This window comes from Prosopis cineraria, unplaced genomic scaffold (genome assembly GCF_029017545.1).
Source record: "Prosopis cineraria cultivar Desert tree isolate PC_DT_omini unplaced genomic scaffold, ASM2901754v1 PC2, whole genome shotgun sequence".
In the NCBI taxonomy this organism is placed as follows: domain Eukaryota; kingdom Viridiplantae; phylum Streptophyta; class Magnoliopsida; order Fabales; family Fabaceae; genus Prosopis; species Prosopis cineraria.
In genome coordinates, this window is record NW_026555333.1 from 25,637,286 (window position 1) to 25,709,374 (window position 72,089).

Genomic DNA, 72,089 nt, shown 5'->3' on the forward strand with positions numbered 1-72,089 from the left:
AAATATCAATTTTCTTCTTTGGCCAGTTATAATTCTTTCATGCTTGGCCAGCCACATAAAGATTTGTACTCTTCTAGGACCCTTCCACTGCCAAATAAGATTCTAAACCAAATCAAATTTGCTACTTGGTTTCGAGCAAAGAGCTTTATATATGGAATAGATAAATAAATCTCTATTAGCCTCAAGACCTTAACCAATCCTATCCCTTCCATCAATTGGCCTCGAGTGTGATGACCTACTAGCAACTTGAAGTCTTTTTCCCTTAGAAAACTAGTTAGGAGTGAAAGATTCCACTCACCCTTGTCATTTACAGCGCTTGCTACTATTATATTGAGAAGCTCAATGGGGCGTAGCTGTTCACATCTATCAATCAAGGCCCCACTGTTAGTTAACCACTTATCTTTCCAAAACAGGATCTCCATGCCATCTCTGATATCTTTCTCTAGGAAGTCAACTACTTTGGGCCATAACTCAACTAAATTGTGCCAGAAAGTTGAATCATAGTCCTAAGCAATAGCCCCTTTTGTAAGGTCTTCTTTCCTTATGTATTTACCCTTTAAAATGGAAGTGCACAAGCCGTCTGGTTTAGCTATAATATTCCACATAGATTTTCATAGAAGGGCTTTATTCATGGTTCCTAAACTGCGTAACCCATATCCCCCTTGCTCTTTTGGTAAGCAAAGAGTGTTCTAGCTTAGAACATGAACTCTACTCTTCTCTTAAGTCGAACTCCAAATGAAATTTTGTTGTGCCTTTTCAATTTCCTTGCAAAACATTGGCTGGCACCTTGCTGTGCATCATATGATAATTAGGAATCTGGGCTGTTACAGATTGGACCAAAGTAAGGCGACCTACCAAAGAGAGAGTCTATGCCTTCCATCTACTTAATCTTCGCTGTACTTTCTCAATCAAAAAGTTGAATTGCTGCTTCTTATTGTGTTCTTTAGTATCCATTGAGCCAATATATTTCTCCAAAGCCTCACTTCTTGCAAAACCACTTTGCATATCAATTTCATCCTATATATTATAAAGCACATTATTAGAGAAAAATATACTTGTCTTTTCAATGCTTACCTTTTGTCTTGAGATGTTGTTGAAAGTCTCTAGCGACTTCATCACTACTTTTAATTGTTCAATACTTGCTTCACAAAAAAGGAGAAGATCATCCGCAAATAGAAGGTGAGAGATTGGAGCTCCTTTTCTCCCCATCTTGATTGGTTTCCATCTATTATCAAACATAGCATCCATAATAATGTGATGAAGTTTATCAATACAAAGAATAACAAGATAAGGTGAGAGTGGGTCTCCTTGTCTAAGACCTTTTAAGGTGTAAACATCTCAGTTTTAGAACCATTCCAAAGAATAGAAGTAGTGGTACTAGTCACACATTGCATAGTCAACTCTCTAAAATGTTAAGGAAAATCAATCTCTTTAAGTACTTTCTGAGCAAACTCCCAATTGATTCTGTCATAAGTTTTTTCTAAATCAATTTTGATTGCCATGAACCCTTTTTTCCAGTCATCCACCGCATAGTATGTTCTATCTCATGAGCAATAATAATGTTATCCTGGATATTTCTTCTAGGAATAAAGCTAGACTGGAAAGGTGACACAATATCATTCATCAAGGGTTTAAGCCTGTTAATAATGTCTTGCTCAAACCTTTATAAATGACATTGTATAAAGAAATAGGTCTAAATTGCTACACACATTCAGGGTTGTCCACCTTAAGGATAAGTGCCAACAAGGTTTGATTGATATCCTTAACCTTGTTAGGTTCCCTCCATAATGACATAATGAAATCACAAATATTACTCCCAATGATATCCCAATTATTCAGAAAGAAGATAGCTTGAAACCCATCCTCTCCCGAACTCTTAAACCCATTCATGGAAAAGAAGGCTCTTTTAATCTCCTTGTTAGATAAAGGTCTATCAACCTTGATTCAATCTTTCAATGTTCACATGACCCTATCGTTGATTAGTTTGCACCCAAGTTCTAGTGATAATGTCTTCCAAGAAGAGGTTTTGGAAGCAATTTGTGAAAAGATCACTAATTTCCTTTTCATTGTCAACCCAAGTCCCTTTATCATTTTGCAAGACGAAGATCTTATTTTTTCACCTTCTTATAAGAGTCTTATTGTGATAGTAATGAGTGTTGCAGTCTCTTTAAGTAATCTACTCAGCTCTAGACTTTTGAAACCACAAAAGTTCTTCTTGGACCAAAGCTTCCTCCAATTCTTTAGAAAGTTAGTCTTCAAGGTTTTCAAGAAAAGGATTATATTGCTTTTCTAAAGCCTTTTGAATACCCCCGAGTCTTCTGAGGAGTCTTTCCTTCCTTCTAATAATATTGCCAAAAACCTTATTATTCCAATCAATCAACTTTGGTTAAATTGCCTTGAGATTATGGTTGGCTTTAAAATCATTAGTCAAGTTATTATTGAGAAAATATTTAAACCTTGCATGAGTAAGCTAAGCAGCTTCAAACTTGAAGGGACAATTTTTTTTTCCTCCTATAAAATGAGTTATTCATTTTCTTACATCAAGTTGCTCATTAACATACAAAAGTTATTTGTACCGTTATTAAATAATTTTATATAAGGAAATGAATAATTTCTTGTAAGGTAATGAATAGCTTCTTGTAAGTCAATGGATAAATTCAATTGAGAATAAAAGAGAATGGTAGATAATAAAGTAATTTTACTCTATATTTTAATTTTATTTTAATATACCTGGTCTGAAGTGAATTTTTCAAATTTTAGGGTTTTTTTTAAGTATCGTCAAAGAATTTTAGAAGTTCTTTTAAAAGGAAAAACGGATAACAAATTCTTTTTCTGACGAACAAAGTCTAAAATGACAAATTCTAAGACCCGCGTGTTGACGGAGAGCTAAGTCAGAGTTTTGATAACAACAGCAACAACATTAAGGATTCGCCCAAAAAATACACAAGAGTGCTTGTCGGCGGCGATCTGGTCTCAGTCCGTTTAACGATCAACCTACCATTTGATCGGCTTCTTCCTTTCTGTTCTGTTCGCCAATCAGGTTCCGCCTCTGCATCCTCCATCGAATCTCTCTGCTTCCGCCTTCTGTTCTAGCTTTGTTTGCCTATCTTTTTTCTACATTTTCTGCTTGTTCAGAATTTCCTGCTGTCGTAAAAGATATTGGGGAATCCGTAGAAAATTCAACCCGCATCTTGCAAAGCTGAACTAGGCTTTCCTGGTTGAATCGCTTCGCAGTTGGCTTTTTTTTCCTCCAATTATTGTTGATGTTGATCTTGATGTGATGTAATATATATGTATGTGCTGCATTCGGTGTTAATATTTTCTTTGCTTTTCATGTTCTTTAATTTTTGAATTGTCATATCAGATTTGAAATTGAAAAGAGGAGGAGAAATCTGACAGCATAGAGATGTTTGGGGTCATAAGGCGAAGAGTTGCTTCTGGCGGTTCGTCTCCTTTGGTGAGCACTTAGCTTTACTAAATTTGAGTAATTAGATTGAAATTTGATTATGTTTGTTCGGAACCACTTATGAAAGTTGAGCTCGAGCCTCACACTAATTCTGCATTTATACCAGTTTCAGAGTCTCTCATTTCAGAAAGTTCGGAAAAACCTCCCAAGTCGATTTTCTTCCATTTTGGAGAAAGAGGTATTGATACCTTTCGTTTGTTATATTTTACTTTTTAACTTCTTATTCTTTAAAATATAACTTCCAAGCGATTGCTCAACACGTGAACATATTTAGAACATGTGCTTTGTGCACAACGTAACATATACAAACATTCATGTGCATAAAATTTAAATTACTAGGTCTTTGATGAGTATGTAATTTTCTAATGTTCTCCTTACTGATCTAGGAAAAAATCCGCTGTTCACTGGAGTTTTTTTTTACTTTTATTTTCTAATTACAATTTTTTTAATCAAAGTCTTTTTTTTTTTTTTTTATGGCTTGTTAGTAATCTGACAACTTCAATGTCCATTTTGTTCTTGACTTTTCTCTCTCTGAATTTTTCTTTTAAATTTGCTTATATTTTTGTCTAAAATGTGATGGACTTCATGGATGGTTGAGGGAAGTTTTTTTTTTTTTTTTTAATATGTAGTCACTAAATTATGGCTCTTGCAATTCACCGAGATTCATCATTTGAACGCTTGGCTGCCTAATGCTGCCTAGTTTTTGAAATTTATCACTGCAAATTCATGAAATTTGAACTTTTATGTTTGAAGTGGACTCTAATATACTTCAAAAGGTATACAAGTAATTAGGTTTGGTAGTATATTTGAGTTATATACCAAGTGAATTGAATAGATTTTTTATTTCTTGTTCTATGTGTGTTATCTGGAGTACGTTCCTTTTGTTTATAGTAGAGGCTTTCTTGAAGTCATTAGTAGAAAATTTAACGTTAGAAAGTTGGGGGTTAACATCAATTAGAGACTCTATATCTCGTTTCCACAATAAGTGTTTGGACCCTTCATTTCCATCGCAACTTCTTCGTTTTTTTTTTTTCAATATAAAGCATGGAATTATAGAATTCTTTGTCCCTTTTTTGTTTTTGCAAATAAGTCTTAAGGGCATTATTGTTAGTGCCAGGGAAATTTGTGTACCTCCGCCACACTTGTTATGTATCACAATATACTTTAAAGGCGCAAGGCACTTGTAAGCCATGTGCTTGAGTGAAGCAAGGTGCTACCATGTGAAAATACATAATGTATAGACAAAAAATCAGATAAATGTAAATTTATTTAAGCTTCATATGAATACTATGAAAAATTGTGCCATATGAAGAAAACAGAGATAAATGTAACAGTCATCTAAATCATAAGCTATTACGAAGCAGTAAATTGCTCTAATGACTACTTAAGTTCAGAAAGTGTTTTGAAAACAAGAAGGAACAATATAAAAGCCTATCAACTATCAAACTAGATATATGAATTAGATTTAGAAGCACTAAGCTCAAGACTTTCTTTTCTTCTCCTTCATTGTTGGATTCATATAAATGTCATATCTTATTTTAAAGGTGAATATCTATTTTTTTTAGTTGTACAACTTTTTTTGATCAGCTGTAATTGGATAACTAAACCATCTTAATTTGAATTTAAATATTTCCTATTTTTTTATTAGATAATGTCATATACAATATTTTAATATTTTATCATGTAAGTTTCTATATCTTATATCATACTTTATAAAAGTCGTTCAACTTTTAATGGGTTCTCTATCATCAAAAAAGAAGTGGAAACATTTGTCTTCTTCAATTTCGGCCAACAGTCCTACATGACCTGGACACTTCTACACATTCACAAGAGCTCAGAGGCACATTGACACATTGACAGAAGCTTCATCAGCCAAAGCGACAGTGCAAAACATTGTTGACGTCAACCTCCAAAGCCAGAAAAGTCTTCATTGTCTAAACCTGAAAAGCTTCAGCATCGTTCCTTACTTCACTATGTGAAACTCAAACCAGTTGCCAAACGGCGCATGACTTTTGATTGAGAAAGGCACACAAAGTGCCCAAAGGCGAGCGCTTGAGTGAACCCACTGCTTCTCTTCACACAAGAGGCCATGAGGGTGTTCTGTTCCTTGCCTCAGCACCTTAGGTGCAAAGACGAACACCTTTAAACACTACTTTTTCTGATCATTCAACATGTAGAAATCTTTTAATGTGGTTTGTTCTCATTTTATACGGTGATTTTTGTTTAACTGGATAGTTTTTTTCAAAAAAAGAATGGGGGAAACATAGCATTGTTTTGTTGTTATTAGTTATAATGTTGGCTGTCCAGATGTTTGGGATTTACTTACCACTCAAATGTTCAAGTTTTTACAACTTTTTTTTGGTTAACAGATCGTTTGTCTTTCTGGAGGATGTCAGAAGGTTCGGAATATCTCTCATTCAAGTTCAAGTGGTAAATTTGGGTGCATTTTTTTTTTGGGCCATGCTTTTAGCTGGAAGTATAACTCTACATGTCTGAGAGTTAAATCATAAGCTATATTGTTGTTGCAGGATGCTGGAGTAATTTAAAGTCCATGAGGTTAGTGATGCTGTGTGATTAAGACTTCTTTTTGGGGTTAAATTTAGGAATTTTCTCAGGCCTCCCCAAGTTATTCAAGTACACTCCTCTAGCCTTCTAAAATTGGGACATTGTATTTTAGAGTGATGGAAATTGAATCCAGCTTTTTGACGGGAGATGCCATCTTTTCTTGCCAACAGAGCTAATCCCTTCGGGAATTTGGACATCTTTCTAGGTTGAACAATTTTATGATGCAGTAAAAGTATATTTTATTCATGTGCAGCAGTAGGTTTTATAGATACAAACTCTCAATCAAATAGAGAGGGAAATGTTGAGATACTAGGAATAGTAAATATAAAATAAGGAATCAGAATCAAGTCAGAACAAGAAAGGAAATAAACTGATAGTAAGGGAATATAAAAATAAATACCATGGCTTTAAGAATTGGACCAAACTGGCTGGTTCAATCTGTTGGACTGGGAACTGGCTCTTGGTCTGGTCTGGTCAACCCTGAAAACTAGACATAAAATGGACCAGTCAATTGCCAGTTTACTCAGTCAAAAACCAGTAGCAGCTTACTCCCTTCGGACCACAATATAAGACGCTTTCTAAGCACCTTTTGGTCCAAAATATAAGGCGTTGGATAAGTTTTATATTTCTTCTACCATTTATACCTTTGATTTTTTTTATTCCTTGTCTTTAAATGTTTTATATTTAAAGACCATGCACGTGTTACTATGAAAACTCAAGGGTATAAATGTAAAGATTTAGACATTTTTAGGAAAATAAGGTTTTTGATGCTTTCTAACATTTTTCATAAAACGTGAGTTAGTTACTCATGGCATATATTATGGTCCGGATAGAGTAACTGGTTAAAAGCTGGACTGGTTTTAAGCATAAGAACCAGATCCAATTTTTTTTTAAAAGAGTCAATGGTTGCAATTTTTACACGGAGGATAGGGCCAAGAGTTGTAATTTTTCTTAGAAGCCAACTCAGCCCTAGCGCACATCGTCTGATGATCCCACCCCATTTTTTATTGAGCAAGCATCCTAATGAGTACATGCAATCTTATGATTTCTGTTTCACCATAACACTACAATGTTGCACCCCTATAAAGCAATGCTGCATCTGAAACTGTTTCTTATGATTTGACCTTAACTTTTAAAGACAAAAACTCAAACAGACAAAAAAATAATAATAATACTAATAGGCGACCTAACATGATCAATCAGGCCCATAATATAAATGGATGGAGTTTAAAAAAGTTTGCTGAAAATATCCTCCCCCAAACTGCTAAATGCAAACACCCATTATATATGTCAAAATCAATTATGAAACCAAAACTATAGTTTTTTAAAAAAATATCCAAACACCTTCTTACACTCCAAAATCAATTATGCACCCAAAACCAGTTATCTATAAGTTACTACTACTTGCTTTTCAATTCATATTTTCAATTATACTTTTCTAAAAACTTATCCGAAAATCATATATATTATTTTACAAATCATATTTTTGGGTTTATTATTGATTTTGACATATATAGAGGTGTTTGGATATTTAAAAAAAAATGGTACTGGGTTCAAAATTGGATTTTGGCATGTATAATGGGTGCTTAGATATTTTTAGGAAAATGTGATTTTAGATTCATAATTGATTTTAACATGTAATTGGAGTGTTTGGATATATTTTCACAAAACCATGGTTTTGACCTCTGAAATTGATTATAGAGGTTATCCAAGCAGGCACTAAGATATGTTAGAGAATAGAGATCAGATTCATTACTCATTGAGTGTCAAAATACTTTCTCCAATCATGGCAGTGATGATACCAAGCCACAGATTAACTGCAAAATACTTTTTGTTATTTGATGTTCCTGAAGTCTCCTATTAATTTAATTTATTTTTGTTGGGGTTTTATGGGATTCTAGTGGCAAATTGTTCACTGTGTACTCTATGAGTATGTTGCATGCTTGTACTGATGATAGTTTGAATTTTCACTCACATGACATGAACTTGCATATGACATTCATTCAATTACTTAGTTCCGAGCTTTTCTTGTGTGATTGAAAACAGCAAATGTTGCCAAAGACAAAAATCTAAATGAGATCTTTTTTTAACAGAAGGAAACAAAAAAGAAAAAAGAAAAGAAAGGAAAACTGAACGGTGTTTGAGAAAGAATGGGGAAAGTCTAAACTCTACTTATTTGTGGTATTGCTTCTTCTGTTTTTAATCAAATTCTGTCACCGGGGCTTTGTGTAAGGTGGCATGCAACAATGATGAATCAACTAGTTCTTTTTCCCTTCTCCCAGTTTTCTTTCTGTGAAAATATTATCTATTTTTTTTTTGGGTAAAAGGACAATTTGCATTAGTCAAAGTCTATGGTTACAAGGGTGGCCAGTCCCAGAATAAGTGTTGGCATCATTCTCATTGCTGTGTGGCATGCAGGGAGTTTTATTATCAAGAGGTTACCAGGCAAACATGGAGGCGCTCCTTTTCTTCAGATAATGGTGAGTTATTGGCATGCCTCTTTTAATCATTGATTTGTACAGTTTACTTATTTTGTCCATCAATTTTCTTTTATTTCTTGAAGGGTAACTGCATGTATATATATTGGCCATTGGAGGGTTATTTGAGGACAACGGTGATTTGGATGCCATGATATTTGATATAGAGGAAAACCTAACACGCTTGTATTCAATTCAAATCACCTTATAAGACTTGTATGTCTTCCTATTTATACTAATAATGATGCAATTAGACCGTTCTAACAATAGTGCCAAACTGACAGATTATTAACTAAATGGCTAACAATTCTAAGTGATGCTATATCCCATGTGACAATTACATTTTCCCTGAGATCTTAGGCCCTGTTTGATACGAAGGATGGATTTCATGGGATTGGGATAGGGACTAGGATTGCGAGTGGGAATAAGATTTTAAGAATCATGTTTGGTACAACATGGGAATGCTTAAATTTTCAAGACCACCTCCCCCATGGGTTTCTCCAATCCCACCTACATCAGTTTCACAAATCTCAAGTAGCAAGTAGCAACCAATCCATTGTACCAACCATTGTACTCGTGCACCTACCAAATAGAGCCTTAGAATTTTGAAACTTCATATATCACCCTTTGGATTGGGTTTGAAAGAACCTTTGTACTATTAGTCCTCAGATGGAAAGAAAAATCCCTCAACTGTAGAATCCTGGCACCATTGCTCAGTTACTGAAGGTGGCTTAGATTGGGGCTCATAATGATGTTAGTGCAGCTAAACTTGCTATCTTTGGAACTCAGTGAGCCTTACCTTCTAGACCACCCAGAAGTTTCTTCTACAAAACCAGAGTATCTATCCCCCAGCAAACACTTGTTTGAAACCTCATTTAGCTTAGTGAAGATTTCATCAACCACAGAGAATCAACAGGTACAGATTTCTTGGTATTCTTCTGCTTCGCGATAAGCATCGAAGTAGCTTGGGTTCTATCTCTTCTTATATTATTCCTGGTGCTTCTTGCTGGTATGAGATGTGGATTCATACTGGCCATTGTGTCTGAGATTGGAGAAAACCAAAAGTCAAGATGAAGAGATGGCTAGTTGTCTTGGTTAGCCTGGTTCAAAAGTCACCTTAACAACTTCTCCTGTCAAGAGGTTTTGATGCATTGAATTGTTCTAAAGGACTGGTGCTAGATGTGAGAAGAAGTTGACAATCTTGGCCTCTTTTGATTTGAAAATGGCACCAACACTACTGGGTAACACCAGCGGTTTTGTTGCTAGCATAATTGCTGAAACAAAGTGTGTTTCTTCCATCAATGCTCTTGTTTCTTCATCTATTATCTCTGCTTTTGTATTCCCTTGCTTATTCAACTTGGCCAAGAAAACATCATCAGCCTCTGTAAAGGTTTCCATTGATCTACCGGATCATTTAGAATTATTGCCATCCTCCAAGACTTATTCCAGATTCTCTATACTACTTGCCCTTGCGTTTTCTTCACCACTGTCAACTTCACTTTCTTTCCTCTTTTAATCATCTTCTTGATTGATAACCTTTTAGAGCCTATCCTCTACTTTTGAATTCTCTTCTGCTTGAACTGCAGGTGGAGGATCCTGAAAAATGGTGGTCTAGGTGTGGCTCTTAAGCGTCACCTCTTGACTGAAAAGGACTGCTGCAAGTTTTGCTTGCCCCTTCTCCTTTCACTTCATGGACTTTCGCCATTCAATAACTCTACAATCCTCATCTTGTGCTCAAGCTTGCTGAGCTTGGCTTCAACCAACAACTTTCCCCATTTGTGGAAACGAAGCTGCATGATATGTTGATGAATGTAACACGCTTGTATTCAAGTCAAATCACCCTGTTAAACTCGTAAATCCTGCTATTTACACTAAGAGGGAGATAATTGAGCCTTTTCTAAATATCTTAACAAACTAACAGATTACAATTTAACTATTAAGCTAACTAATACAATTCCCATGGAACAAGATTTGTTGTAACTACTATCTTAGCGGCTGTCTGTGTACGTTGAATAGATCTTTTGAAATTAGGGTTCTGAATTTGACATTTTTCAGGAAAATTATAGTAAAGGAAATTAAATTTTGAATGGAACTAATATTTGCTATCAATCATAAACATAAATATTTCTAATTAAACATGATCCCTGAAATGTTATTATCAGCTCCCACAATAAAAAATAAACCAAAACATTTAGGCCATTTGTTTTTTTTTAGCTTATCCTATGAAAATGAAGCCAAAATAAGTAGAAGAATTGTACTCTGAGTTTATGATTCTGTTAAATGGAAGCTAACTAAGAACAGTGATAGGATTTATTCTTTTATGCTTCCTGACATCACAAGTAAGCCAAGATACTCAGATGATTATTCTTTGATGCATATGCTTCCCAAAAATAATACAATAACAAGTCTTATCTCATTAGGTGGGGTTCGCTATATGAATTACACAATGCCATTGTTTTTTATCATCAATCAAGTTTTTAGGAATATTGTTGATTAAGAGGTCTCGTTTAACAATTTTTATAAGTGTTTTCTTTAGCCTTCCTCTACCCTTCTTTATAGGGCTCAAGTTTATCCATTTCACTTCCTCACCGGTGCCTCCCATAGCATTCTCTATACATATTCAAACCATCTCAAACGATTTTGTACCATTTTTTCCTCAATAGGTACCATGTCCACTTTTTCTTATATATTCTCATTTCAAATTTTCTCTTTTCATATATGCCTGCACATCTATCTCAATATTCTCTTCTCTATTACTCCAACTTTATGCTTCTGTTGTTTCTTAGAAGTCCAACATTCACTACCATATAACTTAGCTGGTCCTATAGCAATTTGATAAAACTTCCCTTTAACCAAATACTCATACAATTTGTTAAGCAAAACCAAACAGAAATGAGACAATCTCCTCTTTAAAGTTATTATACTTGTGTGCTTATCTTGTTTTGGCTTTTATTTACTTGTTGCTTTAAGTTGATGCATTTTTGCTTTATGTTTGATATAGGAGATCTGGTTGACGTTGTGGTCCCTCCATTAGCTGAATCTATAGCTGATGGCACTCTAGCAACCTTTTTGAAAAGTATGTTGACCGACATTGTCTGTCTGTTCTTTTTTTTATTAAGAAAAATGTTGAAATGATTTTTTTTTATATTTCAATAATTAATAGTTCTTGCTGATTTATTTTGCTTCATGGGAGCAGAACCAGGTGATGGTGTTAAAGTTGATGAACCAATTGCACAAATTGAGACGGATAAGGTGCCAAGTTGAAGCAATATATTAATTTTTGTGAAGGATCTGACAGTTATCATTTAATTGGCTTACCTGATTCCTAAGTAATTAACATGTAACTCCGTTACTTTATTTTCTATTTTTTTCTTAGGTTACAATTGATGTTACCAGTCCTGAGTCAGGCGTGATTCAGAAGGTACTATTTAATTGGTCCAATTTCCTTGTTCAAATTAATCATTCGCCCCCACTATTCTTGTTGCATATATGTTGAAGTTGGACTCTGGTTCATTTAATGATCCTCAGCTTCTAGCCAATGAAGGGGATACTGTTGAGCCAGGTAATAAGATAGCAATCATTTCAAGGTCTGCTGAAGCCACAACTCATGTAGCCCCATCTGAAAGTGTATCTGAGAAACCTGCTCCTCAGCCAACCCAAAAGATCAAAAAGGAGGAGGCAGCACCTAAAGTTGAAGCTGCCCCTACTACGGAGAAGCCTAAAGCACCCTCTCCTCCACGGCACTCTCCCACAGAGCCACAGCTTCCCCCTAAGGAAAGAGAAAGACGAGTGAGTCATTGTGCTTTTTTTAATAATTAATAATTATACCTAAATGTAGCTGAGCACTTAAAATTATTTTGATGTGTTTCTTTCCTCATGTATATAAAGGTTCCTATGACAAGACTTAGAAAGCGGGTTGCTACTCGGTTGAAAGATTCCCAAAATACTTTCGCATTGCTGACAACATTCAATGAAGTTGACATGTAAGTTGTATTATTTGTCAAATTGTGACACAAGCTTCTGACGTGCAATTACATTTAATGATGCAAACTTTTGAAATTTCAATTTTTTATCTCTTATTTTTAATTATGATGATGTGAGACGTGACCTTGCTAAAAGATATTCTGTTAAGAAATTACCCAGGGCTCGTGCCCTGATGTAGGCAGATTGCCAGATTCAGCGGAAAATGAAAAGCTTCTCCCAGCCATTGGTGCTGTCTCCCCCACACCCCCCCCCTCCAAAAAAAAAAAAACAAAAGAAAAGAAAAGAAAAGAAACCCACCTTCCTTTTAGTCTCGCCTTTTTAATCCATCTGAATCTCCTCATTTTTGTCTTTTTCCTTGAAGGTCATTCGCTAAACTCTAATCAGGTGAGATTTAGCTATTTCTAGGAACACTGTCGGGGACTGCTTCCTTTTGGGTTTGCTTTTTGTCTTTTCCCTATGTGCTTTAGGTCCTAGCAAAAGACCCGTTAAGATCAGGTCCATTATAACTTGTTGATAACAACCCATGTTTTCCCCTTCTCAATCCATGTTGATCTACATAAACTACTAAAGTAAATCTGTTACCTGGTATAAATAGAATGTGGGCCTCGTGCTTTGTAACGTGCTTTGTAAAGTTTGAGGTGAGCCACATCATTCATGGATCAAGAATAATGCGACTTCTTATAAATTTTATTTTATATATGGACAACAACAACGGAAACAGTAATAATAAAATGATAATATTTATCATAGTCATCAAAAATTTTATTTATATCAAAAATAGATTTATCGTCACCATCACTACTATTATTTAAGGGTTTTTTTATTTTACAAGAACCATTCCACATTAAGCGCATTAAAATGAAATGATAAAGTGAAGCGAACTCAGTGGCATAAAAACCTGACTTTCTGCTTTAAAAAATATTAAATTACTCCTGTCATTTTCCTGATTACTCTGCTCCCTATGGTAGGACTAACTTGATGAAGCTTCGTGCTGATTATAAGGATGTTTTTGTTGAAAAGCATGGAGTCAAATTGGGACTCATGTCTGGGTTTGTTAAAGTATGATTTCTAAGTATTGAATTATTGAGTTAAAGGGCATTGGCTGAGCATTTTTTGTTTATTTTCTCATCAATGTATGTTTTTTTAATTTCAGGCTGCAGTGAATGCACTCCAGCATCAGCCAATAGTAAATGCTGTCATTGATGGTGATGATATAATATACAGAGATTATATAGATATCAGCGTAGCTGTTGGCACTTCAAAGGTTTTTAGTGGCCATTTTAACCTCTCTGCAGTCCTTGTTATTATAAACCTTTGGGGTTGGATTTGTCAGTTCTTTGATGAAACTTGAAAGCTTGTCTAAGATAACTTTAAAATTACTTCTGTCACTGGTTGGTGTCATGTCTGTTCAGCTGAAGTGGTATATAAATGGTTGGATCTATATTTTAACACTTAAAACATGGTCATCCATCTATGGTATGTGAATATCTGTTATTTTGTTTCACAATATAGTGATATAAGGATAACAGACTGAAATATTGATTTTTCTTTACACTTCATGAATCAAGTACTCTACCGATTCTCTATGGGCCGTGTTTTTTAGTTCAGCAGTAATAATTCTTAACATTGAACTTGTATTTTATGCTTGACTATGAAAATGACTAATGTGCCCTGTTGTTTTTGGACTTCAGTGACAATGTTCTTTCTTTTTGTTCCCAGGGCCTTGTTGTACCCGTCATTCGCAATGCTGATAAGTTGAACTTTGCGGAAATAGAAAAGGAGATAAATAATTTTGCAAAAAAGGCTAATAATGGAACTTTATCAATTGATGAGATGGCTGGAGGCACTCTAACAATATCAAATGGCGGTGTTTATGGGAGCCTTTTGAGTACCCCTATAATCAATCCCCCTCAGGTTTGGCAACACAAGATTTCTGATATATATGCATTTATCTTAAATCATTGACTGCACGTTGTTTTTTAATTACTCTCGAACAAATACTGGGATCTGGTTGGCAGTAGGTAGTGATGGGATAAATACAGTTCTTTACCTACATTGCTTATGCATCACGTCATTCACGTAAAAAAACAATTCCAAACTATATTGTTCATGCATCTTCTTGTTATTAATATACAATTCCAATTTTCACCGACATCTCTCCAATTGGAATTTGCTCTCAGTGGGGCAGCGGGACGAGTGTAATTTGAAATATCAAGCCAATCTTTGTGTTATTGTTAATCAACAATTCAGGATCATTGCACCCCCTTTTTTTGGACGCCTGATAATGGTCTCTTATTCATGTGAACAAAATTTGGTGTTAGCTACTATTTAGGAAGAAATCTCATGCAACTACTGTTTTTGGCAGTCCGCAATTTTGGGTATGCACTCTATAGTGACACGTCCAATGGTGGTTGGAGGTGAAGTAGTCCCAAGGCCAATGATGTATGTTGCTCTGACATATGATCATAGATTGATTGATGGAAGAGAGGCTGTGTTCTTTTTGCGTCGAATCAAAGATGTTATTGAGGATCCTCGCAGGCTTCTGCTCGACATATGAACTACCCCTCAACTTCGTTAGAAAATCAAACACCTTGATATTGAAGTATGACAGACAAATTGGTTTCTCAACCCTTATTTATGGTTGGTTCATAATTTAAAAACTTATGGAGGGCAAACTCTTTGGGGTAATAGACCTATCTGTATCTGCAGGTTAATTCAGCATGTCCTCATTCTTCTAGCTATACTTAGTTCCCACTTTTTGTCCTGGCTTACTGAGAGTAACACTTGAGTTTTCCGGCTCTCAACTTACGTGGAACTTCAATGATTGTTCCACGAAGTAATAATGAGATTTATTTTTGTATACATCAATGCTACAATGCAATTCCAGTTCGGATAATTCTCAAGTATTAATCCCCTTTTTTTTTGGCCAACAACTATTAATCCTTGTTTGTTTCTCTTGATTTGTATTAGTTTTCCCATGACCTTGGTATGCTTCTTGTACAAGTGGGTCCTATGCATTGTTGCTTTTGTTGGGACCAATAAATATTGGTTCAGTGTATGTTTGAGTTTTTACCCTAGAGACTACCAAGATTATGATTTTTTGTAGGAGCCGGTAACTAGCTGAGTTTACCAAAACCAAAACCAGTTTTAGAATTTTCCAACATAGAACTATATGCACTCTCAATTCTATGAAGTCATTTGAGTTTCAATTTCAATTGAAACCAATTTAACTTTTTTTTTTTTTTGATAAAAAGTCAATGTATGTATACATATAAATCAAGTGCAACAGACCAAAAAGCCCTCAAATAAATCTGAAAGCCCAATCTAAAAGTATTACTAATGAGGACCAACAAAAACGGAACTTTAGAAAATGAAACCAAATAAACCAGAAACACAGCTGCTCCTTGATTAGATATGCCCAAACCAGGTTCATCCAATCCGAAGGTAGGTCCATAAGACATTTTTGAAGGATTAGCAAGCAACACATGGAAAAAATCTCTAAAAAGAGAAAAGATCAAGATGCAGGAAAATATCCCGTAGGATTTGAAAGACCAAGCCTATCAAAAAGCTTTGGAACTTTTAAAAACTTACGTGCATGAACCAGATGAAGACAAACCCAGATGAAGGAACTAAAAGCAGACAAACGAAAATAGACGACCAAACAGACGACAACAAAAACAGACAGACCAACTAGACGAAAGTAAAAATATAACTTCCTAACAGTTGCAGTTCCTTTGGTGGGACCTCCATGATGCTGCATCCATGAAGGCCCCTACGTTAGTCATGCAAAGGTACGAGGTGTTTTGGCCAAAACCTCGAAAAACCCAGTTGCAACGGCTTCCTCTGTTTCATCAGAATGGAGCAGAGCAATCTTGCGCTTAAGCTTTGATGATGAAAACATGCTGAAACAAAACCAAGCTCAACCAGACCTTAAGGTAAAGATGTTGACGGTGAAGGAGAACGGACAGGAGGATCCGAAACTGCATGCTGAATAAAACCATTGGAAGTGATATGAGATAAGTTGGGATGTCCACCATCAAGAGCTTCCACATGCATGAAATCATAGTATGTATGACCTACAACTGGAAAAACGCGAATGTGAGCTTCATGCCAGAAATTATGGATGAGGAGAGGTCTGCGCCTATTTCTTGGCGGCTTTGCGCGCAGATGAGGAAGCAATGGCCAAAATCCATTCAAACAATGCTGAACAGGGGGATAATGTTGACGTCCGTTTGCTTCCCAGTTCAGGTTAATGAACCATAACTTCAAAGAATGCCATAAAACCAGCTTGCCCATGTGAAACGCGGTTCTAACAAGCATCTTGATCCAACTCGAAGGCGTTGACGACCGTGAATGTGAACTCGATGTCTGCGCATGCAAGTATTATGCTCAACGATAATGTCCAAATCTCAACGAGCCTAGAATACCTCATGACGTCTCCACTCATGCACTAAAAGTAGCAGGGTCTGCTCTGAAAGAGGTATGTAGCGAGACCAGGGACTAATCCAGAAATTGTTTTATGGGGGGCTATAACTAAAAGTTTATTTAAAAGTGGGGACCTAAAGGTGATTTTAGCAATTTTTTTTTATAAAAATTAACTCACCATTTACAAACGAAATTTTGAAACATGGTGGGGAGGCCACAGCCCCTGCTGGCGCCCCCTTGGATTCGTCACTGAGCGGGACAATTGGTCTTTTGGGAAGAAAGGACTGATAGAGCAATTATGAAGTGTAGACATGGGTAATTGCTGAATTAAAAGAGTGGAGTGAAAAACTTGAAGCCTGCCGTAGTTAAGTAAATGAGGTCCTTTCCACGTGAAGACACCTGTGCTTGCGGTGAAGAAAGCTTATGATCCAACGACGCAGAATGAAGATCCAAATCAAAGTTAGATCGTTTATTTGGATACTCACAAGTTGAATCAGAACCGTCCAGCAGATCAGAGAAGCTTCGCTTATGATAGCGAAGAACTGGAGGAGTGACATGCACATTGACACCTGTACTTGAGGAATCAGTGAACAGTGGACCGACTTACTAGATCCAGTGTTTTTGATAATATTCTCTTAAAAACTTATTCAAAAAATAATAATAAAAGATAAACTAAATTAAATTTTATTATTTTGTTTGAATATTATTTAAAAAAATTTATTTGTTAAGAGATTTCATTTAAATATTTAGTTTTTATTTAAATTTAAATCTTATTTAAATTTAAATTTTATTTAATCTTTCATTATTTAATTATCTAAATTTTATTTATATTTATCTTTATAAATATAACTAACAATTCAAATAAAATAATTCCTTAAACTTCTAAAGATGATTATTGAAAAAAATATAGGATAAAATTTTTATTCTATATTATTTTAAGAAATTTATTTTATTATTATTTTTTTATTATTATTTTGAGCACTATTAATTTAACATCAAAGTCTAGTTAACCATGGTTACCACACGCATTGGGAATGAATCTGTCAGCCCTCTTGCCCACTTATCCAACAACACACCTTCAGATATCGAAAATTCAGAAAATCTCAGCCAAACTACACCAGACCATTTGGCTACTATTGCATCACGAATTGAGAAGCTTGACTTGCTTCACAAAAAAGTAGAGGCCTTAGATGACCGGCGAAGACGAATTAACTAGGAAGAAGAGAACGAAGAAGAATCAGACTTTCACTATCCCTCATCCACCTCAACCAAAAATTGAATTTCCCAAATTCAATGGAGGAGACCTTTGGGGATGGATTCTTAAGGCTAATAAATACTTTCAGTACTACCACACGCCAGAAGAATCAAAGGCCGACATAGCCTCAATGTCTTTAGAAGGAGACATTAGATCTATTTTCATGGATAAACTCTGAACGTACCTTGTTATATTGGGAAGAATTGGTGACTGTGCCACAAGAAAACTATGGTCCACCTAAATACCAGAATCCTAATGAACATCTCTGCAGCATCAGACAAATCGGCTCCGTGCAAGAATACCAGCAAGAGTTCTCTAAACATTCGACCAGAGTAAAAAATTGGCTAGAGCATTATTTCTTCAGTGTTTTCTTAAGCGGCTTGAAGGCCGAGTTGCATTCTGATGTGCGCATACATAAACCAGGGAGTGTATATCATGTGATGAGTCTGGCCCTAGAATTTGAAGGGAAGATGAGTGCTCATGGGTCAAAACCCGACCTAGTTCGGAATCCGACCCAGTTTACTAATTACCCATCCTCTTTCGCACGTGACCAAAATCAGAGGCAATAAAATGAATACTCGAACACGTCTACTGACGTGTACAGGTCCCAGGCTTCTTCGGCTTCATCTTCTTCACTTAAACCAGCGAGTTTGAATTCGGCCAGACCATTTCCCATGGAAGCCGAGCACCAAAGAATGAAGGAGAAGGCGATTTGTTTCCATTGTGGTGAAGTTTTCCATCTTGGACATCGCTGTAAAGGGTCTTTTGCATTGCTGGAAATTGTGGATGAAGTGAAACGGAGCCAAAGGATGCAAAAATCTCACTTAATACAATTTTGGGTGGCAATTCAGGATTAGCAATGAAACTGCGTGGCATGCTTTGCTCTCGAGAAGTATTATTATTAGTGGATAGTAGGTCCATGCATAATTTTATATCTGATGTATTAGTACAGGAACTTCATCTCCCTACCTAGACTCTTTCCACCTTCGGAGTTCAGATCTATGACAGTAGTATTATGCACTGCAATAGAATTTGCAAAAATATAAAAGTGAGATTGACGGGATTAACCATTAAGGAAGATTTTTACCCCTTCACTTTGGGATGGGCTGATTTGATTCTCAAAATTAAGTGGTTAGCATCTCTCAATACGGTACAAGCCAACTAGAATCAACTCTTTATGATTTTTTGGTTGAATGGCAAGAGATATAAGCTTCAAGGGGTACCTACTGACACTATAGGTGCTCAATTTAATTCAATGCAACAAATAGCTGCTTTCACTGACTTCATCCTATTCCAAGATTTTAAACCAGAGCCGTTGTTTGATGGATTCACCTCTGTTTTTGAAAAACCTACTAGTTTGCCTCCATTCAGAAACCATGCGCATACCATTCCTTTGTTACCAGTGGCTAATCCTATTAATCTACAACCATATAGGTACCCATACTATCACAAAACAAAAATTGAAAAACAATTAGAAGAATTGCTAAAATTTGGGTTTATCCAATTTAGTTCTAGTCATTTGCTAGTCCAGTCCTATTGGTCACAAAGAAAGATGGTTCATGGCATTTCTATGTAGACTACTATAAATTGAATAGCATTGCAATCCCAGATAAGTATTTGATTCCTAGCATTGATGAGTTATTAGATGAACTATATGGGGCCATCTATTTTCCAAAACTTGATCTTCATTGTGGCTACCACCAAATTTGAATGTTACTTAAGGATATCCATAAAACTGCATTTCACACTCATTTTGAGCACTATGAATTCACAGTTATGCCTTTTGACTTAACTAACGCCCCATCTACTTTTCAAGCTAATATGCATGACTTATTTCATCTCTATTTGAGGAAATTTGTATTAGTATTTTTTGATGATATTTTGGTGTATAGTCCTTTTTTTCAACAGCACCAAGATCACTTGTGCATAGTTTTGAAGGCCTTGCAAGAAAATGTGTTTTGTTTTAACTTAAAAGAATTCTTTATTGGGATGCCACGAGTTCCCTTTTGGGGGCACAAAATTTCTACCCAAGGAGTGGAAGTTGAGGCTAAAAAGGTAGAGGTAGTACAAGAATGGCCTGTTCTTAAAAATGTGAAAGAGCTACATGGTTTCCTTAGCCTTGCAGGGTATTATCGATGTTTTGTAAAGAATTTTAGGATCATTGCTTGCCCACTTACTGAGTTAACTAAGAAGGATGCTTTCTTATAGTCTGAACAAGCTCAAAAGGCCTTTAATCGCCTTAAACTTGCATTGATGATGGCCCCAATCTTACAGCTACCTAATTTTGAAGAATTATCTACAATTGAATGTGATGCATCAATGGAAGGAATTGGAGCTATCCTTATGCAAAACAACCATCCCATTGCTTATTTCAATAAAGGTTTCTTTGTCTCTAACCATTGCAAATCAGCTTATGATTGTGAACTCCTAGCATTAATTCTTGTCATACAAAAATGGCACCATTACCTTCTTGGGAGACATTTCTTCATACGAACGGATCATGCTAGCCTTCAATATCTACTGCAACTACACATCACCAGTAACACTCAGCAGCAATTGATCATAAAGCTTTTACCCTTTAATTTCACTATTATCCACAAGGTATGTGCGGATAACAAGGGAGTGGATGCCTTGTCAAGGTGACCCCAACATGTAGACTTTTTCCACATGGCAATGCCACTTGCATCTGAATTACAAGATCTATCCTTTGAGCTAGCATTAGATCTCTTTACTAGTGAGATAATTCTACAAAGGGACCCATCTTCTCAATCCACATTCCATTTGGTTGACCAAAAGCTCTTCAATGACAATCGAGTAGTCATTCCTTACATATCACAATTAAGACCCAAATTATTAGCGGAAGCTCACTCATTGACTACTAGGGGACACGAAGGTTTTCTTAAAACCTTTAAGCGGCTCACAAGGCACTTTTATTGGCCTTCCATGAAGTCGAATGTGAAAGCGTATGTACAACATTGTACCACTTATTAGCAAAATAGATATCAAACATCAACACCAGTAGGTCTTCTTTATCCCTTATCAATACCCTCCTAGATTTGGGAAGATATGCCACTTGACTTTATCACCAGCCTTCCAAAGTCAAGTGACTTCAAGGTTACATTGGTAGTAGTTATTGCTCACCGCAAGTGCATAAGTCATAGCAAGTAATATTGTAGCATCAATTTTGAACTAGATTATCTAAGCTCAATCAGATTAATTAAGTGTGTATTAGTGAGGTGTGTAGACAAAGAGGCCTAACGGGCGTGTTTGGTCTCAATTTTAGCCTTAAATGCAGGTCTAAAGGAGAATCAAGTCACCCGAGAATAAAAGAGGAAGAAATTTTAAGAAGGGAGCTTCTGTGCCACACACTGTGGCTTATGGATAAGTCGCCACGGTGTATGTGTGACAACACGCTTGGAAGAAGCTCTCTGTGCCATGCATAGTGGTGCATTGTGCATCCACCACAACACATGGTCACTTTTTTACTGTGATAAGTCGCGAATCTGATACAATGGAGAAGAGAAGAAATGAAGAACACCAGAGAACAGTGAAAGGACGGTGCTAGGGCTTAGGAAGACTGAGTATTAGAAGTATTTTGGAGCTTATAAACATCAAAGGTAAGCTTCCTTACTTAAACCTTTCTCTCTTCTTCCATTTTCTTAATGGTAGAGGTTAGGGTTTGATTGATAATGGTATTTTTAGTTCATAGAGGCTATGGATCCAAACCCATTGACTTAAATAGAGTTAATAGGAGTATATTGAGCTAAGCAAACTTGGTATTTATGATTATATGATGATTAGTGATTGAAGGACATTCAATGTCCAAAATTTTCATAAGTATGGTGGTTGGGAACAATGTGGTTCCATTTATGACATTAAAGAGCTCAATATTATTAATGAGGGTTAAAGGAAGCTAAGAGGCCTTATGGGTACTTTTACATGAGTTAAGAATAAATCTTGAGTATTAAGAAATGTTGAACTGGTGGTGAAAATTAGCTCAAATGTGGATATTAATAATTTGCATTGTAAATACTTGTAGAGTGAATAGTGTTGGCACCATTCAAGCTTCTTAAAAAGCTTAGAGAGTGAGTATTCAAGGGGTGAAACCTTTGAGAAGGTAATCAGGAAAATTCTAGCTTAAACTTTTGTGTGTTTATTAGTTATTAAGTGATAAATGATGATTGAACTATGTGAAATTGATTAAAATGTAAATGTGGCTTGCTTTGCTTGAAAAAGCCCACTATGAATTGGTGAGTCAAAAAAGTTCAATGATTTTGGAATTGTGCAGTTTAATGATTGTTAAAGTGTGGGGTATCATGATTATGAAAATAGAAGTTCAATGATTGAGTGATAGAAATACAATGATTTTCAAAGTTGGAGTTCAATGACTTGTTTAAATCAGAGTTCAATGACTTGTTTGATTTGGAATTCAATGACAATGTGTTTAAGAAGTTCAAGGAGTTGTAAAATGGTGAAGTTTAATGAAATTGACTATGTAGAATGCTATGAATTAAATTAAATATGAATTTTGCATAAATATGCATTGCATGATCTAGAGAGGTAGGAGTTCACCTAGGAAGAGGAGTAGAGAATTAAATCCATGTGGTAAGGCTCCCATCGAAGTGGTGGCTTGCTTGGATTGATTATATTCATATTGTCCCACCTGTTCCATGAGGGACTATCCCACTGGTTCAACAAGGGACTCAAACCTAGCTAGCTATATACTGGTTCAACGAGGAAGCTAGTTTAGGGTGTATGACATCCTATAGTATGAGGATTGGGGGAAACCGTGTTCCATAAGTAAGTTGGGTGTGTCTTGGCCAAGTAACCCCCCACAAGTATTTAAGCTAGGGAAGTCATGGATTATAGACTATCTCATTGTGTTATAGCCCATAGTTTCATGTCAAAGAAATAAGGAGGATATAAAGGAGGTGTGATCATGTATATAGTGAGTAAGAGCACATGGTTGTCGGTATTGCGTCCCTAATGTTAATAATTACAAGTTAAGTCTTAATGACTTTCGATTATATGTCATTAAAATGTGTGACAAACTTTCTTTGATAAGAAAATTGTTAAAAGGCATTATTTTCCAAGTATGTGCTTTTATGCTTGGAGGTATGGAATTATATTCTCAAATGATGTTCCTGGTTTGAAGAATTATTTATATATATCCCACTTGCATTTAAACTAATTGATATGCATCAGTATGGGTTAGTTAGACCTTGGTTATTGAGTAATTGTACTTACCCTACTAACTTCAATATTACAAGGAATAGCTCAAGGAGTTTGGAAAGAGAAAGCCATCTAGAGACTTAGGATTGGATCCTATTTAGTATGCCTCTTTATTTTTTTTATCATTATGTGTATTTGACAATTCAAATTGCTAACTATGTTTCATCCATTTTTGGTTCTTACTTGTATTATGTGTTTGTGAGTTGTAAGTGTATTTTGGGCCTTAGGGTTGAAGTTTTGTAAAATATGTAATAAAGCCAAAATACTAATACAAGTAAGAGTACGACATATTATGTGCTGGTTATGGATTAATGGATGGAAATGTGCTCAAACTCCACCTATTGTGTTTTTGAGATTAAGGGGTTGAGTAGTGAAAATGTGATCTATGAGTATTTAATATGATATGGTGCATTGCATAGTTAGTTTTGATGTTTTGCATGTAGTCAATTAGGTATAAATGGCTAATGGCTTTTAGTAAATAAATTGGATAATTGGTTTTGTGAAAATCATTGAAAAGTTTAAGTTTTGAAAAGAGTGTCCAAATTTTAATTGAGAAATAATGTGCTTATGAAACCAATGCCATTAGTTAGAGCTTGGAAAGAACTTTCCGTAGACACCTAGTTTGCATCAATCAGAGTCAGATGGAGATATTGGGGCGTGTTGAAAATTGCCCTAAAAGCTATCAAATTGATAACAGAATTTACAGTCAAAATTCATGCAATTGCGTTGCAGCGCATGTTACCATAAGCCACGGTGCATGATCGACAAGCCGCAGCACACACGACTCAAAATTTTTTAGAATTTCCTTGTTTTCAAATTCTTAAGCAAATGCACTCATGTGTGTAATGATTCTATATTTTCACATATTTGTGAACTCTAATTTGTCAATAGAAAGGATTTTGAAAATGGTTTTAGTTCTGTAAACTTGGGATCCCAATTTGTCTAGCTATTTAAAACTTGGTATTTTGTTAGCTACCTTAATCCAATCTCTTTAATACTTGAGATTTGGAGTTAATCATGGAATAGAAGAAGAAGGATATTACAAATATAATGAAAATAAAGTATCATTTTCTCGGATATTTGTTTAAAAATAGTGATAAAATAAAAGACTAAACAAATTGAATCAAATTGAGCAAAACATGATGAGGTGAAGGTTGATAAAGAAAACTAAACTAAAACTAGAAAATAAGAAAAAGAGAATGATTTGTAAACTTTAAGCATAAATTAGGACCTAAAATTATTTATTCCCCTTGTATTTCAGAATATCAAAATTACCTTCTCTTCTCAATACTTTTAATGAAAATAAGTACTAATCTAGGGTTCTAAAAATATTAGACAAGCTCTCTCAAGTCATGAACAAGTGTTTAGTTAAATTAATTGTCCAATTTTTTATTACGATTAATAAAATTCAATTTTAAACACCAACTTTAATGTAGCTATGCAATGCTAGCAAGTATATCTCTCTCTTGCTAGAAATATCAAGTTCTTGCACTCTTTTACCCATGTTCTATACTCAACTTAGCCCTTTCAAGAATCAATCAACTAAACCCAACATCTAAATGGTGGCTAATCACTTAAAAGCATTAAGAGAAGAGCAAAATTAAAAAAAAAAAAAAACACACACACACACACATCTATATATATCATTAATCATAAAAAAGAGAGGAAGAATTTATTGTTAATCCATACAAAGTTTTAAAATAATCCTAGAGCAAAAAGTTTAGCTACTCATAAGCATCAAAAAGCTACAAACATGCAAGATATTAATAGCCATGACAAGATTATAAGAGAAATCAAGAAGAAATAAAGCTTTAAATGTCTTCAAAGCTTCAACTCTAAAACCCAACTTGTAATATCTGCCTTGACATTATTAGGACAATACTCACACACTATTGTGACAACTAAGATTAGATAAAATTTCATAAAGAAGTTATCACAATCTAAGGGTTTAAAAGATAATAAGTTAAATTAATGAGATCCCAAGAAAAGCATTTTTAAAATATTGTTTGAGCTCAAACTATGATTGAAAATTAATTTAGAACAAATACAGAAGTATGGGAAACAAATCACATCAAAATTAGTCTAAAACACCATTCTTTTGCAAATTTTGGTCCGTTTGTCGCAACGCAACAACCACGTGCTGCATGCGTCGCGGTGCACACCCATTATCATAACAACAGGTTGCTGTCATGACAGCCCTTTGAACTTCCAAGGTGTGCCTTTTTGCCATCTAACATTCGATTTGATCGGTTCAAGTATCTATACTAAACTCTTTGAGCCCTCTATCTAATGGCACAGGTTTCACTTAAATAATCATTTATTTAAAAGATGGATACCTAAACCCAAAATGGTTCGTTTTCACTTCAAAACACACACAAAGATGTCCAACTCACCATACTAAATTTCATTAGCCCTAGAGACATTTTGACCACCTTAAATGGACCATACACAACATGAAAATTCAATCATAACACACAATTAACCATTCACATTCAAAATGACTATTAAAACTGCAATTCACAACAACATAAAGGGGTGGATAAATTCTAACACATATGTCACTTAGTCATTTTGACACATAAATCTCTTCCAATTCTTCACTTATAATAGTAACTTGACCAAGCACACACATTTAGTCTACAACATCAATCTTGGATCAAGATATGCACACTTATTATAAATTCATACAAGTGATATCCAAAATAAGGTCATGTTCCTAAACTGGTAATATATAATGGCAATATTCATTACAAATCCAAAAGAGAAAGGGAAAGAATTATACTACAACGCTCTTCACTTTTCAATTGCCCTTTCCTTCCCCTTACCTCTACCGGAACCCTTACCTGTAAAATATAACCACGGGGTGAGATAAATATTTCAGTAACCAATATAGTTCATCAAATATTTATTACCATAAATTACCTTGATAAAGTATCAAAACTATAGTAATAACAAGTATACCATATTTATGAGATAAGTGCATCTTTTCACAACAAATCCACATTATTTCATACTAGCATGATCATCTAACCACCGAACCTCCAATGCTCCCCGACATGAAACCATAGGCTTTCCTGGCTCAATCACTTGTTAACCTGAGCACACTTTTGGTAGTAGAAACACCTGGCCAAAAGTAATCCAACTCACCTATGGACTATGATTTTTTTCCTCTTCATACACTTATGATAGAAGCATCGTTGACTTTTAACCACACCCTAATGGGTACTAAAAAGTTGCCAAATTGCCCGGATATAATGTTGTACCGAATGTCCTACGGTGTCAGCCCGACCATATGAATTTTTCACTCACATATCTCCACACACACATATCCCCACACATCTCGGGTGAACTCCCACCCCCTATGATCATGCTCTTTCACAATTTCCACTACTTTTCTTCACATTTTCACATTACAAACTTATATACATAGTATATACGTATCAATCAAAATCAATAACTTTTTACAAATCAATTTTCATGTTATGCACAAAACTCTTCAAAACCACAACTTTATCATTTGTATTTATTTCTATACTGTTATAATAGTTAATAAACATAATAAACTAAATGGTTACCTCAACCCTTTGTCACACAAAAGGGTTACCGTGGCTTAACATTAGCTTCACACATTCTATGTGCACGATAGCAATGCTCAATCTACAAAATCAAGTGACAATCATCAATTATTACTCTGAATAACTCCTAATTCATTAGGTTGTAAGCGTCTAAAATACCCAAATTCCTTTTCTAACAACATCAACCATTTTTAAATACTCTAACCATCATATTAAACATCCCAACAGACTAAAATTACTAACCAATATTCCACATTATCTCAAAATTTTTGAATTATACTTAAGGTTGTCCAAACCCTTACCAAAAATTTTCAATCACCATAAAACTCATAAACTTAAGTTAACTCCCCAAGACCTTGAATAAACCAATAGGTTCGGTCTAAACCTAAGGAAACCAAAATCAAAGCCCCCATTACCCTAAATCTCTAGATTTTTTGCATAATGAGGGAGAAGAGGAAATGTGTAACTTATCTAATGGTGATTCAAGCTCCAAATGCCTCCAAAGTAGCATAGGGATCATGCCCTAGCATACCACAAGCTCTTCTCTGTTGCTCTCTCATTATCCCTCTTTCTTCCTTTTATTTTTAATCTATTTTTTATGTTTGATAAGTGCAGATTTTACATGTTCACTGCGGTGTATTAACACACCCACCGTGGTGCATGACACAGAAAGTTTCACAAAGTTTTAAACTTCCTTTCGTGACATGATCTACTCAAACATTGACCTAACCCTCTTTTAAGGCTGTTTAAGGATTCAAAAACTATATTAGTCTCTCACAAACCTCGCTAAATCAATAGTTCATCTAAATTGACCAAATTACCCTTGGAAACACAAATAATTACTAATGGAGAAACTTAGGATGTTACACAACTCATCCAAAGCTCAAACCCTAACACAACAAAGCTCTCAAAGTGTCTTTAAGTGTGTAGAATGCATTCTAAGTCAAGTTCACAACATATATGCATCATACATAAGCATTTTCAGATAAATAAAATGAAGCGTTTTGCTCTCAACAGTGAAAGTCATGACTTTGGGACGACTTTGGTAGTTTTGCACTCTTTTTGTAGCTAACTAAAGTTATTCACTTTGTGCTTGATTTCTTCATCTAAAAGCCTTCTAAAAATATCAACAAAGCTCTAGAAATGCTTCTAATTAAGTTTTAAACCAAAATAACATGAAAGTAGCCCAAAAAATATTAAATTAAAGCCAAGAATGTAAATCCAAAGAAAAATGCACATTTTCTTAATTTGGACAATCAAAATATACATAATTGAGCTAAAATAGATTAGAATCTAAAGAAAATGTGATGAAATGATATGAAATTCTAAAGGTTAATAGTACTGGATCATTTGAGCAAGTATGCCCATTTTATTGCCCTTACATATCCCTACACTACAAAGAAGGTCATAGCAATCTTTTATGAAGAAATCATCCATCTACATATGGTACCTCATTGAATTGTCGCTGTCGTAGCAATCTTTTACGAAGACATCATCTGTCTACATGGGATGCCTCACTCAATTATCTTTGATACGGACCCTACTTCCATGAGCTCCTTTTAGCAAGAATTATTTCAGCTGAGTCAAACCAAGTTAAAGATGAGTACTGCTACCTATCATCCCCAAACAAATGATCAAACAGAGGTAACCAACTGAGGCCTCGAAGCCTGTCTTTGATGTTTTGTGCATGAACAACCATGTTTATGGCACAAGTTCCTTTGATGGGCCGAATACTCAAACAATATAGGTCATCATGCATCCACTAAATCTACTCCTTTCAAATTGGTGTATGGTAGAGATTTGCCTCCCCTCTTTCTATATGTGAAAGGTGAAACTCCTATAGTTGATTTAGAAGACCAATTGGAAACAAGGGATGCATTGCTCAAACTCCTAAAAGATGATTTTCATAAGGCTTGAGACAGGATGAAGGCTTATGCGAACAAGCACAAGAGGGAAGTCGAGTATGCTGAAGGTGATGTTGTTGGGTTATGGGTCCAACCCTTTCGCCAATAGTCTCTCACCAAGACAAAAATTAAGAAATTGTCCCCTTGTTTCTTTGGCCCTTATAAGATTCTTGGGTGGATTGGCAAGGTAGCTTATGAATTTGACCTTCCTTCAGATGCTTGAATTCACCCTATTTTTCATGCATCTCTCCTACACCCTGCTTATGGGTTGGATCCACCTGTTTCTCTAGCTTCCTTACCAATCACTATTGATTTTGAGTTCCATGTGACACTGGATCAAGTCTTAGCTCATCACAAGACTTGACATAAGTCGCTTGAATTATTGGTGCAATAGCAAGGATGACCTGTAGAAGAATCAAATTGGGAAGACTACAACCTCTCGCGAGCTCAATTTTCCTCTTTTTAACTTGAGGACAAGTTGAGTTTCCAAAAGAGAGGTAATGATAAAATTCCCTTAAAGATTTATTCAAAAAGAAAGCGATACAAAGATAAGTTAAATCTAATTTTATTATTTTATTTGAATATTATTCAGGAGATTTTATTTATTATGAGATTTCATTTAGATATTTAGTTTTTATCTAGATTTAAATTTTATTCATTTAGATCTTATTTAGTCTTTCATTATCTAGTAACTTAGATTTCATTTATATTTGCGTTTAGAAATATGATTAGCAACTTAAAAGCTAGCACATTATCAGTAAAATAATTCATTAAACTCTTTGAAAATTCTCTTAAGCGTGCCCGTTGAGAAAAGTATAAAATATCATCTCAATAGATTTATTTATCTTATTTTCTTTTATTACTTTGAGAACCTATGACTCTTGGTGTTCCAGAAAAGTAAGACCAATTGAATCAATTTAACTTTAAAAATGTGGTTGGATATGCCACTCCTTGGATCAATTAATGCCTTTTTCATACTAATTTACAGGCGATTAAATGAAGTTAACAATTCTTGAGACACCAATTTATTTCTCTCCTTTTTTTTCCTAGCGGGATTAGTAAATGCAAATTTTCCTTCAACTTTCGCACAAAACTCTCAACTTGAATAACTATAATTTCAAATTTATAGCGTAAAAAATATTTTAGTACTTATAATTCTCATTCATTTTCAATTTAACTATAATTTAAATTTTCACAAATCAATTCATGAAAATAGTTATTATTCAAACATTTAAAAGTTGTTCCCAAAATGAAGTCCGTTTATAAAACTACTTCAACCGAAAGTTGAAGGAGCACACTTTTTGGCCATATGGCATACATTACATACATGTACGAGGATACGTAAGATTTGGTTTGGGTAAAGCTAAGCCATCATCTATGCTTCCCTCTTCCACGCTTGAGCGCACAACAGAACCAATGTTTGCCAATAGAAGTGAGCATCAATCAATTCGGTTTAACGTCAAAACGTACAAAATCAATTAACCAAACAAATAATATGGACCAAATTGAACCAAACAATGTAATCAAACTGAACAAAAATCGAACTAAAATTTAACAAATCAATATGATCAATTAATTTGATTTTTAGGCGTCATAATCGATTGGTTGGCTAATTGAGCCTATTTTGCTATTTTTTTCTTCTAAAAAAGATTTAAAAAAAAAAAAAAGCAGAACGTACAAGACTTGTATGTAACAATAAACTTGTAAAATAATAGTAGCTAAATCAAATCTATAACTTGTACACACATTTTTTTTATAAAATAAAACATAACAAGCATATCTTAAGCCCACCATGGAATGTAGATCCATATTCAATCAAAATTAAAATTCAACACAGCAAAGCAGCGTATTAAGAAACAACAATTCAAGCTAAATCAACAACGTACTAATAAAGCGTTATGCATGGTATAATTTACTTGAAACAAGATTCAAGCTCAAGCCTACCGTCTACTTAAGTCTTTAAAACATTAAAATTCAATCACAACAACCAGATGTCCAGATTCACATGGCCACTAAATCAACATCGAAGCTATGAATACAAAACAAGCAGCCTTCATAAATCAGATCTAAGCCCGGCATCTTGCAATCTACATTATACAAGAAAAAATCATATAAGTAGCAAAGAATTAATCATTAAATTTAGTATCAAACTCAAATCAAAGCTACACATAAAATAGTTACCAAACACATTTGATTCCCAGGCAATTTTTTTTTTATTTTTTTAAGATCTAGACATACATCAAGTGTTCGATGTCGATATCATAGAGCCATTAACTCAACAATAAAGGTTAACCAATATAACACCGCAGAATTTAATTCGGTTTATATCCACGTTTGATTCCAAAGCAATTTATCTGAAGTCTATTTGTCAGTAATCAACTTGATAAAAAGATAATTTTTGCAACGAGGTTTATATTTAGATATATTTTTTTTTCAAAAAAAATCAACTTAACAAACTGAAAAATTGTTTAGATAATATATAACAAAAATAATATTTGGTTTCATATTAGAAGCAAGTAACCAGTAAATTTTGATCAAAACCATAATAAAAAGTGAAATAATCATATAAGTTAATTTTTTTCCACCAGGAAAACCCCCCCCCCCCCAAAAAAAACCAATATTACATTCAGTATCATGTCTGCAAACTTCCCAAGACCCTAGCCTCCGGTGGCTTAATTCCATTCTAACACCACATATCTTATCTAATTATCTACTGATCCCAATCCAAGCAACCATTCAGAACATACCACTACAGTATTAGACATTTGGACAAAAACACCGCCTTTCACCAGGGGAGAAAAAAGCAAACGCCACAAAGGGAAAAAGAAAGAAAACTAGAAGCAGGAATCTATACCTGACTCGACATAATCTCTTCACTATATTCTAAAAGACGAACGCCCAAAGAAGGACGATCTTTCTCTATGTTTCGGGAAATAGTACTTCAGTCACTCTGCAAATCATTCAAACGCGAATCATCAGAACGCCTCAATCATTCGAAACAGAGCATAGCAGACATAGCACGCCAGCCATCCTGCAGAGCATCAGGATGTCTCAAGCTTTCGGTGCTTAAGAGGAATTAAACGAAACTTGCTTGGGCTCAGCTAATAAAAAAAAGATTGGAACTTGTCAGACAACCAAGTGACCATCCCCACACAGTTGAACTGCCTGGGAACGATCCTCTGCGGTCCGGCTGAACCCTACACTGGGCAGCCCAGACCAATAATCACGCTCTGATCACCTGGTCATAAGTCATCAACCAAGCTGTGGTTCTTGTCTCCTTGAAACTCAAGGACACAGAGGTACGAACCTATAGAACAGATCCTGTTCAAGTAAGGTCGTGCCCATCTACGTTGGTTTCCTACCTTTTATACTCCAATTTTGGTCGTGTGTGCTCGGTGTGGGATTTAGTTCGCTTATGTCGCAAGAATGCCCATAAGCTTATCCTCACGAACTCCGCAAACTTGAGGGCACTTTTGGTATTTGGCTCAACAAAACTGCTGTCACGTGCCTTTTTATTTGAGAATTTGTGCTTCTGATCTGTGTTAGTGTAGCCATCAGTAGAATAAACATTGAAAAGAAAAGAAGCTCAGAGATCAAAGCTATAGTATCATAGAATGGTGTTCGATTTTGGGCACCAGAATCTTGTGAGAACAGAAACATACGACTAAATTACACATTAAATGAAATTCTAATTAGCCGTCCCAGTCAACTAACATTATGTAGAAAAGTTTTTTTTTTTGGATAATATGCAACCGGCATGACCTTTGTCTTTCCATGGTAACCAGAGCTCTAATACAACAAATCAGTAAGTAAATACATAGCCAGTAAACCCTTTCAATGCATTACATTATTACTTATTATTGTTAACATAATAATCACATTTCCGTAATTCCAAATTGATGTATTGAAAGTCATTTAGTTTAAAAGAAACGTACAAAACAAAGACTTCATTTGGACTAATCTGCCTAAAATCTTTCACAACTATAATAGATGAATGTATATGTATTGATCAATAGTTATACTCTAATATTAAAAAAAATTTTGGGTATGTATGGCTATGATGGTTGAACCTACGCTGCATCTGACGTATATAGAGGGACTTTAATTAAGAGGGGCAGGGGGGAGGGGGACTGAACTAATAAATATAATGATGAGATGTTGACTCCCACATATAATCTTTTTTTTTTTTTTAATTCTATCACTCCTCATATATGAATACATGTTTGCATAAGATCCAATTTAAGCTACCTAAACTCCTCACCTTTAGTGGCTTAATTTTATTCTATCACATTACATATACATATATAAATTATCTACTGATCAAAATCCTAGCAACAAGTAAGGCTACAGTATTGAGATTTTTGAACTACAATACAAACAGTGATAACAAGAACCAACATCACGAAAAAAGCAAAGGATATTTCAGGAGGATCCATACTAACTTGGTTTATTCTCTTCAAAAGATTTAGATGAAGTCCAAGACAAATGCGTAAAAAGAAGAGCGATCCTTCCAAATATATGAACATGGTGCTTAAGCCATCCAGCAAAACATAGCATGCATAGGAGGAAAAGTTTGCTTCCAAGCTCAGAATACTTGAAAAAAAGAATAACAATTTAAACATAACGGATACAAAGAAGGGCGGTCCTTCCAAAGAACATGGTGCTTCAGCCATCCTGCAAGATAAAACACACATTGGGGGGGGGGGGGGTTTGACTCAGAATATTTAAAAAAGAAAAAAAAGAGTAACAACTTAATCATAAAATATAATGAGAAGTTAGATGGACTAGCAAAAAGTATTGGAAGCTTGTCAGACAACCAAGTGACCATCCCACACAGTTGAACTGCCTGGGAATGATCGTCTGCAGCCAAGCTAACAAAAATCTGGGCAACCAGACCAATAATCACGCTCTGATTACCTGGTCATACTTGATCAACCAAGCTGTGGTTCTTGTCTCCTTCAAACTCAAGGACACAGATGTACGAGCCTATAGAACAGATCCTGTTCAAGTAAGGTCGTAACTAATTGCGTTGGTTTCCTACCTTTTATACTCCAATTTTGATTATGTTGTATTCAACATGGGACTTAGTTACCTTTAGTCCCAAAAATGCCCATAAGCTTATCTACATGAACGTAATAAACTTGATGGCCCTTGGTGTATTTAGCCGTAGAGAGGTGATGTGTCACGTGATTTCTGCCTCAGAATGTGCGCTTCTTGTCAGTATCGTAGTTTTTTACAGAATACTCATAAATAAAATAAGCATTGAACATACAAAATTTGATCCCATTATCCTATATGATTTGGCATATATTTAAATGTGCTTCAAGGCATGATAATCTGGTTGTAGATCATACTGGACTCAAGTTTTAAGTTTATCCTGAATTTCTAATAAAAGATAATTACAGTCGAACAATCTGTTATCTTGATTCATAATGTGTTTACTTTTTTGTTTCTCTTGATGCGTTCTGTCTTGGAGCCCAAAAATTTAAAACATTATCGTTCTCATGCTTTTGACCTTCAACTTTCTGAGCATTATGCAAAAGGAAATCCGCATAGGATATCAAGAATACGGTGTATTTAGCCAACATTATGTGAACAGAGACCCCTCCCGTGAGATATCTTTATGAACATTATTGACATCAAAGAAGAAATTATCGATTACTACAAAGGAATAAACCAATTTTTTTCCCAAAAAAAAAAAAAACATCGAAGTACATATTTTCCCTCAGCTCGTCCTTTATAAATTCCCATTAATATCACACACTCTTTCAACATTTACTAACTTAAGCATCGGAGTTTTGTCAAGAAACCTGCTTCTGTTAATTCGTAAAACAATGGCATAAAATAAGAATCCATAACAGGTAGCACTACTCACAAACCAAAAATAAACAATGCAAGTCATTTCTCAATTTCATATGATATATAGGGGCCCACCTAAGTAATAAATAATAAACATAAAAGAGATTGCACACCAGAGTGGCTAATGAGATAATTCATTGCCTATCAGAAATTTTAATTCGCAAACAAAACAGTTGATTCAAGCCAAGCATTCAATAGAGGCCAAGAGATACAAATTACATAATATAGCATCTAATTAAAAAAAAAATAGAGAGAGAGACTAAGCTAATTAAATGGTTTTATGAAGTATCTTTGCTTCTCAGAAAGCTGCCAACAAAAATTCTCAGCTTCTTATTCATGCATGGCAAAGCAGAAGTTTGAACTTTAACATATCAGCGCAAACAATTTTAACCAATTTTACATAAGGCGTGCGGATCAAATTTCACGAACATAAAGATAGTGTCTGAAAACACTGCATTTGAAGCATTTCAAGTCAAACCAGAAGAATACAACCAGTAATCTTTTACCAGCTGAAAATATACCCTCCAAATCTCACTACTTTTCTAGAGTTGATATCAGACATGAGGACTGATGCAGTGTACATATACCTTTCCAGATAGTGCATCCTGAACAACGATAATGTCCTGGTAATGACAGATCTAACCTCTCCTGTTTAACGCCTCTGAATCAAATAGACTTGGATCTTGATTCTCTATCGACATTACGCCATTCTCATCTTCGATGCTAGTCGTTCCCCTGTTCGCATCCAACAAACCACCTACACAACCAATTTTAAGGTCCAAGCATCATATTAAGCAAATTAGTTAAGGTTCGCTAATGAATTTGACGTGGCTTGTATTGAGATCAAAAAATGAACGAATTCAAACCTGCCAAGATGAAAATGATCTTGCAAATTTCAGATGCACTGGAAAGTACTAAGAAAATGAACTTAAAATTTGCAGTTCAGGGAATCATAACAGAGAACGAGAAAGGAAACGGAAGTTTTTTATATAACAGTCACAGGCTGTGAAATCCCCAAATCTAAATTGAAAAAGGGGAAGGAGATGAAAGAATGCCCAAGCCGAAGCAACGCCGTGAGAAGGTTCAGTAATATGAAGAATATGCACTATAGTGAAACAAATCCGACAAATCATCAAGTGAAACACTCGAGAACATAAATTATTGATTAAAATATCGATTTAAGAAGTAAGAAGCCATAGTATCACATCTCACCAAATGCGAACTAGAATTTTTTTCATTATGGCTTGAAACTTCTGGAATGAAGTAGCAATCCACTGCTTCAGTAATCAAAAAGACGGAAAGCTTATCAGACAAGCAAGTGAAAATTCGTCACTGCGTTGCTTACTGATTCGTCACACCGGGATACGGGCCCTGTCACCCAATGACAACGACGGTTCTTTGTTGTGAATGAAATAAATTAAATTACTCCCTACCAATATATAACTGAATTTCATTTCTATTCAAATTAACATAATTTTTATATATTTATTTTTTATTTAATAAAATTTTATTTGAAAATAAATATAAAATAATTTATTTATTATAATATTTTAAAAAAATACATTAATTATATTTTAAAATATAAAAAATCCATTACATTTATAAATATTTATTCTCTCAAAAAATGTCTAACATTTTTTATTAAAAAATATTAATTTATTAATATTAATCATGCATAAGTAGTTAGATTTATTATTTTTAATATATTGAAATTTTTTTATACTATTCCATCTGTATTAATTTATAAGATAATTTTAAAAATAATTTAATATCTTAAAATATAAGATAATTTGTTAAAATAAAGTTTTATTAAATATATTTTTTAATATTATTTTTAAGCCTTATTATATTATCTCTCTCATTAATATTAACTATAATTAAATGAGTTTAATTTTTGATATCATCATAATTAATTGTAACCTATCCGACATCAAGCGTAAAGTGTGCGGTGGTCACAATTTTAGAATATTCTAAAGTTATTATTTCCATAAGAATTTAGACAAATGAGGATTAAATTTACTATTAAACTTTAAGATAGGTTAAATAAAATTAATAGTATGTTTGTGTGAAAGTAATAAAAATTAGATTAATAAGTGTTTTAAAGCAATTAAAATTTGTTGAAACCTTAACTTCAACAGGTGAGGATCTAAAATTATCTCTTTCCTTTTCCTCTCAAATATATTTTTAATGAAAATAAGTATTAGTCTAATATTCTAATTTACTTGAAAAAGCTGCTAATAAAAAAATTACTTGAAAAAGCTTTCTTAAATTAAAATCAAATATATTTGCAAACACTAAAATTTCACAATCCCTTAAAAATAAATAGCAAAAATAACTTTTAAGCTCCAATCTTAATAAAACTATAAAGAGTCAATAAAATATCTCTATTTTACTAACAAAATCATCTATTTATCTTTGTAAATTTTAAGTCCAACACTATTTTATTCAAGTTCTCCACCTAACTTAGCTCTTTCAAGCACAACTTAAGTGAACAAAATAATCTAAATGGTGAGCAAACATTTAGAAGCACTAAGCATAGGATAAAATAAAAAAACACACACACACACACATCATTAATGATAAAAAAAGAGGAATATTCAAGTCTTAATCCATACAACGATTCAAAATAATCCTATAATAAGAGAACTAACTACTCATGTTTAGAAAAGAGCCATAAATGACACAATATATAGCATCTATATCATAAACAAAGAGAGAAAAGGGGAGAGAAGAAGAAAAACTGAAAGAAATCCACTTGAATCTCTTTAAATCTTCAATTCTTAGCCAAATTTCCTTCAAGAACTCTAAACCCTAGTAGAGCAAGTCTCAAAGAACCTTAGGAAATCGTAGCTCTCTCTTCAAAGTGCAAGAATTTTGCATATGTAACTCTAGCTTCAAGTCTAATTAAAAAATGCATAGTTTCAGTAAAAAGCTTTTGGTTGTGGCCAATTCTTCCCTGGCTGCAGCCAAACCCTCTCAGTTGAGAGGAACCCTCTCAGTTAAGACCTCTCAACTACAGCCAATTCTTCCTCAATTGCAGCCAAAACCTCTCGATCAGGATCTCTTAATTGCAGCCAATTCTTCCTTGGCTACGGCCAAAACCCGTTAATTGATTTGTATTTCTAGCTTTTGACTGAGGCTGAAGGATTGTCGGCTGAGGCCAAGAGTACTTGGGCTAAGACTTAATTCTTCACTCTTTATCTTGACTTTTTCTTGATGTAATAACTTCGTAACTCCTTTTTTACTTCTCAAACAATGTTCCAACAACCTAAGAAGGCAAGAAATTTTGTAAATCCAAGATTAATTATAGTAAGATAAAGAATTATGCACAATTTACACCAAGATTTTGTCATTTTAACCCAAGTGTGAAATATGCACATTTTCCTATTATATGTGCCAAAAGTATGCACAATTTCATCAAAAAGCATATGAAACTATAGGAAAATGCATTGAGATGACATAAATTTTTATAGGTTATCACAACCCCAAACTTAAATTTTTACTCATCCTTGAGTAGAAAAACAAGTAAAATAGCTCAATTAATAGATTATCCATTTACCAAGCATGCATGATTTTGTCCTCATCAATTTCTCAAGCAAGTATTCCAAGTAAGAAGAAAGTAGAACATTAATGAATGCATGATTTTGTAAAATTAAAGCTAGCTTTTCAATAATTTTGAAGTGAGTGTATGAATAGAGTCAAAACATATTTATCCTGTAATTGCCAAAGTCAACAACATCAATTCAACTTGCATAAAACAATTTCAGTCAATGAAATTTTCACATCTCAACTTCTCCCTATCTCTCTACCCATAAGTTATTTCACTGGATTTAAAAATAAAAGGGACTATATAAGCTTGTAATGTGGCCAGGGGTAAAGGTAATTGAAAGAATAAGATCAAGAAATAAATCAAATACTTTGAGATAAATGCCCTTAAACTCTTCATCCTTGAATAAACAAATTTTTTTTCAACTACACATGTACCTTCCTCCAAACTTGAACCAAATTGATCTTTTACTCCAAGCTTTATTGAATTCAAAATGCACAACTTTTTTTTTTCCTTTTCTCTTTTTTTATATATATTTCTTTTCTTTTCTTTCTTTTTTTTCCAACAATAGGTTAAATTACAAAAGACTCATAATTTCTTTCATATCATCTATTCCTAACTAAAAGTAATGTAACCCATCAACCATAATCACTCCTAATCACCTATCATGAATATCCATTTATCTCAAAGCCAAGGTAATCCATGATTTTTTGAGCTTATAAGGCTTGGATTTCACGTGGATAGCCAAAATAATTTATTAAATTATTTTTTAGGCTCAAATTATGGGTTTCGAATGAAAGGCATCAACTTAGGTTAGCTTGAAAGGCCCCAACACATTTAAAGATAGCCCTAATCATTTTTCAAAATTAAGTTAAACAACTAGAAGATTTTGAAAAAGTTCAAAGCAAGCTATGAAATTCATTCATTAAAATAGTATCATACAAATCAATTTGTCACAATTTCCTTCAACAATGACATTCAAAATAAAATTGACTCTATTATACGCAAAGTGTGCTCAGGTCAATAAGCTATTGATCCAAGAGAGCCTATAGTTTCGTGTCAGGGAGCTTTGGAAGATCAGTGGATAAATGATCATGCTAGGGTATAGAAGTGTTTGAAACATAAATTATATGCAAAAAAAAATATTTTAGCTATCATATATTACATATATATGCTATAATATAGTTTTTGTTATTTGACATGGTTATTTGTGAAAATAAATATTTAATGAGCTATATTGATTACTGAGATTTTTATATCACCCGTTGTTATTTACATTTTTCAAGTTCCGGTACTAGTAGTTCAAAAGAAAAGGATATAAGCTGAGTTGGCATCTCTCATCGAAGTCTGTGTAAGAATTGGTGTAATGAATTTGCTGCTAGTAGTTGTAAATAAGTATAAGTTGCCATAAAATTCAATTCATATGCATAAAGTTGCATTTATGGTACGTTTGATGATTTTGAGTTCTCTAGCCCTTGTATATGTGTGAATGATGAAATGATTGGATGGACTAGTGGATGAATGTATATGTGTGTAAGTATGAGATGTTTGAAAAGTATGTAGGATGATTTAGCCATGTATGAGATAAAGAAGTGAAAATGTGATTTTGGCCAAAAGTGTAAAATGTGTAGTTTACAGGCCAAATATGTATATGTGTGATATATTATGCATGTGTATGGTCAATCAGGTGTGTATTGTCTATTTGGACATGGTCAAGACCCAAAAAGTGGTTAATGACAATTGGTTTTGAATTAAGCCACTTGAGTGACAAGATTTTGGCAGAAAATGGTCAAAATATACTTAGATAGCCAATTTTTGATAGAAATATTGGATTGAATAGAAACCAGTGTCATTAGTTAGATTTTAAAACAAGTTTCGTGTGGGTGCTTGAATCATCCCAATCGGACATCGTATGTGAAAATGACGTGCATCTGAATTTTGTATTAGAAACTGCAATTTGACATCAAATTCAGGTATGTGCGCCATGGCGCATGTACTCACATGCCCTGGTGTATGGCATAGAGTGAGCAGTTATGGCCTTTGTGCCACATACCACAGCGCATGTGGCACAAGCCATGGCGCATGGTACTAATTTCACTTTTTTTTTCAATTTTACATATGTTTTCCTAGTCCTTGATGCACAAAGGTTTATTACTTTTGCTGTGCATATAAAGTTTTATACTTGAGTAAGTTATAAAATGATTTTTGAGAATCATTTCTTGGGATCCGAAGGCTTTCAAAACTTTAAAGTAAATGATTTTGATTTGATTGATATTAATTGTAGTAGAGCATATGGTAATGTCAGATAGGGCATTGCAATTGTGGTACAGGAGGATTCCTTTGTTTAATACTTTTGTAGTTAAAAGGTGCGACAGCAATGAGTGGATGGTCACCAACTTTGTCAAGCAACCCATTTTCCTTAGAAAAGGTAGCTACTAAATGAGGAAGAATAACATCACAAGAGTGATCAATAATTGTAGTGCATAAAGATTGATATATAAGGATACCCAAATCAATTGATTTCTCTTCCATCAGCAAACAAATCAACAGGGCTTTTTCCTTAGCCAACTTACTCTTGTTTGTCGATAGCCAAATGTAGTCCTTAACAAAATAGAGCCAAATCATAACTTCAACAATGAAATGCTTTCTATCCAAGTACCTTTGGCTACCACAAGGAATCTGCCATTCCACTCGACCCTTATAATCAAGCTTTCTCGCAACCTCATTATAAGGTATCTGGTCCTCATGCTTAAGGTAGTAGCTGTATATGCAATTTAGGCACTTAGGCAAGTTTACATACTGATAGAATTTAGCAATTGTGAAATCCAACTCAACAATTGGCACAATACACCTTAAGGAATCTCTAATGCAAGCTTGAGTATAAAATTCTTGCACCATAGTTAAATTTGTATTTTTCTTTGGACCTAAGACCTTGCTTAAATGGTAGATATCAATCGTATTGCTATAAAAAATCAAATTTGTCAGTGGTTGAAAATTCCTCTCTTAAAAGGGCTTCCTCTAAGCAACTTGTGCCTTCACATCAAAGGATACTGATAGAGTTGCTTGCGTAGAAGAAGAAGCACTAAAGTACTTAGTAGCTGTGAAATCTGCAAAAGAAAAGGAAAAACAACTAAAAACACTAAGCAACAAACAAAAAGAACAAAAAAAGGAAAAGAAATACCCAAAAATAAAACTATCTAAAAACAAACTAAAATAGGTGATAGAATCCTCCAAACTTAAACAACTCTAAACCTCTAATAAGCTCAATTCCAATTCTCAACTGCAACAATTTTCATGCTCATAAGATAGCTACCTTGCCCTTCAAAAACTACCCCCAACACTCAATTCAAGCCTAAATCCATTCTAATCAAAGTCACCAAATCCAAAACCATAACCTCCATAACACCTTATCCTTGCTTTAAACTCAATGATTTTATCATTCCCCTTACACAGATCTAAAGTCATAGGGCATTAAGAAACCAAACATCAACTTCTCATATCAAGCAAGCAATTATTAGTAATTGATTCAGTTGAGAATTCTATACTAGTAGAGCATCATAGCAATTATCTCAACAAATTATCGCCATCAAGTTATCAAATACTTACAAAGGTAAACTAGTCCAGTCTTAATAGCTTATTTTGAATTCTAACTTAACATCCTATACTCCTCATTGCAGCAACCTCAAGCTAGAAAGTCAAGTATTCTCTAATCCTATCCTTGTGCTAAGCAAAATAGAGAAGAACAATACCTCAAAATGACAATCAAAAGACAAAAGGAGAGAAGAACCTAGACATGAAATAGGGGAACTCGGGCACTTAGTAGCAAGCTCAATTTGGTTGACACAAGCAAGGTAACAATGAAGAACTTTAGTTGTAGATAAATGTGTCTAAGAAATAGAGGGTGAAAGCTTGACTCTTCTAGGCATGTAGACTTAAGGAGTTATGGCAAACGAGCGAGTTAGAGCTTTACAAGGTAGACTTCAATAGATCTAAACAAGTAGGTCTGTGTGTGTGAAGGTGCGACAAACATGCAGGCTTTAACAGCATGAATGGAGAATCTAAAAGGACGATCAAAGAATGACATGCCTAACGGTGGTGGTACTAGGTGCGACTGATGCATAGGATAAAGGTGTTTGGTAAGGGGTTCAAGGGGTCAGGAATTTCAGGGGAGATTTATGAATAAAGTTAGAGTTGAGCTTGATAGGCAGAAAGAAGTGGTGGATAGCGATAGGACAAGAGCATCGACGGTGTGGAGATGAAAGGAATGAGAGAGATGAAATAAGGAGAGAGTATAGTTTAGCCAAGATGAGAGATAGCATTTGAGGGTAAGGCTCACGATGAAGATGAAAGAGTGATCAGCGGTGAGAGGTGAATAGAGAGCGAGAGAGATGGTGGATGGTGGTGGTTTGGCAAAGATGAGAGAGATGTTTGGGGATGAGTGATAGGAAATTAGTCATTTATCCTCAAAATTACACTAAAGCTAACCCTAATGCAATATAGGACCAACCCTAGGTCATCTTCCAAGGAATGGTTTTAAGTCTAATTGAAAGTTATCTAGTGAAATAAATCAACCAAAGTTTGTAGGAATTTAGTTACCTAGCTAATTATCTAGACTAATTACCTAATGTGCAAGTAATTAAAATGCTAGTGAAAGTGAGTGAAATGAACTTCCCTTTTCACAATAATGGAACCCTAGAGATTAGTTGATTTTGGACTCATTATCTTTTCATGATTAGGCTAAGTTTAGCTTCCCTTTCCTCTTGACTAAAGTTGTCATGACTTAAGAAAATTGTCCTAAGCCAATTAACCTAATTAGCTAACCTCCCTATGTCTTAGATTAAAGTCCCTAGTTCAATTAACTAATTGGTGAAGACATTAGCCAAGTGATTCACTCAAAATCCTCTTTCAACAGCTATGGTGAAACACATAAATTGAGCAACCACAAGATTATGTCAAGCTACTCAACAACACAAGCATTAACACCACAAGATTATGCAATATTAACACAAGATATTCACTAATTGAAAAACATAAGATTATGTGCCAAACAAAGAGTGGCAAAATTCAATCATGGCTATCCAAGGAAGAAATTAAATGAAACAATCCTCTCTCTTTACATCAACATCAAATTCAAATTAGAATTTATAAGCTAAGATGATTAAACCCTAGATTAAGGAATCTAACCATCTAGTAAAAAGAGAAGAGGATAGGAAACAAAAGAACTTAGCCAATTTGAAGCTCAAGACTCATCCTCCATCTTCATCTCTCTAGGATTCCACAAAGAAACTTAGCCAATCTTCATCTTCAAGAACCCTAGTGATTGCTTGTGAAGGCCAAACTCCATAGCTCTTGAATGATGAAAATGAGCTTCAATCCTTGTGAAAATGGAAGGGATGGAACAAAAATGAAGAGAGGAGAAGAATGGTATGAGTTTTGTGGAGGTTTGGTGGCTAGAAATGGAGGTTAGGGTGCTGGAAAATGAAGAACAAAAGAGAGAAAATGAAGAACACTATGAATAAGAGAGAGAGAATGTGGAAGATGAATGAGATATGTGTTGGATTCCATTTGGGGCTTAAAATGGCGTGCTCCTTGGTGTCTCCCATCAGCTGAAGCTTAATTAAAATAAGGAAAAAGAAATTAAAATGTAAATGGAAGCCTTGTCACACTTGCAAGGTGGCAACTTCCTATTGGTTTGTAGATGATTCCAATGTGTGCCTAATTTCTCATGTGTCATCCACATCATTTTAGCTGATTTAACCCCTCAAAATAATCATAATTCATGTGCAAACCATCAGCCATTGACCTCAAGGAGTGTTGACCTCAATTTCTCAATTGATGCACAAGTCACATGCCACCTATGTCACATAAATCACATAATTCAATTAAATAGCATATGATATAATAAAATCTAATTCATGTCCAAAATTAAATTCATAATTAGAAGGAAGAATTTATTAAATTAATCAAGTTTCAGGATGCACAAAATTATATAAAAATTTCCACACAAAGGCAAACCAAAAACTAGGACAAACTATGACACTTAAGAAAGTGTTGACTTTTTTATTTAATTACTCCCAAACTAAAATAAATTTTAAAAATATAATTTTACCATTCATCAACTGGACATAAAATGCACTTTGTCAATTTTTCTTGTACATTTTCTCAAAAGTTCATTTTTTGGACCAAAATGCCCCTAGTGCATTGAACCTAGAAACTTAGGTAAAGTTCCAAATCTAATACAATGTGTGCACTTGAAGGTGATAAATCATTAATAAAATGGTCCTAATTGACAAATAAAAGTGGGTAACAAATGTGTTCTATCAATGAGGCTCACAGCATGGCTCACGGAGGTTGAAGGTGAAAGGTGAGGAAGATGTTGGCCAAAGTGAAAAGGAAGAGAAAGGAATGAAAGAGAGGTGTGGGTTGCATAAAAAGAACTGAAGCAATCTAGATTTTTTTTATTAAACAGAACCTCTTAGATGTGGCTAAGAAATAATTGGCTATAACTAAGAGATCCAAGCTTGACGGTTAAGCCACGGCCAATAAAGAATAGCCGCGGCTTAAACCTCTCAGCTAAGAGTTTTAGCTGTAGCCAAAAGCTCTCAGCCAAAGGTTTAGCTATAGCTAAATTTTTCTTGGCTGCAACTTAAGATTTGTCAGATCCCACATTAGTAGCTTAAGCCAAAATGAATCCCTACAATGCTAAAATGCAATCCAATACTACTCAATATGCCATTCCACACCAAAATTTCATTAAATGGCCATCAGTAACCATCCAAAAACATTTAAGAACATTGATACTCAATCAAATTCACATCAAATTCCTTGAATCAAGATCAAGCTTACATGAAAATTTTTAGCTATCAATTCTTCATACAAAACACTCTAGATCAGCCCAAATCAACTTGACTTGATTTCTCTATTTGAAATCTCAGCTTGGCTATTAGATTGTGGATGATAAGCTAATGCTACCTTGTGTTTCAACCCATACTTCTTCAATAGAACTTGAAATTGATTATTATAGAAATGAGTTCCTCCATTACTCACAATAGCTCTCAAGATTCTAAATCTCATGAAAATGTGTTTTTTCAAGAATTTCAACATGATTTGGCCATATTTTTCGCATAATAGTAGCCTCTACCCACTTGGAGGCATAATCAATAGACACCAAGATATATTTATTATTAAATGACTTAGGAAATGATCTCATAAAGTCTATCCCCAAACATCAAATAGTTTTACCTTTAGCATGTTGTTAAGATGCATTTCATTCCTTCTTAAGATGTTACCAATTTCTTAACATTAGTCACATTGGAGCATAAAAGCATAAGCATCTTTAAATAAGGTTAGCCAATAAAAATCACTTTGAAGGACCTTGTGTGGAGTCTTCTCTCCTTTAAAATGTCCTCCATACTAAAAAAAAGTGGCAGTTATGAAGTATGTCATCTTGCTTACACTCCAGCACACATCACCTTATCAATTGATCACAACATTGTCAGAATAGATGAGGCTCATCCCATACATAATGCCTCACTTCAGATAGAAAATTCTTCTTTTTGATGTGGCTTGAGGTCATGAGGAAGAGCATAGCATACTAAGTAATTTACAAAATCAACATACCAAGGTGCCTCATTGCACTTCACCATAAAAAGTTGCTCATCCAAAAATTCTTCATTAATTCCTCCATTAGCTTCTTGTTGAGTATCAATACTCAACCACGATAAGTGATCTGCCACTTAATTCTTAGTTCCCTTCCGGTCAACAATCTCTAAATCAAACTCTTGTAGCAATAACACCCATCGAATTAGATGAGCCTTTAAGTCTTTCTTATTGAAAAGATACTTCAAAGTTAAATGATCTATTTTTTCACATGCAAAAACTACTGCTAGCAACTCCTTTTTAGTAGTGGTATAATTAAGCTAAGTACCATCAAGTATTCGACTAGCATAGTAGCTGGGATGCAACACTTTCTCCTTCTTTTGACCAAGCATTGTACAAACCGTATAATCACTAACATCACATATGATGATAAAAGGTAGAATCTAATATGGAGCTACAAGAATTGGTATAGAAATGAGCCTCTTTTTTAGCTCTTCAAAGGTTTTCAGGAATTTCTCATCAAACTTAAACTCAACTTTTTTCTCAAGTAAATTGCACAACAGCTTGGCTATTTTTGAGAAATCCTTAATGAACTGGCGATAGAATCTTGCATGTCTAAGAAAACTTCTAATTCCCTTGGCCCCTATCAAATTATTCTAAATTTTAATTTAATTAAAGATATTTTATTTTATTTTATTTTTAAAATAAATCTGAGTCTTAAAATTTTTAGGATGTTACAGAATTCTACTATTCCTTCCTACAGGTGAACTCCTACCCTCTATCATGATTTTGCTCACATTTTTCATACCTATCACATACTTGTAACAAAACCACAATTAACTCATATAAGTTACTTTCACAATTTTTATTGTTTTAAAATCATTTCAAATGTACAAAATTCTTCTTTTGTAATATGCAATGCTTTCAAAATACATACAAGAAAATTACATATCTACTCATAAATAGTTAAGCACTTAATCAAATGGAGTAAATTATTTCGTTACCTTAATCCTTTTACCATAAAAAGGGTTACCATAATCTAACATTTTCTCCACACAATCCACAAGCTCACCAATTACTTGAGAAATGCTTAATCTACATGATTAAGTAATAATTGTCAATTATTCTTCTAATTAAACTTCAAAATCACTAAATTTTGGGTATCCATTAGATCTAAAAATGTCATTTTATCAACATCAACTATTCCAACATACTCCATTAATTTCATCTAACATCCAAACACACTAATATCGCCAACCATTTACCCACATTGTTCCAAAACTCCTAATTTTCACTTAAGGTTCGTCTAAACCCTAATTAAAAATTTTAAATTAATGCAAAAATCATCAACTTAGGTTTAGAAGTTTGATCTAACTCCCCAAGACCTTTACTAAGCTAATGGATTCAATCTAAATCTAAGAAAATCAAAATCAAAGCTACATTACCCAAAAGTAATAAAAATTCACATAATGGGGAAAGTAAATGGGAAATGGATCCTACCTAATAATGATTAAAGCTTGTATTGCCTTTAATGTGCCCCCAAGATCATACCCTAACAGACCTAAAGCCTTCTCCAGCACCTATCTCTCATTTCTCTCTTTTCTTCTTTTGAAATAGATGTGTTTTCACATATGATTTAAGCTAGAAAATGGCGGTGCGTTATGGCACATGTCACAGCAAGTACCACATGTCATTTTAGCTACCCTTTTGAGCCCGGTTGACCTATGCATTATCTTAGCTCATTTCTAAGGCTATTCAAAGGTCAAATAATTTTATTAGTGTCCTAAAAATATCGTTAATTTATAAATCACATATTTTGACAAAATTACTCTTCTCAAACACTCAGCATTCCAAGTTGAAAACCTATTACGTTACAATTAGTGAGCTTGAGTCAATTCAATCACATGAATTTGGTTCTATCAAATTTTCTTCCTACAAATTTAGTAAGAGAAAATAAGGATATAAGGTAGTATGTTGATCATATATATCTCTATTGTATAGCCATGTGTGCGTATGTAACTCGACATATACATAGAGTATATGTTTTAAATGTCACTTCACATACTCACTAAATATTCTCACACATGAGTCGTTTGTTTAGATTAATTGGCTACTGAGTTCTCAGCTCACCTCGTGATTATATTTTACATGTAAAGGCTTTGATAGTGGTAAAGGAAAGGAAGGGCCTACCGAGTCCTTAAAGCTTCAATTTGTATAGCTCTTCTCTTTCTTTTTGGCAATGTAATGAATTTATATTGATTATGCTAACTTAGGGTTGTGTGCTGTTTTGTAATCACTTGCATGAGAAATATTGTGTAACGGTATGTATCTCGACCTAGAAGGACATACCAATGTTGAAATTGTCGGGAGAGATTGATATTAGTGTAAATGATGTTTTTGTGCTGTTTATGTGTTGAAATGGCCAAAATGATGTTTAATGTGAATTATTATCATTCCTTTGAATTCATTGTGGCATTGGGGTTTTGGTGGTAAATTTGTGTTTGGATTGTTTTGATTGTTGTATAATTGATCTGTTAGATTGTTTATAGTCCATTTGAGTTGCTTCAATTAGTTCTAAGGTTATTGGCACTAGGTATGTGGGTTTGGCCATCCTTGTGGTTGTTTTGAAAGGAAAATAGACCATTTTATGTCCGAGTGTCCAACTTTTAAATGGTAAAGAGTATGGGTATGAGACTAGTGTCAATAGCTAGTAACTTAAAGAACTACATGTAGACACTTGAATTGCTCAAATTAGACGTCAGATGGTGAAACAGCGTACTTTGAAAGTTAGTCTTGGAGTGATGTCATGATAGTTATTTGCTATCTTGACAGTAGGAATGCACTACCACACAATACAAGAATAGAGACACGGTCCCTTTATGCTATCTACCATGGCACGTGATACCTGCACTGTGGTGGATGGTGCATTTCTAGGGAATTTCTAGAATGCCCCATTTAAGGTGTTTAAGAGTTGTATTTTGTTTTCTATGCTTTCGCTACCTTGTTTAATTTGTTTTCAATTATAGTTTAAGCTCAAACGTCTTTTCAAAAAGGGTTTCTTGGAATTTCAATATTTTAAACTAATTTTCTAAACCCTTGTCTTATGATAAGCTTATATAAGGAATTTAATTAATTCTGGTTATCATAACAGTATGATGTCTCGTGTTTTGTGTGTTTAGTAATGTCAGGGTAGATATTACAAATTGTATAGGTTGTCTAGGGTCCGTTTTGTTTGTTTAGTAATGTCAGGGTAGATATTACAAATTGTATAGGTTGTCTAGGGTCCGTTTGAGTATGGTCTAGGGGTTGTGGTGATCTAAAGGCATATGGTTGGGAATTTGGACACCCTGGTTGTAGAAATTTATGAAAACATATGTGTTTTGGTTCTAGGCATCCAAATTTGTAATATGAACGATTTTGGTTGTGAAACCTATGTCATTGGTTAGTTTATTTAATAAGTTTTCTATTAACTCCTAGATTACTTGATTCGGATGTCGGACATGGAAATATAGCTCATTAGAAGTTGCTTCCGAGAGTTGTCTTGACAACAAAGACTTGTTTCTTAGTCCCTATGCAATTTGTTGCAGCGCATGATGCCTTTGTTATAGTGCATGACACAAAAATATGGAAAGTTATTCTCTATCATAGGTTGTGACGCTTGGCACCCCTAGCCACAGCATGGGATATAGTGGTGATCTTCTTGGTTTGCTTGGTCTTCCATGCCAAGCACACCTCAAATACAGTGGGATTGCTCAGTCTTAAAATTCTCAATTTTTCATGGGCCATTGAAAAATAGTTTTCCAACTCTTTTTGACTTTCTATGCTTCCTATGCTTGAATACTTTGATTTGAAAATTTTATACTCTAGTTTGATTTATAAATTCTTGTTTCTATGGAAATTTACGTTTGATTGATCTTATTAAATTCTAAAGGATCAGTTGGAATTTCTTTACCATAGTCATATTTGATTGGATGAGTCCTATTCTTTCCACTGTGATATAAGCTTATTAAATTGGTTTTATTATGTAATCACCATAGTAAATTTTTTTCCTACCATGGTATACTTATAATTTGGGTATTTTGAGTAATAAATCATATTTTTACCCTTTTCAACTATAGTAGTATATAATATTGATATTTTTAATTTTTTTCCTACCATGAATCTTTTCTATTATAATAATGCATTTCATTAATTTTAAAAGATAAGCAAAATTCCTTAATAAGTATAATAGTCTGGTAACTCTAGTTAATTGTTAATTTTTTCTCTACTATGGTTAATCTTCAACATGCATGGTTAAACTTTTCTATCATGCCAATCACATAAAAACGATCTTTTCTCTTATGACCATGATAGAGTGTGATGTAATCTGGCAAACAAGGTTGGGCGCCCCAACTAACCTTTTAGTACTGGAACTAAAGTTTATTGCTCGGAGCCTTGCATGACTACCAAAACTAAAAATCACTATCGATATTGTAGCATTGAAATGTTCGGTAAGCTTTATCAACGAACTAACAAATTATTACCAGTATTACTCTATATTGGAAGACTTTCAAAGTATTATATACCGTAACTAATGAATTATTACGGTACTGAAGTGACTAGGAAGAGTTTCATCATCATTATTATTGGTTAATCTCGCTACTGATATGCTCTTATACTAGTATTGTTATGCTTCTTTTGACACACCCATACAAAAGCTACCAAACTTATGACTTGAATAATTGTTGCTATATCATTTTAATTGTTTTCTAGCATGATTTCTTAGAAAATTGCATTGGACTAAACATCTTACAACTTACCACGATAACATATATGTGCGTGTACATTATATATCCTCATTTCTTTGTATCTTTATTTTCTGAATTTTGGAAAAGTGAATTAAAACAGTAATTTAAAATAAAAATGTTATATGTCTCTTTTTATTTGGAGTAATAATGTTCTAGGCACGTTTATATACCAAATATGAGCATCTCTAACAAATTAAAGATTCAAACATTTGTCACACTATGGCATATTAATCCTCATATAATTTGTTTGAAAAAATATCAAATAATAATTTTTAAAAGAATTTAATATCTAATAAAAATTATGATAAATTGTATGCTTGTTAAAATAAAAACTTTGTTTATTAATTTTAATATTTACTCCATTTGTTAAAAATATAAAGCATTTTTAACCAAATTTTATCATAATAAAGTAATTATTTATTTTTAAATCAACTTTATTTTTATATATTTATCTCTATTTAATAGGTATTTCACCCTAAAATAAATATAAAGTAATTTATTTAATAACAGGACTTTTAGAAAAAGATAATAATTATAAATTAAAAACTAAAAATGCCTTATGTTTTCAAATATTCAATCCCTTAAAAATTATTTTATAATTTTAAACAAAGGGAGCCTCGTCCTTTTACAAAATTAAGGCCCTGTTTGGTAACTTATTATGAAAATAATTTTTTGTTCTTCAAAACAAGAGAATAAAAAAAATCTATTTAATAACATATTTTCAAAAAATATTTTAGAAAACAAAAAAAATAAAATCTTGCTCTGAAGAATAGAAAATAAAAATAATTTTTAGGTGTTTTGAGATTATTATTTTGAAGAATAAGGAAGAATGAGAAAAATAGATATTTTTATTATTTTTTTATTTTCAAAACATATTTTATAAAATACCAGTTTTTAGAATAATAAAATAAAACTAATTTCAAACAGCTCCTAAATTGGTTGGAGGTCTTTATCTCTCAATTTTTTTTTTCCTTTTTGAGTAGATGTTGGTTCACAATTAAGCATAGTTGACTTGAATTCTAATTTTTTAAACAAATACTCCCTACAGTCCAATTTATTAATCACCTTCTAAAAGGATAAAATGATCTAATTTATAAGTAATTAAATTAATAGTAATATTTTATTTTAAATAAAATATCTAAACTATTTATGAAAAATATAAAAAATATAAAAAATAATATTATATAATTTATTTATTTTTGAGAATTATATTTAAAATTTTATTAATTTTTATTTTTTATATTTTTATTATATGGATGTTGATGGAATTGATACAAATGATTTGTAGATAAAGTACGTTGGTCCAAAAAAAAAAACAAAGAAAGAAGAAAAAAATCTTTTACTTTATCCACTAAACTCGGTTGCCACTGCGGAGCGACGCAGGCGGTTTCTCAATCTCCTTCGCGCTGCGCTTCTCGTCATCAATGGAGCTCTGCGGCATAAGCTTCCGAACTATTCTCCATTCCAACCCATTTCCGCCTCGTCTCTCTTCCTTTTCTTTTACTTCTTTTCCTTTGCAAAATTCCCCATTCCAGGCTAAGCCTAAGGCCTTCAATTCTTTGAAGCATCCATCTGTCTCTCCCCAAATTCAACTCTTCCAGCTCGCCTTACATCGTCAGAACTTGTGTCGCCTTACAGTTTCAGCTTCTTCGTCTTCCTCCTCTTCCGTCGCTGCAGACACTGAAATAGACCGGCTCCCCGCGGATTTAAATGTCATCGAAACTGAAGAACCCAATTCCAGAGTATGTTCCTCCATTACATTTCGTAGAATTATTCTCTTCTGTTTAAATATCTTTTTAAAAATGTTGGATTTGTTTGATATTTCTTTTCTATTTTGATTGGTGGAATAAAACACAATTCAAATGTTTATGACTTACTTATCGTTTGGTCCGTTGTTCATATCATTGAAGTTTTTGCTTGTGCGATACACTAATGGGCATCATTTTAGTGGGTCGAATATCATATTTCAAGAGTGGAGGATAGGGAGAGATTCGGTTGCATAATTGAGGTGGCAGAAGGGGCAGGGGATGTGATAACTGACTTTTACACGTGAGAGTGACCCTGGTTGAGAGGAGAGTTCTCGTCTCTTGGATAAGGTTTTATCGAGGGGTTTGTTATCTGAGAGGAGAGTTCTCTTGCCTCTTGGATGCGAGGTGTTTTCATCTTCTTGCATTTTATATTTCCTTTTTCTTTCTCCTGTAATCTTTTAGAGTGTCATTCATCCGTTCATTTTATTATTTTTTGTTTTTTTTTGGGATGATTTCTGTCCATACATGGTATCACTCTCTCTTTGCAGGTCAAATTGCAGGTAGAAGTTCCACCTTTGGTATGTGAGGATTGTTACAAAATGGTTGTAGCTGAGTTTACTAAACAGGCAAAGGTACTGTTGGATTACAATTACTTATGCATTATTTATTTATTTTTTCTGATTGGTTTCTTTTTGGGCAAAATAAAATGCGTCCTACAAATTTTTGTCTGAGTCTGTACCTTCAATTATGTTGTCTGTTGGGACTTGAGAGGATTGATTTATCCAGTTTTTTAATCCAAGTTAACAATGGTAACTAAAATACTGACAAACCAATGGCTAGAGTCATCTTTCTTTCTTTCTTAGGCATGGCATGAAAACAATTGTGCAACTTTTCTTTTATAAAATCAAAAGATTCTGCCCACCCATATCCTGCACAATTCCGTACGTTAATTTCTGATAGAGAAGAATTTTATACTCTCTCTGGTGAATGCTGGATCCTGATAGATCCCAATCACTACTGCCACCAAAAAACACACAAGGAGCCATAGAAGGGTGGTAAAGTGGCAGAAAATGGGAGACTGTTGGTCCAGAAGAAAACACAGAAGTTAATATACAAAAGATAGAAAAGTCAAGGAGCAAATGCAAAATAAGGGAGCAATGATGAAGGGTAGGAGGCCAGAGGAGAACTTTGAGTGTGGTTTTGAGTGGAGAGAGACGACCTCTCGAGAGCAAACATTTTCTGTATTACGTTTTGAAGGGTATTTGTTGTATTTTGTGTGTCTTTGTCTGTGTAGTAATCCTCTTGCTCTCCATCTTTGCTAGTGTTCTGTATTGTTCATATCTTTGCTCTCAGCATTATTTGTATCATCTGTGTTTGTTGTAGTTCAGTATCAGTATCTAGAGTGTCTCTGTAGTTTTTGTCTCGTTGTAAGTTTATATGAATTAGGAAGTTGTACTTGTAATTGGAAGTGATATATGTTAGTTCTTCTTTTGATGTTCTTAGGCGATTTCTGTTCTCTATATGATCATTTTGTATACTGTTCTAGAAGCCATTGCTAGGGTCCTAACAGAAGCTTTCTGTAATAGTGTTTGGATTGAGTTTGACCTTATTCAATATCACGGTCTTAAAGTATGTTCCCTAAAAAATGATTTTCTTATCTATTACAAATAGTTTGCTCAGATAATTTTGAACGCGAGCCTTTTTATTACGAAGGAAAAGAGATATGTTTCTATGAATACACTAGATGAATCACATGATAGTACAAGGGGCGTATTTATACCTCCTTCCCCTGAGTATTTCACTTTGGTTACTAATGGAAGTGGTTAACTGTGACTTTTATTGTTGACTGACTACCAAACAACAGACTATCATTACACCTTCAATTACAAAATACAGCCCTTACACGTGACACTTTTACTTCTACAAGATGTGTTGCTTTGACGAACTAACATTATTGCGTAATTCATATTCACAGGTTCCTGGCTTTCGCCCTGGAAAGGTCCCAGAGAGTATCCTTGTAAATTATGTTGGCAAGAAAAATGTTCAAAAGGCTACAGTTGAATCTATTTTGAGGAGGACACTTTCACATGCCATGTTGAAGGTATGATGCAATATTCTGATCTGTACTATCGGATGTCCTTAGTTGCTCTCTTGGTGCTATCCTTTTAGACATTTTGGGTGCTTCACCTTTATTGCAGTCACTCTGGTGGATGTTTCTTGATTCTGGCTTGAAATCTTCTACATGTCATGTCTGACTGTGTTATAGAATTTAGATTGGAAAGAGACAGAGAGAGGGGAAAAGAGAGAGAAACGAAACAGAGAGATAGAGAGAGAAAATCTAAATATGCAATTCTCATTAGAAATCAAAGTCTGAAATTTGGTACTTTACTGCCTCTTATTTATAGGCATTATTTTCATATGAGTATATATCCTAATCTTATTGATATAATAATATAATTAAATATCAAATCCTATCTAAGTCCTATTTAAATCATAAATCATATTTAAATCTATTTAAATCCTAATTATTTTGTTGTTTATTATAATTACATAACAGACTGAGAATCTTTTATGTAACAGTTATGTTGACCATGTTATTCTAATTTAATTTCATTCAGTCCTTGAATCAAACTTGTCAGCTACTTTTTCTAAATTGCAAATGTCTTTAATTGTGCATTTCCTGTTGAAAGGACATGAAATCCCCTTGGCAATGAAATGACTTTAATGTACAGAATTGCTAATATTCAAACCTAGTTGAAGATCACGATGACTTCTCTTTTGATATGGACCCAATCTGTTGCACATAGCAATTAGTGAAAAATTTGATTATCAGTCCAAACAAATGGTTTTATTTATATGTTGAAGTATCAAACATCAAACATTTTGTTTTATTTTATAGGTTACTGGAAAGGCTTTGCAGGACTCAATACGTATAGTAACTAAATTTTCTGAATTGGAGGAGACGTATTCTTCTCTCGGGTCTCTAAGGTAGCCAATCTAGGTTGTGCTCTTGGAAGTGCATGTTCTATGATAATTTTTACAATCTCTAACCATATTCCATAGCAATTGCAAATACTAAAATGCATTCCTTACAAGAATATTCACATTTTCATCTAATGGCTTGTACAGTCTACTTTATTATCTGCCTTCACTGTTTTGACTTTTCCAGATATGATGTCATAGTTGATGTTGTACCTGAAATCAAGTGGATTACTGAGAATGCATATAAAAATTTGAAGATAGTTGTTGAAATAGACAGTGATATAGATCCTCACATAGCATCTGAACAAGAATTAAGAAGACGTCACAATTCCACTGGTCCAATGAAAATTGTTACTGACAGAGGGCTACAGGTACTTTCAAGTTACACCAATTACAGCCAGTTGGTTTTTGTTTTTAAGATGATTACTGATGACTTTGAATTTCTATTTAATTAAATCTAAAAGTAGTATTTTATTGAATTCACAAGTTTTTCAAGCATTATGCAGCAAGAGTTAAGACTTCATTCAATCTTGTATTTTTTTATTTTTATTTACCTGCTAACTTAATGAAAGAGCTTTTGTGATATATGGAAATTATTGTAATTTTCTTATAGTCATATTACTCTATGCATTTAATATAATTGTGATTGAACTAAATCTTTATATTAGTGGCTAAAACACGGTCCTTTTTCCTGTTTACAGATTGGTGATGTTACTGTCCTTGATATCTCAGCAACAACAATTGATCAAGATGAATCAAAAATTAAAAATATTCCTTCTGCTGAAAGTAAAGGTCTGCTGTGTGCATAAAAGATGATAGGTTGATCAACGATGGTAGTTCTTCATTTGTATTATATCGTGAACATTTTCAATTTGAACCTTATATTTTGTATGCAGGGTTTCATTTTGACACGGATGATGGTGACAAAGTACTACCTGGTTTCGTTGATTCGATTGTGGGGATTTGTCCAGGTGAAACAAAGTCATTTCCCCTAGTATTTCCTGAATCATGGAGGCAAGAAAATCTCCGTGGCATTCATGCACAATTTACTGTGAGTTTGTCCTGTTATAACTAATTCATGTGTCAGATTTCTATATCATTATGCTAGGGACATAAGCTGGCATACTATTCTTTCTTTCTTTTCATTTATATGTTAGCATGTTTCTTGGGTTTGCAGGACAATGAAAAACTGAAAACCTCTGCTAAGCAGCCAATTTTCTTTCCATTCTGACTTACCTCTATTTAAATCATTATAGGGATAATTGGGTAGTCACTCTAGGTGATTATAACTGACAATGTCTGAATTCAACTACCAATGCTTGCTAATATTTTATATTGTGTACTGTCATAATTTTTTTTCAATCATATGTTGAGCACAGTATGCAAATTCTTACTAATTATTCGCCCTCACCCCTTAAATCATCGTACCTGTTAAATTTAAACAGAATATGTCACTGAACTTGTTTTCTTTGATTTTCACAGGTTACTTGCAGAGAACTTTTTTACAGAGATTTGCCTGAGTTAAATGATTCTATTGCTGATAAGCTTCTTCCTGGTTGCACAACAGTGGAGCAAGTATAATTTTCCTCCTAAAGTACTAGTACCATTTGACTGAAGTATAATATTTATTTGACCATGATTTAAATGCCCATGTGAATTTACAGGTCAAAGAAATATTGTTGCAGCGATTTCTAGAGGTGGAGCAGACGGCTCAAGATCAAGCAACTGACAATGCTATCCTAGATCAGCTTTCTAAGGTCTCATTACATTGATAACAGTTAACTGGATGTTTTAGATTGAATTTATTCCCTTTTTGGTGTCAGAACTTTTTTGCTACAGTACATTTGGTTCAGTTTGTGTGCTTCTTATATTGTGTTCCTGAAGACTAAAATTTGATGTAACTGCTTTGCGAAATTTTACTTATTTTTCTGGTAGGCTTTTGGCCATTATTTTGGTGCACTGGGTATTCTCTTTAATCTGGTGATAGGGTATGAAAAGAGATGGCTTGGACCCACCTCTTCCTGATTCCGCAGTTAATTCATAAGTCTTGATGTGTCTCAAAAGTCATGCATATCATGTATGATGGTCAAGACAGAGACATGGGGATGGAACATGAAATGACTCTTTTGTTGCTTGAATTGGTGTGAATCTAAAAGTAATCAAAGTTGGTATGGAAAACTCTGATCAAAGTGATTTAAAAACTAAGAAAAAGATGAGACTCTGACTGTAGGAATGTCACTGAAAGCTCTGAAATTTGAATTTTGGAAAACTGAGAAATGATGCAATGTCAATCGGCTTTAAATGAACAAAAATTCACCGCTCCAAAATCTTCAGACAATGTCATTGCAAGCCATTTTTTTTTTGGGGGGGTTGTTCAAGGTTGCAGTAGCTTCACTTGGCTATATTTCTTGGTATCACTTAGAAACTGATGGGAAAACAGAGGTGGTTAATAGAAATTTGGGAACCTGTTTATGGTGCTTTGTATGAGGCAGACTAACCAATGGACCAGGTTACCTAGGGCCAGACTGCCTTCCAAGAGATGACACTATTCAAGGCCTTGTATGGCTGTGACCTGCCTACTGTATTCAAGCTTATGTTTATTGAGCTGTGGAAGATGTGAATCAGACTATAAAAGAGAGGAATTTGATTTTGATGACCCCAATCACTTAGTGGGTTGAGTTTATAGAAGAAACAAGCCCCAGAGTTCTAGTGAGAAACAAGAAGACAGCATGCTGAAGAAAGCAGGCTCACAGCCCTGTACTGAGCTGACTGGGGTTATCTAGGGTAGTATGTCACAGGCAACCAGTGACTATGGCAAGGGTCCTGAACTCTCTGAAATCAGGGAAATTGTTTCCTTTCTTAGGTTAGTGTTAATTTTTTCTCGCTCTTGCTGCTGTAATTAGGGAAGGTAGTGTTTTGCTATAATTTTCCTTTTCACTTCCTTACTTTGAAGAGGCCTGTATTGACTTTCCCCTAGTTAATCGGAAATAATGCTGAGTTCCATCAGATTCTAATTGAACTGAAAATGAACTTGAACAGGGCATGAGAATATATGAAGGCATTTATTGATAAAAAGCTGAAGGATATATCCTTTGAGATGGGAGATTAAGTTTTCTTTTGTTAGGGCTCTACAAACTAAAATCCTTATCCAAAGAAAGGCTATGAAATGTTGAGCCCAAGGTTCTTGGGTCCTATAAATTCCTAGAGAAGCATGGAGATGTTGAGCTATCACATTATGCCAGTATGTATCTGCTGTTCCTTGTTTCTTAATTAGAGTCACTCATTGCATTCCCCAATTCCATCACTACAATTTCTTGCTTCAACTGGGACTTAGGACATGGAGCTAGCTGTGTATCTAGAGGCACTGTTCAAGGAGAGGAAAAAAACAGATAGGAAGTGGAAATTATTGTTAGATGGATGGATTTGTTAAATTTTGAGAGTACATTGGAAGACTATGATGCAAGACAGAAACAATTCCCAGATTTTCCCCTTGGGGACAACGTGACTCTTCCTAGGGGAGGTAATGATGGGTCCCGGAATTATTAGGAATGGGCTTTGGTCCTTTAACACATAAAAGTTCAGGGGAATAAGGGATAAGTGCTGAAGGAACCTGTAGGACAGAGAATATTGAGGAGGTTGAACTACATACAAAACCACCTTGGCATTGTATGGGGGATGAAACTTGTGTTGAAGGAATATTGTTAAGGCTGGGAGGAGTATTTGTTGGGTATAGGAAGAATTTGGATTGAGCTAGAAGAGCTCCTAGACTCTCAAATACTAGAGAGTTATGTTCCTTGTCTGTTTGCATTCTCTTATACATTGGTGCTGCATCCATCCTCTGTTCACTGAGGAATATTGGTGCAGACCTTTCATATAAATGAGTATTTTCTCAGGGTTCCATCAGAATGATAATCTGCACGCACCACTCAAAAGAATCTACAAAAGAGGTATGATACGTAGAGAAAGAATAAATAGTTTAGTTTGATGGGGGTTGGTTGGTTAGATTTTGTTAGAATGAAGGAATGAAGGAGCCTATATGAGGAATCCTAAGTGTAGTCAGATGTCATGCAAAATTGAAAATACAGAAACATAGTTCAGTTCTCCCTATTCTTTGTTTCCCCTTCTCCCTCTTCTCTTATCTCTTCCTCCCCCCCCTGTTTTCTCCTCTTTCTTCCTCTTTTCTTCTCTTTCGCTCCTCTGTCTCTCTCTCTCTCTCTCTCTCTCTCTTCTTTCAACCATATCAAGGTATAAAAATGCTAGGGTTCAGTTCACAATCAATGGCGTCCACTAATGAGATAAATCAACAAAGCAATCCACATTTTTTGAGATACCAAAATTTAAGTTTGTTCAACAAGACATAAGAGAAGTTTATAAAGGATAACCTTGAAACTTCCATCCAAGCATAGGAAACAATATGAGAAATGGGGTAATTTTGTGCTGAGCAAGCTTGTTTAAGTATGTAGAGCTATTCTACTAGGATTTAAATGCAAATGTCAATTTTACACTATTCTGGTAGTCTATAATCAAAATATTATGATTTATGACTATTCTAGACAATTTTAAATAAGCTGAATTTTGAATCAGACCAAAATAGACATTTGGACCTTTCATATGGTTATTTGTTACTACTTTTGGACTAGAGTCGGTCATCCAAACTTTCAGTTCGAAACAAGCCTAGCTCTCATTTTCAAACAAAGGAATAAATGTGTTCTGAACTTGGTGCAAGTTCTTATGCCAACTACTCTTTGTCATATGCTCTGCGTCACTTTTGAAATGTATCAGATGTTCATGGCACATAATTTTCATTTAAGCATTTCATTTGCCAGAGATCCATATTATGTGTCATTTTTCAGATGGTGGAGGTTGATATCCCTCAATCCTTGTTTGAGGAACAAGGTAGACAACTTTATGGAGCCAACCTATTAGAAATTCAGGTACAGCTTGTGACATGTCAATAAGTTTGATTTCCGTCACTGTTAAAATTCATATGCTTTCAGTACAAGGAATCTCTCTTTTTTCCTCATCACCGTGTATTAACTTTGAATTAAAATAATTATGATGCAGGCAAAAGTAAAACTAACTGAACAGCAGTTGGCTTCTCTGTCAAGTCCAAAGGCCGTGAATGAATATCTCGAACACCAAAGAGATAATATAACAAAGTTGATAAAACAGAATCTGGCAGTTGGAGACATATATCGTCGTGAGAATTTGCAGGTTTGTATTCACTACATGTGATAACTAACCAACGATGAACACTTGTTCATGTTGTCAATCCTAAATGGCATGTAGTTGGTTTTACTGATTAGGATAACATTGCCTCATACTTTTTTAAACACATTCTAACATATAGTTTGTAGTTACCAGAATCATGATGAAGTTAATTGAATTCTATTTGAATATTTCATCATTGCTACCCTTAGTTCCAGCTAACTGTGTCTTGTTTTTGCTGCCTTAAATGTTTCTGAACATGCAAGTCTTAGGTAACTGATGCTAGTGTTTGTTAAATAAATACTAACTATCATGTTTCAGTCAATTGGCTCCAGATCCGATTAACTGAGTCTGGTTACTATTCTCACTTAATTGAAACTTAAGATCTAATTGTCTGAACCTTGATCCTGTCAACTGAATCTTGCAACTTTCAGACAATGCTTATCATTCACACGTACATTCAGTTAGTCCTATTTAGTCTCTGCTGTTCTTTATCACTTTCATTCTTATCATGACGCGCCCAATCACTAAGGATTACACATGCTATATTAACAAACACTACTCTTCATACATAACTCATGCCTCAAAATATTGACAAGTAGTACTGAAACTATTGACAAGTGGGTAAATTGTGCACTTTTCTTTGGGAAAATGGGAAGCTGGAAAATATAAAGGAGGCAAATCTCAATAGCTAGTGTATATGTTGCAGTCATGAAACACAAGTAATTTGTTGTATATTTTTATTGTAAAGTAATACAAAAGGTTTCTCATATTTGTTATGTATGAGGATTATTCTTGTGTATTATGTTACCTAATGCTATAAACCAACTGCAGAGGGGATACCATGTCTCTTTCATAAAAACATTTACCTTGTCACTAGACATCCTTGACAAGATAAGCAACAACCTTGGAATGTCTACTCACATGACACTTTTGTCTAGAAACTAGCTGTTGTATGAAGGAGGCTGATAGAGCTCATGATTTTACTAAGACCTGTAAGGGGAAATCAATGAAGGAAATGAGCTTAGAAGATAACATTGTTGTTGGTGCAGATGTTTGCCCTCCGGATGCTGTTTATAAGGAAAAGTAATTGATGGTCTAGTGATGTATTAGAGCCCTAGTGATGTGTTAGGGGTTGTGTTAGAGTCACTTTTTGGGTCTTTAAATCTTCCTCTTGGCCTAGAGAGAGGGGAGAGTATTTTGAATATTGAGAGTGGTGAGGAGAGCTCTGGCCTCTCGAATGCCAGGTTAGGGGTGGAGGAAATGATCTTTCTTCATCATTTTATCTTCTGTTTAGTGTATGTTTGTGAGTGAGTGACTTATATTTTGTGATTGTTGTTTCGTGGAGTGTATTTTGTGCTGTTTCTGTTTCAGTATGCTATAATTTTCAGTTCCTTATTTTGCTGTAATCCAACTTTGCTATTCAGTAATAGTAATTTTCAGTCCCCATTTGTATTGTAGTTTCTGGTTTATGCTTGTTAAAAGCTTATTAGAAGAGAGGGTTCCATCAGAGGCTATTTTTGGTCTTGGTGCAACCCAGATTACCAGATTACCACTCTTCCCAAATGCCTAGCTGCCGCAAAGAAAAGGATTTTATTCCATGGGATCCCCTTTCTAGATAAAGCATCAGCTGCTGTATTTTGGTCTGGGTCAATAAACCTTTATTTCAACAAAAAATTGAGGACCTTTGGATTAGTTCTAATAATGGTGTCCGATGAAGTAATGATTTAATTTCTTGATAGCTAAAACTATAGCCATATTTATGTCGCATATACCAAACAAGTTGTGAGTTGGGAGATAAGACTTGCTTTGGTCGACAATGGAGCACCCTTGTTGCATCAACCATCCCAAATCCTGATGCATCAACCTCTGGTAAATGGTTGGGAGAAATCAAAGAGGGCAGCACTGAACTTGAGGATTTTGCAAATGCTTGTTGGCCATGTTTGTCAAAGGATCAGCAATCCTACTATAATTTTTTTGACCCCCCAAATGAGCTGTAATGTCCAACGAGGTCTAAGATCTATAATCCCTTTAGTGCCTTCATATCTTCTAGAATGGGTCATTAGATCATGCACTTCACTTTAGATGGATATGTTTGTATAACTTAAGAGTGGCCTTGCTTATGTTGCAGCAGAACCATGTTATCTTGTTAAATATTAAATTTCATAGGCATAATGCACCTCAAGGAAAATCACAATGTAGAATGAAGACATACTAACTTAAGTACATGCAATTCATAAATCAATATCACTGCTTCAAAATTTGTAGTTATTTTAATGAATTCCAAATTTGCTATGGCGTACCTTTTGGTTCTAGTGCTTAATTCTCTCCCACTTAGATGATTCAACTTCTCAATCCGTATTTCAACTTTCTAAATTCGAATGACGAACGTGTTATTTACCAACTTCTTTTCCAATATTATATCTATTATCCAAAGATTAACACGAGTCAAAGTTAGGGTTTGCCTCCTTCTCAAGCAAAGTCACCCTCAAACCTTAATTCCCAAACAGCCCTACTTTCAGTCAATCACACCAAAAGTCCATAAATTCTATAAATAAAATTAGATCTAATTCAAGAATTAAGGTGGAGTCGTGGAGAAAATGACTTCATGGGATTTTCTTGATTGCTTCGCCAATTTTCAATCAAGAGACTAATTCAAAATCAGACCTAGAATTTGAAGAAGGAAAAATTTGCATCATGAGAAGACCCTTGTAATTCTGCATTCTTAAACATAATTTCATTTATTCATTAAATTATGAATTGAATTTCCTGGTTCCTGATTCTATAATGGTCTAGGTTGTGAAAATGTAAGTTGTAGCATTTCTGTCCTGAGTTGGAAAAAACACAAAAATCTGACATTTGCTTATAGCAACGAAATCTGACATTTGCTATAGCAACTAAATTCTGATGAATCTGACCAACTGTATAGTGCGGCTGGATGATGTTTTGGCTTATTAATTTTTGCATATTTATCATTTTTAGTTTGCTACTGAGGATCTTGTCAATGAGGTTGAAAATTCCATAGCTGAATTTAAGCGTCAAAAGCAAGAATATGATGAAGAACGGGTGAAGGATCAGGTTTGTGCATTATTTTTGACACGATTGTTAACAATTACCATCTTTATTGGATGTTCGTGTATATGTTGAGAACTGAACGGTCACTAATCATTCTTGGTTCAATTTGTTGTTGATAAAATTAAAAAGTTCTTTGTTACACATCTATAGTTTGTTTTCAAATTCAAGTTCTTCCATTTCTTTGAAAGATGAGTTCTAATTTTGAATATTAATGTCGATCTGATGGTAGTTAGTAAATGTTTGATACATGAAAAAGTGTTTTAGGGAAAGGAAATGGAAAGTGTACCTGGAAAGAATGGAATAGGTGCATTTCTTTCTTTCTTTCTTTGTTTTTGTTTTTTTCCCCCCTAGAAAGCATTTTTTTTAACCTACCAAACATTACATAACTTTTCAAGTATATGTGCGCACATATATGAATATTTTCTGACCATCTTCAAAGTGGATTGTGTTTGGATAAGCATTTTCTATACCATTGTATGCAAACAACACGTTTTATTTGATGGACTTTGTATGAGTTTTGGAGGTTTTTCTCTGTTTTCTGTTATATATATATATATATATATGTATTTTTTTTTTTGGCAGGTGCAAGAGATACTAGAAGGAGCTAAAGTGCTTGAATGGGTAAAAGAACATGCAGAGATTCAATACATAACCCGATGAAGCGTGATGCATCGTCTGAGAAAATAATGTTAAATTTGGCTGCTGCCATGTAGTTGTATAAATTTAAATTAGAATTTCTTGATTGTATTCTTGGAGAAAGAATATAGAATGGGGTACATAGTACGAGTTTGTATTATGTTTCGGCTTCGATGATAGTCTTTTATGGGGCTAAGTTCTGAAAACGTGACCGATTGATTGTAGATTGTTTCAGTGCCTGTCAGGATGCCACAAAAAGAAGGAGAAAAATCAATTTTGAAAGCCAAAATTCTAGTTTTCTTAAAGTATATTGGGAAATTATATATAGGTCCCATATAAGGGGATTTATTTACAAGTGACTCATGAATTTGGAAAAATACTGCCAAGTTTATCAGGACTTGATTGTAATTTGCAATGAGTGAATAATTAACAAGGAATAACTAATAATATGTTCTAAGGTTCAATCGAAAATTACGTTTGGCTGAAAGAAGATAAAATCTTGCTATTTTAGAAATTAGGAGGACTCAAATTTGAAATAGGCAAAAATAAGGGTTTTCCACTAGACATGTATACAAATTAATTTTATAATTTTGCAAAAATAATTCTGGTAAAAAATGCTCAGCGAATTATTGCATTTCAACTGAATTTGCATATGTTAAAATGTTATGTGCGGGAGACTCCTTCCTTTAGCCCATCCATTAATTCAATTTATTCCTTTTATTTAAAAATATAAGATATTTTAATTGAATTTTATTTCTCAATAAAGTAATTATTTACTTTTAAAGTAATCATATTTTTTTTATATTTATCCCTATTAATCATCCTATAATAAATATTAAGTTATTATCAATATCGATACTTTAAAAAAAAGGCAATAATTATATATCGAATGATTAAAAATGTTTTATATTTTTTAATATTCAACTTTTTAAAAAATATTTTATATTTTTAAACAGAAGAAGTAATTATTTATAGTATTTGAACACTGGAAGCGACCACTTCAAGCATGTCGATGATAGTAAAAATACAATCCTACCGTCGTCTGAAATTTATCCCCTTGAACATCTTTACTTTTGAAAACATCTTGATTTTTAAGATATCTGGAAATGGCATAACAATTGGGATTTAAGTACTACTAGAACTGATGATTTGTGCATTTATTCAAGTTGGCTCAATTCAAATTAGCTTCTTTGTACGTTTGAATAAGCTTAAACTAATGCAAAATCTCATATAGCCAAGCCTAGTGCAAAAACCCTCAGACTTGAGATTTATTAGGGTTGGTTCAAATGCTTGAGTTGTCATTTCGCCCCAAATTTTTTATAAAAAAATTCCATTTTATATTATGAAAAATATAAAATATACTTTTTAGAATATTTAAAAAATGTAAAAGGCTCAATTTTTTTCAAAAAATTTCTGGGTCTTGAAATTTAAAAATCAATATTAAAATATATTTTAAATATTATTTTAAGTTGTTTTATATATTAACAATAATAAAAATATAACAATACTAATATTTTTATTTTTTTAAAAAATATATATCATAATGTACTCAAATATATGGCTTCTCAATATAAAAAATACTAAAAATAAAAAAGTTAATTAATATTTGATATATTTTTTGAAAAATTAGGCTTCTACTCAAATATTTAGGTTATTGGGCTTGGCCCAAATTTTTTCAGAAACATGAAAAAGTATACAATGTTTTCAAGTATCGTCAAAAATGTTTTCAAGTTAATTTAGGCTTGGGTCGAATTATTAATTCCATGCACCACCTCCACCAACAAAGCCCGTACCAAAACCAGTAACAAGAATAACAAGCTTGGGATCAATAGCAAGTTGATGTGATTCCATATCATCTCTTAAGAATGTTGACAGCAAAAATGCAGAATTCAATTCATAACATTGTTGTTAAGAACCATTCAACTTCACTAGTTAAGAATATTAACTCAATAGACTTAAACGGGCCCTTCCTATGCCGCGAACATGGACACACAATAGCATAAATGAATATAATAATGCAGGCATAGAGCAACACAGATGAAGCAGTGTGGCAAAGCAGAAAAGAGAGCCTGAAAACTCTGGCTGGTGTGCAAACGCTGATATACGCTCGAACCTAGGTGAACGTTCGGCACATGAAGGGGCAAATCATCAAATCAAATCAAATTTCAATATTTTTTGGGTTGCGGTCAGTTACCCATAATATTCACACGCTCATCCATATTCACACTCCTACCCAAAGGGTAGGAACACACACTCACCAGAATTTCCTGCCCATAGGATTGAGCACACAACTTCCTTATTAAAGGAGGGATGCAAGTGCCACTACGTCACAAGGGTCTCGGCAATTCAATTGAATATATAATATATGTGAGACTTCTCCTTTTCTTAGCCCATCTACCAATTCAATTTTACTCTTTAATATTTATACACTCAAAGCTCCTTTCACTTGGAAAATGTGGAATCTAAAAATTTTACTTGATCCAAAACATATGATATTGGGTAAGTATTGGTATAATTTTTTTTTCAATTACACTCTTATTTTATTGAATAATTAATTAGAGTCTTTTGAATAACTCAAATGTTATATTTATTATATTCAAATTGGAAATGTGTGGAATTTTTTAGAAAATCAAGATTTTAACTAATTTTTTTTAAAAAACATAAATTAATTAACAATGACTCATATTGTAATTTAGATAGAATAATTAAAAGCTTAGCTCAGGTTGCAGAGTCACGAGTTGCGTAACTTAGCTTGTTTTGTGTTCATTATCTATGCTTTATTCACAAAAGAGAGTTAACTGACAAGCATGACACTAGCCTGTGGAGTTGTGGAGAGGATTGTGCATTTATGTAGTTTAAACTCCTAACTCGTGTTCACCTGCAACTATCCAAGCCCGCCAAACATGGCAAAAAAAATTAAAATTTAGTGCTGGCATGTATAACCTAAAATTGCAGTATTATATTCAAGAAAACACATACATGTTAGGTGGGAATATAGTTACTTATGATTACTTTTATACAAATATAGATATTGATATATATATAGATTTTGGATACATAAATTATTGTTTTTCTATAATTTTTTTGACTATATTAAATATTAGAATGGTTTTAATCTCATGCTTAAAGTTAAATGATAATAATAAAAATTAAAAAGAATTAAATAGTTAAATAACGAATTCATAATTAAAAACTATGTTCACTTAGATATAGGATTTTGAGTTTGAGTTCAAATATAAAATGTTTTTGAATTATCACCGAACTTGACAATATTCGAATTAAAATTGACCTAATTTAATAGTTCTATAAAAAGAATAAATATGTCATTTTTCTTTTAATTTTTTTTATTCCAACTAAGGTTTAAAAAAATGTGCTTATTCATAAAAAAAAAACTAAGAAAAATATCATTCAAAGATCATTGAGAAGATTTAATATCAAACAATGACAGAAAATTTTGAAATATTATTGTAGAACTAGGAGACTAAAATGCAATTAAAATTTATGTTGAAAAGACAAAACTACTTCTCACAAGTAGATTAAATTAATTTTTCAAAGTGGTTGAAGGAGGGTTTGATCCTATAACCCCTTACTCATCTAAAAAGTTTTTTAATTGCATTTCAATCCTTGATCTAGCAATGATATTTCTGAATATTTTGATTTTGATTTTTATATTAAATCTTCTCAGGGGTCCTTAAATGACGTTTTTCCAATTGAAAAGTGAAAGAGCAGTAGGCAAGAACTTGCATTTAATTTTTTTTTTGATAAAAAATGATTGAAATAATTAAGATGATTAATTACTCTTCAGGTGTAATTGAGATACCCCTTCTAGTCTTGTATATTAGTCATATTTTTTTAAAAAAAATTGATAGTATTTTAGAAGTCACTTTACATATGAAGATAGATTGTAAATTGTTTTCCTGTAATTTTATTTTTACATAATATTTTATAAGTAGGATAAGAGGTTTCATAAGAAAAAGTTTGTTAAAAATGATGCATTTTTTAAAAATAAATTAATATTTTTATATAATATTAATAATTTAATCATCTCCCTTTAATTTCAGTGAATTAGTTTAAAATAACTTGAATATATAGAACCAAATGAGTATTTTCTCATTGGATATCTGACAATAGAGATTCCCTTTGAACATTGAAAAAATGTTAGCATGCAACTGGCTTGCCACTGAAGAAAAGCTATTCCACGTTTTTCACATAGAAAGTTCATATCGAAATTATCAATAATAATAATAATACACTCAAAAAAGAGAAACTGACAAAAATTATCTCTCAGAGAGTAGACTGGGACACAATACATGACCTCGTAAAAGATTATATATATATTAATGGAAAAATTTCAGTCAGGATCCTTGACTAAACTTAATCAAAAAAAGGACTCAAAAATTTTTAAAAGTTCACTGAAGGACTCATATGGAATTGCTTTTGAATTTGTGATGGAACTGATAAAATTGCTCTCATTTAAATAAACAACATAAATAACTCGTTCGTTTTCTCACTGTATGTTATTTATGTACTTACGGAATGTTATTTGTTTCCTTACTTTACTTGTTTATAAGTCTAGTTTCACTTGATTTCATTTTGTGTTGGGTTCATGATAAGACGACTTGTTCGTTTTTATATTGTATGTTATTCATTTACTTAGTAAATGTTGTTCGTTTCTTTGCTTCACTTGTTTATAGCCTTTAGAATGAAATCAAATGAAAGTAAGCTTATAAACAAGTGAGGGAGGGAAACGAATAACATTCCGTAAGTAAATGATCAACATAGAGTATGAAAACAAATAAATAGTTTATGTTATTTATTGAAATGAAGATAATTTTATCATTTCCATCACAAATTCAATAGAAATTTTGTACGAGTCCTTCAATAAAGTTTTAAAAAATTTGAGGTTCTTTTTTATTAAATGCGGGCAAGTGTTCTGACTGAAATTTTTCCTATATTAATTATTAATTTCACGCAAAAGAATTACAACCTTAACTTACTGACGATCCTTGCCTCTTTGGAATATAAACAAGCACAGCAACAGCAGCAAGCAAAAACCGAAATGATGACAAATCATTCATGAAACTACCAGAATAACCAAGAAAAAAAAAAGATCCAACTGAACTGTAAATCAGTAAATTAGCAAGATCAGCCTCATAGCCACAAAAAATGGCTCCCAGCACGACATGATTATGACCCATTCTGGTCTTGCCTAGATCATTCATAGAACACCCTCGAGGGACAACAACCTTGGAACATGAAAGAAATGGAAAGAACAAGTGCTGCTTGAAAACTCTTGAAGAAAAAAGTTGCAGCAATAGCTGCTAAAAGTGAGAGTTGAAGCAACCAGTGGTAGTGTCCCTAGTGTCCTTCAATTCAAATGCTGCTAAAAGAACTCTTAAGCAAACACTGAGGATGCAAGGATCTCAACAAAACCAGACAAATGCTCAAATGAATCAGTCAAAAACTCTGCACAAAGGATGAAGCTTGAAGACACAGAAAGCTGTACGAAGATGGTTACATGCTTGAAACTGTCAAGCTCGAAAGAGGAGTGAGAGGAAGGAAAATCCAGAACTTGAAGGGAAATTGCAAGGATGGGGAAAGAGAGAATGGAAATGAGCTCCAAGTGAGTCTACGATGAAAGGCATTGAATTGGTACCAGAATCTCAGTGAAGTTCAGATCTCACGCTTGACCACTACAGAAAAGTTGACCCTGCAATTTATAAAGTGATTTACTTTCACAAACTTTGTAGGATTGGCGTCTTGGGCACATCTCCCCACATTTGTATAAATCCTTGATTTTTATATTTACCTTAAAGTACTGAAGTTTATAACCACAACTTCCTAAAATTCGGGATATTTGATATGAACAAAACTCTTTTGAAGTGCCTTGTGAAAAATAATTAGCTCCAAATCGACAGAGACTTGCGATCATTTTTTTTATAACTGTAGAACTAATTAAGAGGATCATTGAATGTAGACACCAAAGTTTACATGACTCCAGCCAATTCGTATAGAATCTCTGCAAACTACAAGAGAAGCAGTGACAAAATAAGTCTCAATTTAGTGCTGCCCGCCAATGCAATCATTCTATCCGAATCTAATTTCAACAGTTTATACGTGAATTTTTAAATTATCAATTTTTAAATAATACATTAATTTTTTAAAAGAAATTGTCAAACCAAAAGATCGTCTTCACCTCAAAATTTACATTCATTAAAATAAAAACATATTAATTTTTGGAGTTCAAATTCAAAAAAGAGATTTCCACGTAGTCATAAATACATAGGAAAAGGAAGGACTTGTTCACCATAAAGCGCAGAGGGCTTGGCCTTATCTATTGGCGTCCTCCATTACAATCCTTCAACAAAGAGGCACGAACAAGGTCAGGCTAGTACACAATTTGTTCTTTAAATAACCTCGGGCTATAGAAACAAGGTAACAAAATTCTTGAGAAGGTACTCCACCACAAGGCTCACTTTTCACTACGAAGGAGTATGGACAATATTGAATAATTCTAATAAAAAACAGTATTCTTGTTCAACTACATTATATTATTATAGTTCTCTCTCCTTTTTTTATCTCAAGTCTCAAATATCAAAAAAATTCATGTCTGCAAGAAATAGTCTGCGTGTGATATGATCAATGATGCCGCACCAAAAATCATTAGATGCCTCCGTTTTAGAACATCTGCAAGAGAAAGCATTCAGTCCTATACCCGGAAGAAGTGTAACTATTTACTGCTCTTTACCAATCAACATGCAGTATTGACCCGAATTTATTTGGATAGTCAAATTATAAAATTATAAAATTTTTTAATATTAAATTTGTATTAGTTAGATTGATAATGACAAATTTATTAAAATTTTAAAATTTTTATATTTTTTATATTAATAAATATAATATTAAAAATATTTTAAAATTAATTTAAATGAATGGCAGATATCAATTTGGACTGAAATGAAATTTGACCCTGATGAGCATGCGGTGCTTGAAGAGCACTGAATGCAAATCGGAATAGGCAAGCTAGAAAATAAACCAGAAAACAATCCCAAGATCTCAATAAAAGAAGAGGATAATCAGGTTTTGACAATCAACCCGGCTAAATACAAAATTAGATACATGACACGAATGCCCTGGGGGATGATGATCTTAAAGAAGTAAATTAAACTCTGGAATACTAGAATGAATTCCCAACTAATATGAAAAGGAAAAAGTTGGAAAAACTGAAACAATCAAGAGATAACAGGACTCATAAAAACTATTAAGAACCTGCAATTTGGGCAACGATACTGGCTTGTTGCTTTGACAGCTCGAGATTCTTCTTAGAATTTTGATCGTTGAGAAAATCCTCGATGTGATAGGTGACAGTGATGTATAGGGAGCAACTGGGCATCGTGGAATCTCTTCACCTAGCTTAAGTTCTTCTTTCATGATCTGTAAGAGGTCGCCGCATGGACAAGTGTACGTATAAGCCTGGAGCTCCTCGTTCTACTCCATGTCCTTGATCTCCATATCATCATACGACATCTTTTATTACCCCTTTTCTTCTCTACACCAACAAAGGACCGATAGAATATGAAGTTCGACGAGAAGGCTTACATCGTTTTAGATTCCTCCATAAAGATGGAGACTTCATCCTCTTTAACATTATCATATCAACCTGGGGAAGGTGGGGAAGCAAAAAGGTTTTTAACGATCTATGTTTAATTTACCATCTTACCCTTACAAATTAACTAACTTTCTTTCTTTTTTAAATCAAAATGAA

General features: G+C 33.8%; 2 protein-coding genes, 2 long non-coding RNA genes and 2 other non-coding genes across 12 annotated transcripts; 2 read left to right on the plus strand and 4 right to left on the minus strand.

The window, feature by feature from the left end:
• Positions 1–2,853: 2,853 nt before the first annotated feature.
• Positions 2,854–15,425, plus strand: LOC129302870 (dihydrolipoyllysine-residue succinyltransferase component of 2-oxoglutarate dehydrogenase complex 1, mitochondrial-like). The gene is made up of 15 exons (XM_054941747.1): positions 2,854–3,040; positions 3,365–3,457; positions 3,573–3,644; positions 5,836–5,896; positions 5,995–6,022; positions 8,450–8,511; positions 11,510–11,584; positions 11,705–11,760; positions 11,885–11,929; positions 12,037–12,297; positions 12,397–12,491; positions 13,461–13,551; positions 13,646–13,756; positions 14,212–14,406; positions 14,858–15,425. Exons 2-15 carry the CDS (start codon positions 3,407–3,409, stop codon positions 15,047–15,049), a joined length of 1,395 nt encoding a protein of 464 aa, XP_054797722.1. The 5' UTR covers positions 2,854–3,040; positions 3,365–3,406; the 3' UTR covers positions 15,050–15,425.
• A 379-nt stretch (positions 15,426–15,804) lies between these two features.
• LOC129302205 (uncharacterized) lies at positions 15,805–18,687 on the minus strand. Of its 2 annotated transcripts, none has more exons than XR_008591206.1 (2): positions 18,357–18,687; positions 15,805–17,486 (listed from the first exon to the last, which is right to left on the minus strand). It is a non-coding gene; the product is annotated as an uncharacterized LOC129302205 (long non-coding RNA). The 2 variants fall into 2 exon arrangements; XR_008591207.1 differs by having other exon boundaries at positions 15,805–18,129.
• Positions 18,688–30,683: 11,996 nt separating this feature from the next.
• LOC129299365 (uncharacterized) lies at positions 30,684–36,119 on the minus strand. 6 transcript variants are annotated; one of them, XR_008590552.1, is made up of 6 exons: positions 35,609–36,119; positions 35,330–35,499; positions 33,326–33,557; positions 32,246–32,420; positions 31,738–31,833; positions 30,684–30,970 (listed from the first exon to the last, which is right to left on the minus strand). It is a non-coding gene; the product is annotated as an uncharacterized LOC129299365 (long non-coding RNA). The 6 variants fall into 6 exon arrangements; XR_008590553.1 differs by having other exon boundaries at positions 33,326–34,076; XR_008590551.1 differs by having other exon boundaries at positions 33,801–35,499.
• Positions 32,004–32,222, minus strand: LOC129304314 (small nucleolar RNA U3). The gene has a single exon (XR_008591679.1). It is a non-coding gene; the product is annotated as a small nucleolar RNA U3 (small nucleolar RNA).
• Positions 33,686–33,901, minus strand: LOC129304316 (small nucleolar RNA U3). The gene has a single exon (XR_008591681.1). It is a non-coding gene; the product is annotated as a small nucleolar RNA U3 (small nucleolar RNA).
• A 15,910-nt stretch (positions 36,120–52,029) lies between the features above and the next one.
• Positions 52,030–64,548, plus strand: LOC129303001 (trigger factor-like protein TIG, Chloroplastic). Its single transcript, XM_054941978.1, has 13 exons — positions 52,030–52,417; positions 52,972–53,055; positions 54,399–54,524; positions 55,323–55,411; positions 55,593–55,776; positions 56,107–56,197; positions 56,302–56,456; positions 56,888–56,980; positions 57,070–57,162; positions 60,259–60,339; positions 60,470–60,619; positions 63,596–63,691; positions 64,271–64,548. The coding sequence occupies exons 1-13, from the start codon at positions 52,100–52,102 to the stop codon at positions 64,346–64,348; spliced, it is 1,638 nt and encodes a 545-aa protein (XP_054797953.1). The 5' UTR covers positions 52,030–52,099; the 3' UTR covers positions 64,349–64,548.
• Positions 64,549–72,089: the final 7,541 nt, after the last annotated feature.

What these genes read in the sequence shown, in the direction of transcription:
- LOC129302870 (XM_054941747.1), top strand. Translation starts at nt 3,407, where the DNA reads ATGTTTGGGGTCATAAGGCGAAGAGTTGCTTCTGGCGGTTCGTCTCCT. An exon ending in CTAAGGAAAGAGAAAGACGA is followed by an intron (nt 12,298 to 12,396) that starts GTGAGTCATTGT and finishes ATGTATATAAAG; the next exon opens with GTTCCTATGACAAGACTTAG. An exon ending in TAGCTGTTGGCACTTCAAAG is followed by an intron (nt 13,757 to 14,211) that starts GTTTTTAGTGGC and finishes TTTTGTTCCCAG; the next exon opens with GGCCTTGTTGTACCCGTCAT.
- LOC129303001 (XM_054941978.1), top strand. Translation starts at nt 52,100, where the DNA reads ATGGAGCTCTGCGGCATAAGCTTCCGAACTATTCTCCATTCCAACCCA. An exon ending in CTGAAGAACCCAATTCCAGA is followed by an intron (nt 52,418 to 52,971) that starts GTATGTTCCTCC and finishes CTCTCTTTGCAG; the next exon opens with GTCAAATTGCAGGTAGAAGT. An exon ending in TCCTTCTGCTGAAAGTAAAG is followed by an intron (nt 56,198 to 56,301) that starts GTCTGCTGTGTG and finishes TTTTGTATGCAG; the next exon opens with GGTTTCATTTTGACACGGAT.